The 70,236-nt window shown below is 46.7% G+C and overlaps 4 protein-coding genes and 4 non-coding genes across 8 annotated transcripts; 7 read left to right on the plus strand and 1 right to left on the minus strand.

Annotated features, from left to right (window-relative positions):
• Positions 1–26,058: 26,058 nt before the first annotated feature.
• Positions 26,059–28,912, minus strand: rnaseh1 (ribonuclease H1). The gene is made up of 8 exons (XM_067241320.1): positions 28,420–28,912; positions 28,177–28,301; positions 27,783–27,974; positions 27,538–27,637; positions 27,396–27,450; positions 26,942–27,026; positions 26,572–26,696; positions 26,059–26,427 (listed from the first exon to the last, which is right to left on the minus strand). The coding sequence occupies exons 1-8, from the start codon at positions 28,545–28,547 to the stop codon at positions 26,317–26,319; spliced, it is 921 nt and encodes a 306-aa protein (XP_067097421.1). The 5' UTR covers positions 28,548–28,912; the 3' UTR covers positions 26,059–26,316.
• A 37-nt stretch (positions 28,913–28,949) lies between these two features.
• Positions 28,950–32,263, plus strand: rps7 (ribosomal protein S7). Its single transcript, XM_067241321.1, has 7 exons — positions 28,950–29,000; positions 29,742–29,827; positions 29,928–29,999; positions 30,389–30,532; positions 31,002–31,066; positions 31,601–31,751; positions 32,151–32,263. The coding sequence occupies exons 2-7, from the start codon at positions 29,753–29,755 to the stop codon at positions 32,226–32,228; spliced, it is 585 nt and encodes a 194-aa protein (XP_067097422.1). The 5' UTR covers positions 28,950–29,000; positions 29,742–29,752; the 3' UTR covers positions 32,229–32,263.
• On the plus strand, positions 30,072–30,295 carry LOC136948590 (small nucleolar RNA SNORA73 family). The gene has a single exon (XR_010877359.1). It is a non-coding gene; the product is annotated as a small nucleolar RNA SNORA73 family (small nucleolar RNA).
• Positions 30,700–30,925, plus strand: LOC136948591 (small nucleolar RNA SNORA73 family). The gene has a single exon (XR_010877360.1). It is a non-coding gene; the product is annotated as a small nucleolar RNA SNORA73 family (small nucleolar RNA).
• LOC136948586 (small nucleolar RNA SNORA73 family) lies at positions 31,118–31,343 on the plus strand. Its single transcript, XR_010877356.1, has one exon. It is a non-coding gene; the product is annotated as a small nucleolar RNA SNORA73 family (small nucleolar RNA).
• LOC136948588 (small nucleolar RNA SNORA73 family) lies at positions 31,793–32,018 on the plus strand. The gene has a single exon (XR_010877358.1). It is a non-coding gene; the product is annotated as a small nucleolar RNA SNORA73 family (small nucleolar RNA).
• A 723-nt stretch (positions 32,264–32,986) lies between the features above and the next one.
• On the plus strand, positions 32,987–36,737 carry allc (allantoicase). The gene is made up of 11 exons (XM_067242172.1): positions 32,987–33,139; positions 33,270–33,320; positions 33,428–33,515; positions 33,656–33,775; positions 33,914–33,999; positions 34,100–34,232; positions 34,340–34,495; positions 34,941–35,014; positions 35,275–35,383; positions 35,767–35,885; positions 36,385–36,737. Exons 1-11 carry the CDS (start codon positions 33,050–33,052, stop codon positions 36,556–36,558), a joined length of 1,200 nt encoding a protein of 399 aa, XP_067098273.1. The 5' UTR covers positions 32,987–33,049; the 3' UTR covers positions 36,559–36,737.
• A 541-nt stretch (positions 36,738–37,278) lies between these two features.
• On the plus strand, positions 37,279–45,452 carry LOC136947573 (doublecortin domain-containing protein 2-like). The gene is made up of 9 exons (XM_067241688.1): positions 37,279–37,571; positions 37,732–37,780; positions 38,671–38,747; positions 39,068–39,199; positions 39,425–39,574; positions 43,277–43,365; positions 44,647–44,747; positions 45,111–45,220; positions 45,413–45,452. Exons 1-9 carry the CDS (start codon positions 37,279–37,281, stop codon positions 45,450–45,452), a joined length of 1,041 nt encoding a protein of 346 aa, XP_067097789.1.
• The last annotated feature ends 24,784 nt before the right edge of the window (positions 45,453–70,236 follow it).

Raw genomic sequence — 70,236 nt, forward strand, 5'->3', positions numbered from 1 at the left:
TGTGTGTGTGTGTGTGTGTGTGTGTGTGTGTGTGTGTGTGTGTGTGTGTGTGTGAGAGAGAGAGGTAGAGAGAGAGAGAAAAAGAGAGCACATGTGTGTGATCATAGACAGGGCTCATTAATCAGCCTGCGTGTTTGAGCAGACAGGTCCAACAGAAGCCACTCTACCAGACGGTCAGACTGCTTAATGGCATGTCATCCTTCAGCAATCAGTCTCCCTGTTCAGTGCTCACATAGAACTCTCTAGAATCCTTCTAACAAACCCCACACACCAACACCAACCCAACCACAGAACCACTGCAGAACCAAACATGGACCGGTACCCCTGAAACTGCTTATACCAATCAGAAACACACATTTCTCAAACAGCAAAATCACAAACGCAAAATAATTCAAAGTGTTTACAGTTACTACTTTCCTATGTAAAACAGAAGGCGGAACAGGAGGCTATTGCTTTGAGAAGAACTTCTCATCTGCAGCTGCATGCAGTAACTTCAGCTCTCTTCCGATGTGCACAGGGACATCTGCACAAGCTCTCATTTGGTTTTCAAAAACCTTAACAATGTTAATACTGAAAGGAAATCATGCCTGTATAAAAAGAGTGGCATATCAGATATTGCCCTTCGCCTACATCTCCCTATCTGCATTCAGGCTCTCTCTATAGGGTTTCTACTCATTCAGATTCAGCAACACAGTGGTTCACCAGACACAGACGACTGGAAACTGGGAAGACCTTTGGTTTGAGGGAGCTCAAGCTATCCCATAAGTACTTATCATAAATGAATAAAATAATAACACATCCCTTTTCTCTGAAGTTGCTATAAGCGAACCTCCAGTCTCCACGCTATGCATGGTAAGTATTAAATCATATAGCATGAAGAAATCTCACAGGCTTTTTACATTTACATTTCTCCTGTATGCTTTGTGGCCCAACTGTTTCATCACACTCTGTGCAGGCATAACTTTAACTCATGCTGTATAAAGAGTATCATTCACTGTGCATCGTTTCCACTCACTATCTTTATCACAACAAGGAGGGACATGAGTGAAATGCTAAGAGTTCAACACATATGTCCTCAAATATTTTTTTATCTGTCTTTTTGAGTCTGATCAAGTGATATCGTTTGTAGACTGCAATGTTACTATGCTCTAGTCTAACATTTGCATATTGATGGTATGCAGTGTTCTGTGTTAGAACAAAGAACATTAGGTAAGACATTGTACTTTTATTTTGTATTTCTGTTAATGGGCCTACTTTTGCATTGATCACTTTTTATAATTCATGTCATGACTTCCCAGTGTCTTGTGTTACACTTTTGAAAGGTACTATCTCTTCACATAAGCAATAATGAAAAAGATAAAACAGCATTGATATATTACACGCCTATCAACCAAGAAGTACACCAAACTGATCAACTCTTAAGCCAAAACATCATACAATTCAACTTTGAATTGTAGCTTCCTCTCAGCACTTCGGATAATCGTTAGAACAATAGGTAATCGTTAGAACAATAGCTCCAAAAGTGCTAACTCCCTCTTTAACATTCTAGGGAGCTAAGAGCACATCGATTATCTTCAATTGCTACAAACATGAGAAGTAGTCTACGGCGTCTTTACAGCACAGACTTTCACAGCTGCAGCTTGGAGTAAACACTATGTGCTGGAATGTACTTTAATAGCCTCGCAATACTTCAATGAGAGTTGCAAATGGCGTGACAGCGATGAAAACAGCAACACAGAGCATATTCATGCAAGTAAAGTGTTTCAAACCTACTGAAATGTTGACGATAAAGCTTCTTTTTGCCTCCACTCTTCCAGTAGTCTGAAAGTCTGCAACCAGTCTCACTCGCACTCTTTTTCTCACACTTGCTTTCGCTCTCGCAATTTTTTCTCTCCCTCCCCTTCTGCTCTTCTATATCTCTAGCTTTTCCTTCTCTCTTCCTCCTCTCTTTTTCTTTATTTAACTCTTGGTCAATGTCGTCAGTCAGGTTGTTCTGCTTATTCCTGTAGCACTTAAAAAATGGATGGAGAGAAGTGAAGAAAAGGGGAGCTGCATCCACTTTAGTGAAGCAGAGGAAGGAGGGAGGGAGCCAGCGAGCAGGCGATGGAGACACAGACAGACAGGGAGGAGAAGAGGAGGGAGGGAGGGAATGAGAGAGAGAGGGAGGGAGCGAGGAAGGAAGGAAGGGGGAGGCAGGGTAGGTCTGTGTGTAGATTGTATGAGGCATGAGGCGAGCGAGAGCCAGCCCCTGTTTCAACGCGGCACTGCAGCAGAAGAGAGCGGAACACAAGGCAGAAGAAGCAGCCTGACTTACCTTCTCGCCGCTCTCAAACACCGTCGGCTCTCCAGACGATCGTGGACTCCACCCAGAGGAAACAACCGCGGAGGCACAGCGAGAAAGACAGACGAGCCAAGCCCACTGCCAAGCCTAGATTATCTACCTCAGAGCCAGCCAACGGCACGTAGGCTGGAAGCACATTCCCTCCTGGTTCTCTCTTTCTCTACCTCCTTGTCTCTCACTCGTTTTCCCTCCCTCCCGCCCTGTCGCTTTCTCTCTCCCTCTCCTGTATTAATTCAGAGCTGTAGACAGCGGGCTGCGTGCGGCGCTGGCTCGTTTCTCCCCACAGAGCGGCTGGCAGTCTCTGGAGCGGAGCGTGTGCAGCAGTGTGATCAGTAGAGAGAGAGCGCAAGAGAGCGCCAAGCCCAGAGCCCGTGTTTGATGTTGTAGCCTATTTGGGATCCACTAATGCACAGACCACATCATGGAAAATCCAACCCACACCCAGAACTATGAGACCCGGCTGCGCTAACAACCTCTTCCCTCTCTCTATTTCTCTCTCTCTCTCTTCATGGGTGTTCATGCGTCACATTCTGACATCCTTTGTTAACATGGACATTAGATTGAGATGGCTAATTAGAGTCACACGATCATCTTTCTTCTCCAAAGGGAATATGGAGGATATGTGTTGTCTGTTGAAATAGATTTTTCTTGAGGTTTTGATGGTGTATTACAAAATAGAACAGAATATAGTAGAATTCAGTGTAAAAGCAGGACTGATGGAGACACTAAAGCCAGTAGTAATGCGCTACAATTGTGAGTCCGTCTCCAGTGATTTCTAATGGAAAACTTCCCCTCCACTGTGTGAGGTGCAGATAGAATAGTGAACAGCTCCTTGGTGCTGAAACCGCACCGTTCCCCAGCACCGTGCCTCAGCACCCAACTCGTTATCCTCAGTGGACAGCTCCTTGGTGCTGAACTCTCCAGTTGAGCCAAACAGTCACTGGAAACAACCCTTTGACTCAACTCTTTTGTGGGAAGGATATGTATATGTGTGTGTATATATATATACATATATATAGAAGGATATGTATGTATATATATATAAGGATATGTAAATATAGAGAGGAGAAGTCGGAGTACTCATGATGGACTTGTTTTGACCTCTCAGGTGAGGGTGTGTTGGTCAGTGAGTCGGTGGGTTGCCCTAATGGCAGCTGTCTGAGAAATGACTTTCTAATCACATTAATGGGCCTAATCAGTGAATTAACAGCGGGGAAATGTCAGAGTACTGCACAGCAAATGCAGAAGCTAATTAATGGAGGAAGAAACAAGAGGTGGGATATGTTACAGCTACTGCAGTGGGGTGTTGAGAAGCTTTCAGGGTACACACACACACACACACACACAGCTCTAAAACCACACACATTACTCCAACCACTAGCACCAAAAAACACCACAATCAAACCTATGTATCCAGTGAGAGTCAACAGAATTCCACTCGCTTGCTTTTGCTCCACATTTATTTCCAGTAATCAGGGACAGCGATGCCTCAGACTGATCCTGCTGAATCTCAGAGGTGTTCCATTATTAGGCTAAATCTCATTTCCAGTGGCCGTAATACGACAAAGATGTATCTGATAATCACCAAAAATATCTTTAATGGATTATATTGACTCCAAATTCACTAGAGGTGATGAATGTCTGGAGTCGAAGCCCTCACTACTGGGTGATGTGCGTGTGTGTGTGTGTGTGTGTGTGTGTGTGTGTGCATGAGGGAATGAGTGTGTGTGTAATGTATTGTGCTGGTCAAGGACAACGTTGCCTCCATTCTGCCTTGAAAAAAGGGCCGATCGATAGGGTGTCGCACGCTGGCACTCAAACACACACACACGTGCACACACCCTTGCACACACACACATGCACACACACGTGCACGCATAGACATGCACGCACACACGCTTACTCTCTCTTTCTCTCTCTCTTTCTCTTTATCTCTCTCTCAAACACACATCTGCACATCCACAGACAGACTCCAAACACACACACACAAGTGCACTATAAGACAGGATTCACAGAGAGGCTTTCTTACAGCTAGCCCCAGTGCCTCCTTAATGGGGAGCCTACAGGCTGTCTGGCGTGCACAGCCACAGTGAAACTGCCTGTTTGGAGGAAAATGGAGCACAGGCTGATTGACAGCCGGCTGCACTGAGAGAGAACACACGGATTGAAGCATAGTAATGAGGCGGCGGGCCAGATCGAGCCTATCCCCATGTTCTACAGGCCAGGGGGGAGCCCAACCAATAATTAAGAGGAGACTCTTTGAGAAGGAGGAGGAGGGAGAAGGGGGATAGGAGAGGCTTGGTTGGGGAGGGGTGTATGTGTGTGTGTGTGTGTGTGGGGGGGGGTGTTGGTTAGAGAGTGGTATGCTTTGGAGGAGGAGCAGAGCGGTGTGTTGGGGGGGGTGCTCGTATGTTTTCTGTGTCGAGGCAGAGAGGGGGTGGGGGTGGGGGGGGGGGGGGGAGTCTCCCTGGTGGCAGTGACAAATGTGGCGCGATAGACTGGGGAGCCTCAGGGATCTGATTTACTTCCACACACTGTATCTCTGCAGTGGCATGCACACACACACACATACACCAACACTATCTATTATCTCTCTCTCTCTCTCTCTCTCTCTCTCTCTCTCTCTCTCTCTCTCTCTCTCTCTCTCTCTCTCTCTCTCTCTCTAACACACAGACCCAGACACACACACTCATGCTATCTCAGTCATTACCCTCTCCATAGGGTTCTGTCTCTCTCATCCCCTGCCACACGTCTCGAAGGGGGGAGGGAGAGGGCAGGAATGTGGCCCCTGTTCGTTAGCCTCGGCCAAACCGAGCCCTTATCAGCCATGCAAATGAGGAAGAATTCATTAGCAGACAGATGGCATGCTGGATATATGATGATGGAGCGGGGAGAGAGAGAGAGAGAGAGAGAGAGAGAGAGCAAGAGCGAGAGGGAAGGCTTTTTTCACACACACAAGCACACATGCAGTGGCCATGGCAATGAGGGGGCGCAGAGATGGCCGCGATAAATGCACTGCACGACAGGGCTTGTCGCTGTGTGAATGAGCTGTCCGCATCACACGCCAGCGCGCTCTAATGCTTTCTTATAGCTCCTTCCTACTGAGAACAGCCATGTTGGGGATTACTGGGTGAGATTGAGAATGGATCTCCATGATCTCCCTCATTGTCTTTCTCCTTCTCCCTCTGTCCTTTTCCCTCCTTCTTTCCTTCCACCTCCATCTTCCTCCCTCCCTTCCTCTCTCTGTGCCATCCGACGTGGGAGATTTTACACGAGGAATTTGTTTGAAATTCCGTTGCATGGGCTTGGTGAAGGAGCTGTGCTCCCTCGGTCTCGCGCACACAGACAGCACACACACGGAGGAACACTCTGTCTCGTTGTTTATTATTCATCAGTCTCTTCTGAGGGCTTGTTGTGTCTCTGCCTCTCTGTACTCGATAAGGCTCTGTATCCTGCAAGGGGAATACCAGTCAGACACAGACAGACAGACACGCACACAGACCGACTGACAGACTCACAGACAGACACATGGAGGAGAAGTAAGGACTTGATGGAATGGAGGGAAAGAGAGGAGAGGAGTGTGTGTTGTGTCTGTGGGGGCTCAGCTCCCCCTATCTGCAGTGCTGCAGTCTCCCGGCAGCAGGGCTAACAAAGGTCTCTCGAGGAGACGTGAGGCAAGGAGGGAGGGAGGTAGAGAGAGTGCAAAGAGATGGTGAGAGAGAACAGGGAGAGAAAGAGTGAGACAAGGAGTGAGCAAACAGAGAGAGAGAGAGAGAGAGAGAGAGAGAGAGAGAGAGAGAGAGAGAGAGAGAGAGAGAGAGAGAGAGAGAGAGAGAGATATGAAGGAAGGCTGAGAGAGAGATAGAGAGAGAGAGATGAAGGAAGGCTGAGAGAGAGAGAGAGAGAGAGAGAGAGAGAGAGAGAGAGAGAGAGAGAGAGAGAGAGAGAGAGAGATGGAGAGTGAACCAGCAGAGAGATGAAGGGAGGGACAAGGAGGGAGAGAGAGACAGAGAGAGAGAGGGAGACAGAGAGAGAGAGAGATAAGAAGGCAGACTGAGAGAGATAGTGAGAAGGAGCCAGAAAAGCAGACATGTTCTATATGAGGACAGAAAGAGGATGTAGACACCAAAATGACAGCCAGTAAAAGAAAGAGAGGAAGAAAGAAAGGGAGAGAAATGATTTTTTGGTTACCGCTGGGCTCTGCTCTGTTTGCAGAACCAAATCTGTTCCTACAACATACCCAGCTCCAAAATTAGCAATGGAGGTGGTCTCATAACAACCCCCTCCTTCTATCATTTCCTTCCTCCTCCCTCCTTCCTGTTCCCTCCATCATCCCCTCATCTCCTTATTTCTCTCTCCTATTTCCCCCTTCCTCCTCCTTTCTCAATTTGTTCTCCTCCCTCATCCCTTCCTCCTACTCCCTTTCCTCCAACCTTGCTCCCTCCTCCCTTTCCTCGCTCCCTCGCTCCCTCCTCCTTCTTCCTCACCACCTCATGCTGCTCTGCATTCCTTTATTATATTCCATCAGTCAGAAGTAAACTCAGGACAGGGAGAGAGGAAGAGAAAGAAGAAAGGAAGGAGACAGAAAGTAGGAGAGAGAGAGAGAGAGAGAGAGAGAGAGAGAGAGAGAGAGAGAGAGAGAGAGAGAGAGAGAGAGAGTATTCTGATGAGGCTGGTTTGTAGGCTATGGCTGTGTGACCTAGTTAAAGGCACTCCCTTTAAATAATACATTTACCAGGCAGAGAGATGAGAGACGAAAACCCACAGCATACAGAACACATACACACTCACATGTTCACTGTTTATTCAGGACAAGCCCAAGACAGCGGTGGCGAGATGCATCATACACACAAACAAAAGCAGTCACCACCCTTCCTTTTCAATGGAGTTAGGACTGAATGAATAGTCTTTAGCCTGGGCTAGAGATGAAAGGGCCACGAGAACACAAAGTCTGCAGCCTCAGTGGGCTGCAGAAAGCAGGGGCTGCAGATTTGACAGGCTGCAGACCTCTGGAGCTGCAGACTGTTTGACCCGTGGAGATCAGAGTAGAGTAGGTGTGAGTGGGAAAGACAAGTCTGCACGCTGAGTCAAGTCACCTAGGTGATTCTGTGTCTGTCGGAGAGGAGAAAGCATGACTAAGAACACATTAGCCTCACTCTTTTTATCCAGTATCCTACATACATCCGCTTTGCTCTGTTCCCTTGCTCTCCTTTCCTCTTCTGTCGCTTTCTTTACGTTTCCCTCCTTCATGTCGGACTGTATGTTTTTTCCATACATTAGTCAGATAAGTTTTCCCTCTCTTTCTTTCCACCCTCTCTCCATCTATTTCAATCTCTCTGTCCTTCCACTCACTCTTCTCACTACATCCGGCCAAACCTCCGTGTGGCCTTGCTTTCCCTCTCATCTCTTTTGTGTCTTAGCAAGCAATTTACCAGAGAGAGAAGCAAACAAAGACAGCAAGCTGAAGAGAGAAAAAAACGAGGAAATAATGACGAGGTATTAGGTGTCTTGAGAATGTAGTATGTTGCCCTGTTCTTTCAAACCACTGTGTGGTCTGAGGTAGACCACTAGAGGGGTAGGTTCTTATTGAATCCACATGTACAATGTATATTTCTCAATCAATCCAAAGGTCTTTCAATTGCCCTATACAGAGAATCAGAAGGGCTTTAATAAGATGGCGCCAGCATCCGGAGATGTATTTTGCCCTTGAATAGCTAAACCTTCCTGCATAGACAGTACATCAGCATCGTCCTTGTAATGAAATATTCAATTCAAGCATACAATTTCTAGCTGTCTTGGATCTATTATCTTTGTGACCATGATCATTTAGCCCATGTGGGGCTTTGTCTGTCTGCCTGCCTGTCTATAGGCAGGCCTGTTTGCCTGCCTGTCTGTCTGTCTGTCTGTCTATTTATCTGTCTGATGATGTTGGCTAGCTCCTCTGCTCCACTCTCTCTCACTCTCAGCTGCCAATCTAGAGGGAGACATGTCAATCTGCTGCAACATGCCTGTTCAGGACAGAGAGAGCAGCCGCTCACACCTCGCACTGAGGGAGAATGGAGGGGAGTAAAAAGGGGGAGGGGAGGAGGGAGGGAGGAGCAGGACTAAGGGTAGTCAAGAAGAAAAGGAAAATATCCACTGATCTGCCTCATTTGAATTGGCGCCCCCACGGGTTTTCAGTTGGTTAGTGAGTACTGCATGCACACGATGAGTTAATGAGTTTTAGTGACCCAGAGGCTAATGGACTGTTGGGTTCACAGTTGTTGTTGTTCTCCTGCACTCTTACCATACAACTGTGTAGACAGAGCCTGTCTGTTCATCCAACAGAGCGCTCATTGTTCTTGAACCTCCTCTGCCTACACCCTTCCAGAAAAACACACGCACGCACGCGCGCGCACACACTCACCCCCAAGGGGAGAAGGTGACAGTGATGGAGCTGTCTCAGGGCCTGTCTCTGTGCTAGCAGCAAGGTCAGGCCACAGGTGTCAAGCCACGGCTTCAAACAGAAGGCTGCAGCCACAGCTCCTCTCTCGCACGGCCTCCACATCTCCTCCGGGGACTCCCTTCCTCTCTTTTTTGTCCCTCCCTCCCTCCCTTCTCCCCTTCATCTCTCTCTCCGTCGCTCTCTCTCTCTTTCCTGGGTTTCACTCCCTTCTTTTCTCGCCGTGCCTCCCTTCACGCCGCCTCTCTCTCTTTCTTACCCTCTTTCTCTTTCTCTTTCTCTCCCTCCCTCCATCACGGAGGAGGATTGGGTTTCATGTCCTGTGCGGGGCTAACACCGGGGGGAGACTTCAGGGGGATGCTGGAGCCGTGGTGAGGAGCTCCTGCTGCATATGCATTTCTTCCGAAGGGTGAGATGAAAGAGGCCGCCTCCCTGGCAGGCAGCAGACGCTGGAGCTTTCAATACCCAGCCCTCCGGTCTGTCCCTGGGTGCCGGAAAACTCTCTTCACACAACCACACTCATCTAGCAGGCTCTCACTCACTCATTCCTCACACACTCACTCACTCATTCCTCCCTCACTCACTCACTCACTCATTCCTCACTCACTCATTCCTCACTCCCTCCCTCACTCACTCACTCACTCATTCCTCACTCACTCATTCCTCACTCCCTCCCTCCCTCACTCACTCACTCACTCACTCACTCACTCACTCACTCATTCCTCACTCACTCACTCATTCCTCACTCACTCACTCATTCCTCACTCACTCACTTCACTCACTCACTCTGGCAAACGCACTCCTCACACACTCACTTACAAACGGATGAACCGTTGTGAGTGCAATTGTAATAGTACAGCTGGGTCTATGTGTGCAGGGCAGGCTCCATGTGGAAGGCATGGACCAGTGGTTGTTTTGATGTGTTGCAGCGCTGCAGGGGAGCAGCTGTGTGTGTTCGTGGGCGTGCCAGGCAGTGCTGTCCTCTCTCTAGGTCATTCAGCTGCTGCTTTGGCTTCTGTTGCTGGCCTGCTGTTGCAGGCTGCTCTGCTCTGCTCTCTGGCTCCTCTGGCCTGGAGCTCAAAGCAGAACCCCCCAAATCCCTGTCTCTGCCACACACACACGTGCACTCAGTTCACCCACACACTCTTCGCCATCCGCATTGACATTGCCATGCAGTGTACTCCCACCCTGTGCACACCCGTGCATGTACTAACACAATAACAGGAGAGAAAAACGTTTTCGCCTGTTGGGCTGTGACATGTTATATGAGATCCGTCAAACAGGCAGACAGACAGGTGTTAGAGCACCATATCCCTGTTCCAGATTGCATTAGCACTAAACACCATCACAATATTTCCGATTGCATTAGAACTGAGCACCACCACCCTGCTCGAGTGGTACTGTGAAGACAGACCGGTCTGTTCAAGGAGAGATGGTAGGGTGGGAGAGCAGGGGGGAAGGGGGGCATCCCTCCCCCTTGTTGCTATTGATCCCTTCTTCTTTGATCTCCAGCTCTGATCCTCCAGCTCCTCGCTGGACTCCAAAACCCCACAGGGAGAACCTTCGTCAGCCCTGGGTCGAGCAGAGAGCCCTGCAATCCCCTGGTCCCCCACACAGACAGGCCTCAGCAACCACGGGGCTAGTCAGGTATTGACGTGTGAGATTTGGACAGAGAGTTTTTATCTATTGCACCACTGTGTTTCTCACTTGTTTCCTTATGAGAGGGGTCGTAGAAGGACAGAGCAAGGAAGGGAAACTAAGGGGCACGGCCTTCTCACTCCTTCTTACACACCGAGATGCACTCACACGTACACACACACACCTTCCAGGTGTTTACAGAGACAGAAGCGAGAGAGAGAGTATGCGAGGGCGAGAAAGAGGGAGAGAAAGAAAGAGAGTCAGTAGAGGAAGAGAAATGAGAGACAGACTGGAATGTACGGAAAGATACAGCAGAGTGCACATGTACAGTATGGCGTGCACATTCCCAGGCACACATGCAACCGAGCGCTCACACACGCACACATACACACATGCACTCTCCAGAGACAGAAGAGAGAGGGAGAGAGGAAAAGAGAGGAAGAGAGAGAGAGACAGGGAGAGTGATATTAAGAGAGAGAGTGTGTGTGAGATAGAGAGAGAGAGAGAGAGAGAGAGAGAGAGAGAGAGAGAGAGAGAGAGAGAGAGAGAGAGAGAGAGAGAGAGAGAGAGAGAGAGAGAGAGAGAGAGAGAGAGAGAGAGATGATTGAATGTCAGTGTGGGGAGAGGAAGTGAGGCGGTGTGGTGGAGGGTTGGATAAGAGCTGTGCTTGGCTGGGCTGGCTGGCTGGCTGCTGTGTGAGTCTCCATCCTACACCAGCAGAATGTAAAGCAGGAGCTGGGGCACCAGGGATACAGCGGCTGTCCCGAACACACACACACACACACAAATGCGCAAATGCACACACACACACACCCTGACATACACTCAAACAAACACACACAGGCACACACGCACACACACACACGCACACACACAGACGTACACTCACACACACACACACACGCACACGCACACACACAGACACTCCTGCTCTGTGGTTGTTAGGCATGCAGCAGCACATCCTCCTCCCACACAGACACACAGACAGCCAGGCAGGCTGAGAGCATAAGCCCTAAAGACTAGGCTCCATTAGTCAGTCTGGCTCTGCCTGGGCTGCACCATACACACCTCCTCAGCAGGCCAGCCAGCAGGGCCTGCCCAGCATCCACAGCAACACAAAACAGTCGAGTGGAATCGAATAGAATAGGAATAGAACAGGAATAGAACAGGAATAGAACAGGAATAGAATAGGAATAGAATAGGAATAGACTAGAAATAGACTAGGAATAGACTAGGAATAGATTAGGAATAAAATAGGAATAGAATAGGAATAGATTTAGAATAGGAATAGACTTAGAATAGGAATAGAATAGGAATAGAATAGGAATAGAATAGGAATAGAATAGGAACAGAATAGGAATAGAAACCTCCAATGGTACTAAAAATAAACAACATATAGAAGTTTTGGGGGGATAGAATAGAAAACTAACATGGATTATAACGATTCTATAAAATCCATGCAATATAATGATATTACTATGTACAATAGAACTGAATAAAATCATGTCCCACTATGAATCAGAATGGGTTTTATTCGCCATGAAAGTTTGCACAGACAAGGAATTTGCTTTGGCAGGAAGGTGCAAACATTAAACATATAGGAATCTAAAATTTAAATATGAGGACTAACAATACTAAGGGTACATACTGGCAAACTAAGGGTACATAACAAGCAATGGAATTAGATTAAAATAAACTACAATAAAATATAAAATATAAATGTTTGGCAAAAGGTCATGTAAAGAACATTCTAGGGCAGGCAAGAGACTTGTACATTGTTATTGCCCTTGATTATTTCTCACAGTGTAACAAGGCCATCTTGTTAGGTAAGAAATCACCAAGGTAAAAAATGAGCAGTTAGTAAAAAATGCCTTTGGCCACATGCACAAGTCAATATGTAGGGCCGTCATTAAAAAGTTAATTAATCTTAATTAACTTCACTTTTGTCTTTAAGTTCTTTATTGTGGGCAAAATGGTTTGCCACACAAGAGGAGGACGGGGGCTCAGCCTAATGCTGTAATCAGCCGACTGCAGGAGCGAACGCACTGGAGCTGCTGATTGCTTTTCTGACAGAGACTTACGCTCTGACGCTCAGCGCGCCTCTCCCCCAACATTTGAAGAACAATCTACATCGGGCACAGTTTGAAACGGAAGACTGCTAATCCGAAGCAGCAAGGAGCTTTGGGCTTTTAGAATGGGTATTTCTTCTTACTGCTACTATGCCGCTCTATGCACTCAGGCATGACAGAGCCCAGTGCCACACAACGGCTAAAGTATCCTCTCGGTGTCCCTGCAGCAGGTCACGAGGGCTGGGAGGGGTAGCTATAGGACCGTGTGTGTGTGTGTGTTTGTATGTGTGTGTCTCCCTTGCTTGCATGTGTGCCTGCATGTGTGTGTGTGTGTACACTGCTGTATCTTCCCATAAATCCCTGTCCTCTCTCTCTCTCTCTCTCTCTCTCTCTCTCTCTCTCTCTCTCTCTCTCTCTCTCTCTCTCTCTCTCTCTCTCTCTCTCTCTCACTCTCTCTCACTCTCTCTGTCTCTCTCTCTCTCCCTCTCTCTCCCTCTCTCTCTCTCTCTCCCTCTCCCTCTATATCTATCTCTCCCTCTCCCTCTCCCTCCCTCTACCTATCCAGGCTTCACATGAGTGCTTGAGCGATGTCGGGGATGGCAGCGCGTGTGCTGAATCCCAATCCACTGAGAGGCACACAGAAAAAGAACAACAACAAAGGCTTCCTCCCACTGTTTACTGTTTGCCGATGCAGTGTGCCACCGTTGTTCTCACCGGGCGAGCCTGGCGGCGGCTCCGCTCCGCCTGCCTCCAAGGGTGTGTGTGTTTCTACACGCCACATCCACAGAGGAGCCCGACGCGTCGTGATGGACGGCTAATATAACTCTTATCAAAGCCCTCAAATGGAGGCAGCGTGTGGATTCACGCCGGACCCTTAGGAGTTAGCCTTTTAAACCTCCAAACTTGTAATCCTACACACACACACACACACACAAAGTTCTGTGTTTCCCATTGCTCTGCAGTGAAGCATTTATGGATCAGAAGAGTGCTGCATTCAGACCCAAACAAGTGTTGGGGCTGTGCATGTGTGTGTGTACGTGTGTGTGTATGTGTGTGTGTGTGTGAGAGAGAGAGAGAGAGAGAGAGAGAGAGAGAGAGAGAGAGAGAGAGAGAGAGAGAGAGAGAGAGCTATCCAGATTCCAGATGGTCTTTATTTCTTTCTGCAGCACGTCCCTATCTGCCTGTAAATATGGAAGAGGGCAAAGTGCAGCGCTCGACGCCCAGGCAGCCAGGGAGGGCTGGGAGCGCGCGGCGGCCATCTTCTCTGCGTTATCTCCCTCCCATATGTTCACCCCAGGCAGGCTCATCTCGTCGTAATTGACTTTCTCCCATGGAGCCCAGCCGTAGCTGGGAGGCACAAGTGCACTCGTGTGTCTGCTCGCACCCTGATAAAACTATTACACACTCCTGCACAACCGCCGCCCCCTTCCTTGTCCGCCATCCGCCATCCGCCATCCTCCCCGAGTGAGTCCATGGTGAGCTGGAGTGAGTGCACTGCAGGGTTCTGTGTGTGTGTGTGTGTGTGTCTGTTACAGAGGAGGGCTGTATGTGGGTGGAGGTTGAGTGTGAATTTACCTGCGTGTGTGTGGGTGTTTGTAGTATGTGTTGGTAGTGCGTCTGTGTGTGTGTGCTTGTGCCTGTGTCTGTGTGTATTCTTTCGGTGGTGTCTCCCCTAACTCCAAACTGGTCAATAGTCCTTTGCACCAAAGCCATTGCAGACGCGCAACATTGACTTTGGTCCACACTTCTGACTAACTTTTGGTCACAGGGCAAAAACATGTCACCTAAAACAACCTAAAAACCATTCAGGGAGCTATATCTACTAGAACACATTGGTAGCAGCGGTAGAAGAAATCACAGTGTAAGACTTCCAATCTCTTCAGAATTGTCTGCTGCACTCCTCTGGGCTTAGTGGAGTCTGCTCAACCATGCAGGAGCCTGCTAAGAAAGATCTATGGGAAACAATGGTGTAGAATACCAATAGCAGCTCAACGTTTCCCTTCACCAATCTTTCTGTCTCTCTCTCTTTCTCCCTTTACACCTTCTGCTCCACTCTGCATTTGAGTGACTGGCGCAGGGCGAGGCGTCACCTGTGCCACCTTTCCTGGGGCCGCCCGCGGCACCCCCGATCACCTTCTCGGAGCGGAGCCTTTGAAATTTCGGGGGCGTTGATTGATTGTCACCACTGCTCGTTAAGTTCGTTAATTTTATTGAGGCCTGTCATGTTGCGGGAGGTTGAGGGGGGGGGGGGGGGGGGGGAGGTGGGGCGACGGGGGCGGTAAATTATTCATCGTCCCTTGAAATGCAAAAGACAGCCGAGGCAAAGGGAGCCGTGCTATGTAGGTCACTTCCTCTCTCACACTGCCGCCCGCCCGCCCGACACGAGAGAGAGAGAGAGAGAGAGAGAGAGAGAGAGAGAGAGAGAGAGAACTTGACTGACTGCAGTGGAGATGCTCCATGGCTTCCCCCCAGACTTCTGTTCACACGTACACACACACACACAGGGCTGCAGGTGCCATGTGGTACAGCTGCATGGAGCAGAGCAGCCTTCTGTCAGCCTCATCCGCCAGTGTGGTGTGTAAACACAAATCTGCCTTTCAAAGGGGGAATGCTTATGGCTAGTGACGCATAGGCCTTGACTACAATGCTCATGGATGGCATTAACAGCCACATTCCTATGGTCCTACTGTCGCCATCACCCAAACAAGATCTCACCAGATCAAAGGCCGCTCATGACCACCAGGTTCACCCGGTAAGTGGTCTAGACGGGAACAGTGTCGGGGTGAGAGGTCAGGGATTATGCCAAGGACGAACCAGAGGTGGGGAACATGCGCTCTCACTCGTGCTGTGGGATGTCCTGGAGGTCATTCCGGGAGAGCGTTGTGCACCTGGTGAAAGCCATGACCACGCTCCTCTCCTCTTACACCTTTTCTTCTTCTTCTCCTTCACCCACTTTCGGATCATCTATTCATGCTAGTGGCTCAAAGACAGGCACTCATCATTCCATCTCGGGGACCAATACCAAAGGAACAGGCTGACTCTTTGTACATTTATCTCCCTCTTTATATTTTACAGGCGATTTCTCTCTCTGTCTCTCTCTCTCTTGCTCTCTCTTTCTCTCTCTTGCGCTCTCTTCATGTACCTCTCTCACTCATGGTATTATCTGTCCATTGCACACTTTCCTTCCCTCGCTTGTGAGACAGCGTGCCTTCATTCCCCTCCCTCTGTGGGGGGGCGCCGGCAGTCTCCATAGGAACAGGCATCCATGTTGGTTTCTCACAGGGAGCCTGATGGCGTAAATATGGCTGCCATCAATCAATCTGTGGATCCCTGTGGTGACAGAAAGCTCTGATACGAGCAGCAGCTCTCACTCACAGACACATTTAAAGACACAGACACGGAATGACACACAGAGGAAGGGACAGAGTGAAGGACAGACACTGAGAGTGACTGGGAGGAACACAGACACAGAGACAAACAGACAGACACAGAGAAAGACAGGGACAAAGACCCAGCTAGGCTTTGACTCAGTACTGAGGAGGGACGCAGTCTGGGGGACTGTGACAGAAGCCAGTCCTGATTCCAAGTTGTATCTACATTTTAAATAAAGTCAACATCACAACCATATAACACTGTGGCAGAAATAGTGTAAGGTTCCAGAATGATCAGGCATTTCTATTTTAGATAAGCAAGCACGTATAAAAAATAACTAAATAATTAGAAATAACACGTAGGCCTACAGTACCAAATAATTGAAAAACTGCTGTCTGTTGAAGCTATGCTTCATAGAAGTTTTGGTCCAGGGCTACTGTACCTACCCGTAGGCCTACTCTCCATGACTTTGTTGTATGAATAGGCCTATGCAGACTTGTCGAGTGAATTAGAAGTTCGGAAAGCGAGTTCAATTAGAAAAACGGGAGGGGGAAAACACAGGGCAGAAAGAGTCTGAGACCGTAGGAGGTTGATTAACATTTAATAAAGATCCATGAACTCCACTCAGTCACTGGGGAGAGAGAGAACGCCCAGACGGCTTGAGCTGGTATGGCTGGCGTTTTGGAGACGCACTGCGAATGCTAAATAAAAACGAAAAGGTCGTAACTCAAGGGCAAAGATTAGCTTACATCCGCTACCGCTACCCCCCGCAGACCACCATAACTCATACCCTCGAACTGCGGGGTCCACGTCAATAGACAAGAATTACCATTTATCCATAAATATATTTTTTTTCGCCAGTGTGAACCGATAAAATCGATAGGGCCAAGGAAGAAACGGACCTTCATTGACCTTTGACAAAACAAGCGCTCATCACATGCGAAGCGAGGGAAACTGTTTAATTCTTTATAGCGCTAATATTGATCTGCACATTTCCACACCTGCCTTCGTGCCTTCTTCTGCGGATCACATTGAAGGTACTCCACAATACCGAGCACTTCCAGTCAAGTGGTGAGCCCACACCTGCGTTAATGAAACAACAGGGAGCGTTAGGAAGGTTACAAATTCAGGGATGCCTCCCTTTAACTGAGTAATAAGGGTTGCCTTACAGTAGGAACAGCAGACGAGGACTGAAGCCAAACATGTAATGAGGATCTTTTGGAGGATGGGTATCATATGATAATCTGATTATACCTTTACAAGCGAGGAGTGAGGGACGGAGAGAGAGAGGGAGGAAGACTGAGAGAAAGAAGGAGCGAGAGAAATGGAAAGTGAAAAGGGCAGCCCAGGTAGGCTTCATTGTGGGTGAAATTCAATTATGCTAATAAGTGGCTTTTAAGCCCTGTCTCAGAGTACTTTGTGCTTATGTCTGTTGGAGCAGTAGGGGAGGGAGACTAATGTATATCAAAAATGGTGTGTGGTTTGGCGTGTGTGTGTCCGTGTGCATGTGTGTGTCTGCGTGGTATGACTGTTCTCGTGTGTGTTTGTGTGTGCATGTGTCACCCCCCCCACCTCACCCCACCCCCCACCCACCTCCACCCCATCCCCCCAAACACAGAGAAGGACATTATTGTAACGGGAGCCCCTCCTCCCCTCCACCAACCGGCACACCATTTGAAATGCCGCAGTGCCCTCAGTTGGCAGTGCCACTCCATGGCCCCCGCCTGCCGTGCCAGGCTGCCTCCCCAGCTGGAGGAACGCCAGATCCGCGCTCCACCTCAGCATCCTCTGAGACGCGGAGCCAGACAGCCAGACCCTGTCTGCATCAGCCATGCTCTGCCCTGGAGACTCCCTGATGTGTCAGAGCAGGGCCAAAGTTGTTGAATGGTCTTAAATGTCAGTGTAGGGCTTGTATGAGCCATACACATGCATACATCTGCATAGGGGTACTAATGCAAAATACAGAAGCTTGACAAAGGATATACCCACACTGGTAAACAGGTAAAAATACACACATTCATTACACATTTACATGTACATTTATAGTATAGAAAATAGACTTTTGCATGAGAGCAAAGATAGAGAAAAAAGAGAGAAAGAAAGAGAGAGAAACAAAACGCCAGCAGAGAATAGGAGGAGAGAGGGTATGCAAGCAGCGCCAGCTTGAAATCAATAGTGAGGTTCTAGCCAGGGCATGTTGCTGTGGGCTGTGGGCTGTGTTGTCAAGGTGACAGAGGAGCTAGGAGCTCTGTGGGCTGTGTGATGAATCGGTGGAGGGTGAACGACCCACTGATCCCCCTAGCCTGCTCTGCTGTGGGCAAGCTCCAGCAGGGCTCCAGTTAGCTGGCTAGAGCTCCCCAACACCACCCCTCCATCCTCCCCTCCACCCCTGCCTCCTTCTCCCCCTCCTTCCTCCACCCCTCCATCCTCCCCTCCACCCCTGCCTCCTTCTCCCCCTCCTTCCTCCACCCCTCCATCCTCCCCTCCACCCCTGCCTCCTTCTCCCCCTCCTTCCTCCATCCCTCTCGCTCTCCCTCCATCCCTTATTCCATTCCACCAATCTTTCCATCCCTCCCACCACAGCGACCCCCATTCATCCCCAGGAGCCCTGGGCTAGACAGGCAGAGAAAGTCTCCTTATGGACTGGCACAGCAAGACAGACCTCAACTGAGATTTTATAAGTATTTCAATCCATATTTACTGAGAAAAAAGTGAAATAGTAAACATGATGCTACTTTTGACACATATTTTAATAATCTTGAAAAAAGAAGGCTACTTTTGAGCATCTGGGGGGTCAAACTCCCCACAAGCTCTTTTCTCTCCTCCAGACTTCTTTTTTTACCACGGCACTCACGCCTTACATATGTGTTCAGGATAAAGATAGAGGACCGCACAAAGAGTGACAGAGGGAGAGAGAGCGAGGACAGAGTGCAAGAGCGAAAGTATTTGAAAGTTGGAGAGAGAGAGAGAGAGAGACAGAGAGAGAGACAGAGAGTGAGAGAGAAAGTGAGAGAGAGAGAGAGAGAGAGAGAGAGAGAGAGAGAGAGAGAGAGAGAGAGAGAGAGAGAGAGAGAGAGAGAGAGAGAGAGAGAGAGAGCAAACTGATGTGACACACACTTCCGCAACGTGCTCACGCCATCTGCTCAGCTTGGCACCAGCCCTGGCACCCATAGGTGGTTTGAGGCGCTTCTCTCAGAAGATGAAACGCCTGAGACGTGCTGAGCGGGTGTTCTGTGAGTGGGAGCTGCAAGTTTTTGGTGAGGGGGATAAGAGGGGGGGGGGGGGTCTCTTACGGGGGTGGGGGGTCTCTGAGTGTGGGGGGTGGGGGGGATCAATGTTAGTTGGTGGTGCTTACGTGTGTGTACTATGCGTGTGTGTGTGTTTTTGCGGTTCATGTCCACAGGTGAGGGGGTGGATTCGACTGTATGTGAGTCATGCTGTCGCATACTGCATTGTGTGACCAGACTCCTACCAGATACACCTCCTCTTACACATCCCAGCCATGTCCCTGAGCGTTAGAGGATGTTTAATGAGGATTCACACGCACACACACACACACACATGCCAGCAAACACATACAACTAAGAGGGATTGATGAGGCGTCAAAACAGATGCCACACACAAATCCCTTCCCTTTCACTCAGTTTGGAGTTAGCACACTGTAATACCAACTAGCTCACTGCTCGTCCCTACACCATCTTGTCTTTAACCTCTATTCACATGGAAGGTTTTCATTTGCCTTTTCTTTTCACAACTGTGTTGTGTTGGTAGCCTTTCAGAGCGTTTCCTGTGGAGGCCATCATTACTTCAGTGAGAAAGAGACTCAAGGCACAATAACAAAACCCCTTTACTCTGACTCATCTCTGAACGCAGGCAGTCAGACACACAGACTGAAGCAAATCCTCCCAGATTGAGTTTCCCCACTGAGGCCGGGCCAGACGTAGGCTCCGTTCCTCCGCCGTCTGTCTGTGTGCCGGCGTAGGTGTGTTTGCGCGTGCGTGTGTGTGTGTATGCAAGCTTGCGTTTGTGCGTCTTCGAATGTGTGTATAGCCAGACGTCTGTGTCTCTGTACACCTGTGCACAGGAGAGCGTGTCGTGCACAGTATGCGCTTCTGCCACGGCGCGTGTTTCCGAACAAGTAGGAGTGTGTGTGCGTGTTTGTGTTGGAGTGTGGGCGTTCTCTGGGATCTGAAACAATGCCATCCCAAAGAAACGGTAGGGGGCTCCCTCTTTTCTATCCTCCCAGCAAACCCAAGGCAGAACCACCAGGCTTCGCCCCCCACTATCCCCCCTCGCCTCCACCTTCTCCCCTACCCCAACCCCCCCATCCCCCCCCCCCCCCCCCCCTCCCGACTCCCAGATCTGCCGGGCTGAGCTCAGAAGCAAGCGGGTGGAGCGGGGCTCTCGCTGCGTGACGCATGCTAGCTCGGCCTGGCGCCGTCAGATTGGAATCTCTCTGGGACCTAATTAACTTGACAGCGGGCCCCTACCGTTGGCTGACGAGCTGCCGAGGAAGCAGGAGCCCACGATGGTTCTGTGTCCTCCTCACAAACCGCTCGGCACGATCTGGAGGGGTTTCGCATCACCAGTCCCCCACATGCGGCAGTGAAAATGCCTGCATAGTGTTAGAATGTGCCTTGACAGAACAAAGACGGTGAATGAACTGATGCCTGTTTAGCAACAAACTTCCTATTTGGCTATTGACCTGCAGATAGACTAGGACGCAATTTTCAAAATAGCATCCCACTTGAAAGTATTGGAAAAAACATTATCAGCAAGGGTTTTTGAATCCCCCACGCAAACTAAAATCAGTAAAACAACTCTAAATACTATGAGAACAAAAGGATAAGCACTATGATGGGCCCTGCTAGTTCTGCAGTTTGAATCCCTGGTTTGTGATGCAGAGGGAGGCTCTCTTTCTGTCTGGACCTGCTCCCTTGCTGGGAGACCTCCTGTGTCTGCTATGCCTGACCAGCATTCTAACACCCCAGATTGAGATAGTGTGTGTGTGTGTATGTGTGTGTGTGTAGCAGCTTCATTTCGCCATACACCATACTATGTGGGAGAGCTCCAGCTCTGAAATACGGCTGCAGCCTGGAGTTTGAAATACAAACCTGTCTCCTCTCCCCCTGACCTCTCCCGTCAAGAACACCATGCTCCCCTCTCCTCACAGTGCTTTTTCTTATGACCTACAGCACTCCTTCCGTCCTCACCCTCCACACACATCGCTCCATCTCCTCTCACTTCCTCCTTTCACCACTCTCACCTCGACTTGTCTCCGGCAACACCTTTCTCCTCACCAGGAGTTCATCTTCCCCTTCCACTCCCTCCACCTCGCTATTCCACACTCATCACGGCACTGTGTTCGGTCGCTCCTCATGCGTTCAATTCTATCGCTCGTCTCCTCTTTCTTTCCTCGTTTCCCTCCCCTCGCGTCCACCCCCCAGCCCCCCCCCCCCCCCCCGTTCGCCCGCCTTCCCTCCAATTTCTTCTCACTTCTTCTCCCTCTTCTTCCTCTCTCTGACTCGCCTGTCTCTCACATCTCCCTCCCTTCCGCCGTGTTCCCCCTCTCCCTCTTCTTACTTCCCCCCTTCCGAACACGGAGCAGCTCAGCGGGTTCCTGCACCCTGCAGTTCCTTCCCTCGGTTCACCTCTCATTACGATTAAACATGTGCTCCTGGTACTGCTCAGGGAAAGCCATGGGCGTGAGGGTAACCTAGGTTCAAAAGCTGATAGCGGCAATTAAACCGGTTTCTTAGCCCCACTGGTGGGAAGAAATAAGTGGAACCATGATTTTTATGTTTAATTCAATGTGATGTTTTCACAGCAACAAATTGTTTTTCCAGTCACTATGAAGAGAGATTCCTGCAGCGAGAGATGGAGCGAGACCGAGAAATGGTTTGAAAAGAGGAGCCAGGAATGCGATACAATCATGTGGATCCTCTGCTTCTCTAGCTAAGCTTGTCCATATCAGCTACAAGTATTGCGGTACAGAAAAGATTGAATCTGTGTATTTGGAGAGCTGTAGCTTTTTGTTTTGCTATTTCGAGCTACATTGCCTCTCCTAATGACAATTCAGAGGCACTGAATCCACTGAGAACTGGGTGACAGCCCTGTCCTCCTCCCCTGTCTGTCTCGCTTGCTCACACACACACACACACACACTTACACCCACACACACACACCACAAAGAGAGAGAGAGAGACGTCCCACCATGGCCAGAGAGAGGAGCTCCCATCTGCGTAATGACATCTCACGCTTGGTTAGGAATCTGCTGCATAATTAGAGCCCTGGCGGGTGATGGATGGCACTGCAGCGGCGCGCCGCGCGCCCCGTCTGACCTTGGCATCATTACGGACGGCAGGGCTGACTGGACCGGCTCGCGGGCGAGCAAGCAGCTGCTGGCTTTAATGGGACCATTTGTCCCCCCCCCCCCCCTTACACACACACATGCCTCTCTCCCACACCTATCTCTCTCTTTCTATCTCACTCTCTCCTCCTGTCTTTTCTGCCTCTTTCTCGGTCTCGCTCGCTCTCACCCACTCTCTCCTCTTTTCTTTTCTCTTCCTTTCTTTTTCTATCTCTCTCTCTCTCTCTCTCTCTCTCTCTCTCTCTCTCTCTCTCTCTCTCTCTCTCTGTCTCCCTCCCTCGCTCTCTCTCTCTCTCTCTCTCTCACGCTCTCTCTTTCCCTGAAAGCCCAGGGCCCAGGGGCTCCGGTCAAGGGTACTGTACAGACAGGACAGGAGAGTGGGCCAGCAGGCCATCAGCTGATCCACATACAGTACAGGTGGACGGATGAAAAGACAGACAGACAGACAGACAGAATAACTGACAGACAGACACACAGAATAACTGACAGACAGACAGTCACGCAGAATAACTGACAGACAGCAAACAGATAGAAAACAGACTTCCATACTTTGTGGGATTAATTCATTTCCAAGGTTGTGCTAGAGTGTTACTCTCTACTGTACACAATTGTCTTCATTATCATCTTTATCAGAGCCCCTTGGATTCCCAGTTCTTATCTCCCCCTTGTGTGACTCTGAGGCAAACATTTCAATGCTTTTTCATGAATATGTCATAATGCTTAAGAAAATGAGATTCATGCAACTGTTATGCTATATACATTTACATGAAATTATTATTTAAAATTAAATCCAACAGCTATAAATCTAATTTCCTGTTTGAGATAACATGCCCTGTGTCCCAAATTACATACTTTTTCTTTTTACTTTAAATATGTATATCAGCTGCCCTTATTAAGTACATACTGTTGCACACAGTATGCATACAATTGAGACTGCATCATCATTGAACTTTGATCCTCTTGTTCAGGAATCCATTGCAGTTTGTTGTGCTGTTCTGGCATGGTAAATAGTATGCTAGTATGGGTATTGGGATGCACCCTAGGGTATGCTTTTATAACTTCCAGGAGGGGGCAGTAAAACTTCAAGGCCATTTTTCCCCCTCAGGATATGAGGCATTTAATTCCATTGAAAAAGCTTCCTCAGACAGTCTGTCTCAATTTACCATTGGAACTAACATGCTTAGCTTTTAAACAGATAATGGAACGCATTTTGGCAAAGTATAGCCATAGGTATTTTTGAAAATCAACCCACTGTGACTATCATAAATCAACCACTATTGCTTTCTGTGTAAACAGGTGGGGGAAAATGTGAGGGAATGCCTAAATAACCCGATCTGTTTATTTAGTGAAACTGGGTAAATCATCTATTTCACTGAGCAGAATCCCCCCCACTCCCCTTCCTGACAACCACAGTTCCAGGGGAGCTCCAGGCAGTATGAGGATGAGCATGATCCTGAGCAGGTGTGATTTGGGGGGGGGGGGGGGGGGAGGCAGGCAGGCAGGCAAGGAGAGGAGAGGAGGAGCTGCAGAGTACCGCAGTGCCAGCCAGCACTCACCTTGTCATGCCCCCCTCTGCGGGCAAGGCACCGACATGCACGCACGCACACACACACACACACGCAGACAGCAGGCTGCCCTCCCCCCTCTGCTAGAGGCACATGTCTGGGAGTGAGCTGTCAGGCTTGGAGGTGCCCCACACTGGGCATGACCACAGCCCACAGCCCAGAGGCAGACGAGCCTCCAGAGGCACTGTGCCAGGGCAGCCTGGCTGCCTGCTTACAGGATCCTGGCCAGGATAAGGAGGGAGGGAGGGGTGAGTAAGGACGGAGGAGGGTTGGAGAAAGACGAGCATAAGGAATAGGAGGGGGTGGAGGTGACGTGCTGAAAGGTTGGAAGATGTAGGAAGACTGAGAGAGGGAGATGAAGAGAGCAAAACAGAACAGTGGGAGGGACAGAGGGGGGGGGGAGCAGAAGGAAGGGAAGGAAAACTCCAGGTAGAAGGAAGGCATGTGAAAGGTGTGGGGACAGAACGTGAGCGAGGGAGGAAACGAGATTCACTAATGAGCCTGATGAAGTAACCTCATGTGGCACAGAAGATTCTCTGTTGCTCGCACTCTTCAATGGGTTTTGTTCTAGCCCCGCTTCCTTCCATGTCCAATCTTTTCTTCCACAATCCCTTTCTTCTCCAGTGAATGAAGTTCCCCTCTGTCTCCATGATGTTTACTTTCAATTCTCCTCACGTTGACCCCTTCGTCTCCTCACCTCCAATTAATGTCCGATGATGACAGCAGGTTGAAAGACATTACCTTAGCCTGCTGAGATGAGAAAAACAAACTTGTTGTTCTACTTCCATTGGATACACAAACCAAACAATAGCTAGTGCACATTCCTGACAGAATGTGTCTTTTTTCCCCTCTTCATATCAAACGGTGGTATTAGTTCTGAGGCGGGGAGTTAGTTAGGCTGATCCAGACAGCTGTCATGGAAACAGATGTCAGTTCTGTTAGGAGGTGCCACTTTGCTCCATAGAAGCGACTGCCAATGTGCTTTGATTGTGACTCCCTCTGCCTGCACCAAGTGCGCTTCTCCTTGATGTTCCACCACAAAGGGGCCCAGGGTAGCTCATGTGACTGTTGGATTGGTTGGGAGAATAATTTCCCATCGCATCTTCTAATGCGTGAGACGAGAGTCAGCTGCTGGCAGTCTCCGAGCAGAGTCTTGGCCAGATGTGCAGTAATGACTGGGAGGGGTTCTGTGTACTTCAGTGAATCACATGTACAAAACGCCACAGATCTCTACACTGGCCATAGACTGTGTTTTTCACTCTGTTCTTTTCGGTTCCGTTTCTAATGCAAAACACTCTCCAAACCCATGTACAGTATTAGGACACGGAAACGCAACATTAGATATAACATAATTGACAACAGGCAGAATGTTTTGAGTCCACCCTGCCTCAAACATGACCAGTGGGGGCCAGGAGCTCGTTAGGCTGGGGTACATGCAGGACAGAGGAACGCCTCAGGACACAAGAACGCCTCGGTCTGCTGAGGAGGCAAACGTGGCCATGTGAAGCCTTAACGAGCGTCTCACCCACAGCAGGGCACAGCTCTCTTGACCCTTGCTCCCCGCCTCTCACGCTGACCTCTGCCTGGAGCGGAGAGCATCTTTCCCACTCCTCCCCCCAGGCAGGGTTGCCCGCCTCCAGACTGGCTGCTAGGAGCTAACAGTGAAGGTCAGAGACATGCCTAGTTAGTCCCAGTGCTCTGGTTTGCACCAGCCTTAGCACCACAGAGGGAGAAGCCTTGTGGGGCTCCTTTTTCTCATTCTCACTCCTTGAGGGGAGCTGTCATTATACTCTCAAACACGTAGTTCTGCTGTCTAGACAGCAGATTACTGACCGGTGGCACAGCAATGGAAACCTAAAAAGGCATCTGCCCACGGGTACTCAAGAGTAGAAGACAGAATCTTGGAGCCTACTTTTAAATGTTATAGAGAACTAGAGAGAGATGTTCTCATGCATGACAAGACATTCATGAATAGATAATTTGCACACAGAAAGGTCATAAAATCACATTTAGGGTTGGGAACCACCTTGGCATTTAGTGGGGACCATTTGAGTAAGAGTTATCACTCAGGGGTGATATTCATGTCATTTTGAGAAAGTATGATCTGGTTCAAAAATGCAATTCCACTCAAAGCTACCACTCTCTGTACTGAATGAACAAGAGCTCCACCTACTGTCTGAGAAGGATATTACATTTCCAGCACACAAGACGCCTAAATTTTCAGAAACTTCACCGATGGTCATGCAAGAATTGACATTTAGTCATTTAGCAGACGCTCTTATCCAGAGCGATATCCAGAGCGAAGAATAAATCAAGATTTTATTTACAGAAACAAATAAGTAAAATACATACTTTCAACAGAATTTCCAACTGAAATGCACTAATCCCGTGGCAGCCAGCATATTGCTGAAACAATATACAAACTGCCATTTACCATTTGAACGTCAAATATATATCCTTTTTAACTGAATTTGCTGCAAACATGGCAAAGCAAGGTACACCAAGTAGATGGTAAATGTTTATGTTCCATTATTTTCCTTTGGGGACTGTAATCGCTTTGATGCTCCCACTCTGGACAGCCTGTCCGCCTCTTCATTTCCTAAGTATCCAGCATGGCCTGGGACATGCAACTAGAAAAAGAGCAACATTATGGGATGGGAAGAGAGAAGGACTGTTGCTATTTATTTGAATACTTGGTCATTTCAAACCAAAAGAACCATTTGAGAATACAATCCGATGTTTTATTAAGTAGTAGAATAATTGCATATATTTACCCAAACAACCTCCACCTCGCCGTTTAACTTGTCAAGCTTTTGAAAGTCCTCTTTGTTAATGACATGACCCCCAGAGTTTAACCTCCAGCCGTTCAGCTTCCAGTTCTTCACCCAGCTGGTGACACCTGAGGGACAGTCGTCAAAATGACAGTTTCTTGGATACTTCCTCTTGAAAGTTGCAACGCTAGTAATAGCAATGGTATCTATAAACATGTTCTCAGAAAAACACCATGAATCCATGCAAATTTTTACCTGATCAGCAAATGGTTACAATGTTATAATTAAATCCAATAAGGTTATCTGCACACCGGTTCTTTCTATGACTCGCAGCTGTTTAACTGTTTTTTTTTTAAATAAATTCAAAACATACCATTAATGGTAAACTTGCTGTCTGTGTAGAGAACCAACTTTTTGATGTTCATTTCCTTGGCCTGTTCCAAGGCTTTACAGGCTGCCTGTGTCACAGAAAACAAAGTGGGGTTTAAACACAAGGGAAATGACTACAGTATGCAAAGAAATTCTAATATTGTGTTTGACTTGTATTATTGTTTTTACTGATTGTTACATTTTATTTATATTGAGAAACCACAAATACTGTGGCTCGAGATACCGCAAACACTGCGGCTTGTGTGTTCTGGATTACCGCAAAGACTGCGGCCTGTTTTCAGAAGGGTTTTATTACTTATAATATTGTATTTATTGATTTTATGTAAAGCACTTTGAGCTGCAATTCTTGTATGAAATGTGCTATATAAGTCTATTATTATTATTATTATTATTATTATTATTATTATTATTATTATTATTATTATTATTAGATTTACCTGTAATTCTGCTCTCTGGTTGGTCTGTCTTCCATCTAGCGGCTCAGCTACATTTCTACAGTACAGATCAAAAATATATTTGTGAGACCTTGAACATGAATAGTGTGTGGCCTCCACTCATAGGACATCATGGTCCACTCACAGAGGATGGTCACGTCCCCAATACACGCCAATGCCCGCCCGGGCTCCAATTCTCCCATTGCCTGAACAACAGCCATCTGTATAGACCACCACCGCATCACCTGATGGTCCAGAGTATGAATACAGATGCAGTCCATTAGGCATCGTTAAATGATAGTCATGCATGAGTGCTTAACAGGCATGATTCCCATTGTTGTCGTCTGTGTACCTTGAAGCACAACATTTATAAAAACAGGAGATTGTTACCCATGTATGTGAAGCCATCCTTCGTCCCAGAGGATGAAGCGCTGCCCTGGGATCCCTCTTCTGACAGTTTGACTCGTTTGGTGGGAGTCTCCTCTTCCACCTCAGCACAGGGCCTCTTCTTACCCAGTGGAATGTACTCAAGTGCCTCTGGGCCTCTTTTAGGGAGGCTTACTGTCCCCTGGCTCGCTCCTCCTAACAGATTCAACACTTCATTGAGGCCCTTTGTCCGTTTCCCAGCAAATTGCTCCCACTGTACCAAAGACCTCCCTTCCAATCAATACAAAACATCTCTTGGGCAGGTGTATATGCTCACAATTGACAATTTCCTATTAAGTCATGGCAAAATGTCTTTGTAGATGCACATTCTTATGGAAACTGTATAAAAATGTCCTACCGTCTGTCACATCAGGCACTTTTGATGCAATTTCACCTCTGACAAAAGCCCAGGCTTCCTTTTCTGAAGCAAACTTCTTAAAACTGGCATGTGGGAACTTTTCAACTTGACTCTTACATTCATCCCTGAAAAGTAAAAAAAAAAAAAAAAAAAAAAAAAACATTTTATAATGTAATACATTCAAGATAATAAAAATAAAAAAATCGCAGTAGTTAGCCAGTTAACTCTAGCTTGTTAACTCACCAAGTCTTATAAACTCCAGGTTTTTTCCCCTTTCCCACTGCGTAGAAGAACTTTCCTTTAGCCATGTCTTCTGTACCAATGCACACTGCCCTTCGAGCTATGCTATAAAGACCAGTCAATCGGAACATCCCTTAAGTTAACAATTACTGTTAAGTGGAGGCACCCATTATTGTGCAATCTTGATTGAAACGGGGAGAAATGAAGTCAGACAGATGCCATTTTCAATCAAATCTTGGGTGTTTACCAGGAAGACACCTTACAAAACACTGACTGTCGCTACCCAAGTTACTAGAGCACTGGCTAACTACTTAGCCTTACCACTTAGCCTCACTCAACAGACAATTAAGTATAAAGAAAGATGCAACCGTTTACATAAACATCAAAAACGGTGTTAGAATTTCACACTACTGGTAGCATAAATCACCTCGTTCCGCTTTAAAATAGAAAGCAACAACAACAGGAACTCTTATCAGTCACGTAAAAGATCAGTACTTCCGTACTCCCATGATTCTCCTTCACAAACGCTCTTTAATGCACTTCTCGCGATGCTACTGTCTCTTCCCTGGCCGTCGTTGATCGAGGTAGGTCTTGACAGATTTTACAGTGATCAGAATTTCATCCTTTTATGTTAAAATAGTGGGCTGAATGGTTAAGTATTTGCAATACAGGTCATGTAAAACCATCGATGGCTTAGATTATTTCATAATTTTTTTTGGATGGCTGTTTTACAATACATTATGATGCCTTTCTTGATAGCCTAGCCGTGTGAGTAATCTGGAAGGGAAAGGCAATGCTAGCAGTATAGCGGTCTTGAGGCCCATGTGTTCCTATAGTGTACCAGTGGTGTAACGTAAAAATCGCCTTTAATCCGATTGCAAATGTAATATTGTCTATTGCTTGCCTGTTGTCTAGAATTGGGTTGCCGCTGTTCAGTGGCAACTCGTTTTTCCATTTGCTAGTGCTAGTATAGCGTTAAGGCTACTAGAAACCATATCCTCAGTAGGTTAGCTTCATAGACGTGAAGCTAGGCTAAGTTTCAAGCCACGAGTAGTTTTTTTCTTCTTCTGTGGAACTATTCATTTATATCTTACTTTGAAAGTGTACTTAAAGTACACCCTATGCTGGACAGTTAGGTTGGAGACTACTCATGTGTGCCATTCATTTGGGGACGCCAGACCCCCAAACTCTTTGGCCAAGACATCTCCTATCAAACTAGCGGTATATAGCTAGGCTAACGTAGCCAATGGCTTTTTGTGATCTAAAGTCAGTGTAATGCATTGTTATTTATGCTGTATCTTAAATGGCTACGTTAAAAATTTCAGAGACACAGGCCATGTTCAGTACCAGCGCCAAAATCGTGAAGCCCAATGGCGAAAAGCCAGACGAGTTTGAGTCTGGGATTTCCCAGGTAAGATGGGCATTATCATACAGGTGAATGTGCTACCTTAAGATTCATTAGTGACGCTAAGAATTTGTCACATGATTTACTAACATTTTATCTTTTTTAGGCTCTTCTCGAGCTGGAGATGAACTCAGACTTGAAAGCCCAGCTGAGGGAGCTCAACATCACCGCAGCTAAAGTAAGAGCAACCCATACCATAAGATTAGATTGGTGAGCATAAGGATGATTTATGTTATTGTGTGAACTGTGAACAACGTGGATACCCTGTGAGGTTACTCTCTCATGGCTCTGTCCTTGTGGCGTATGGGAGCGTAGCACTGATGTGTTATGACGTATAGTCCCGTTCCACAACGTTGGAGAGCAAGCTTTGTCCCTGGCCCTCGGGCTGGTGAGGACGGGCGTCCTGTATATTCCTACATCTTCCCAGAGCTCTTTGGGCTGTGACTGGGGGGCTAAACCATGCAGAGCACATCACTCTCTCCCAAAAACCTTTTTTGGATATGCTTAATTTATTCTGTGACAATAGATGGGCATGTGAAGTTCCTCAAATTGTATTCTTGCATTCAGGAAATCGAGGTTGGTGGCAGCAGGAAAGCCATCATCATCTTTGTTCCTGTGCCCCAGCTGAAGTCCTTCCAAAAGATTCAGGTGCGGCTCGTGAGGGAGCTGGAGAAGAAGTTCAGCGGCAAGCACGTTGTGTTCATTGCACAGGTGAGAAACTGCCTGTTTTGATATGTGGGAAAGCATTGAACTGGGAGCCGAAGACGCAAATAATTGTGCCATCACTTCAACATTAGTAAATGTTTTATGCTTGGATGGGTAATGTCAGACCTTTTCATGATTTGTTTTGCTTAAGCTGCAGTATCAGTGGCTAAAAACCAACGTGGATACCCTGTGAGGTTACTCTCTCATGGCTCTGTCCTTGTGGCGTATGGGAGCGTAGCACCTAACCGTGCTGTGACGTATAGTCCCGTTCCACGATGTTGGAGAGCAAGCTTTGTCCCCAACCCTCGGGCTGGTGAGGACGGGCGTCCTGTATATTCCTACATCTTCCCAGAGCTCTTTGGGCTGTGACTGGGGGGCTAAACCATGCAGAGCACATTGTATTTTAATGGGGGGGGGTTTCCCCCACACCAAGTTTCCATGTCAATCTAACCTTGATGTGTTTTGTGTCTTACAGAGGAGAATCCTGCCCAAACCAACCAGGAAAAGCCGCATCAAGAATAAGCAGAAGCGTCCCAGGAGGTGTGTTATTTCTCCTTGCGTCTGTACTTGCCTCTTGTGTTGCATCTGAAACCAACGTGGATACCCTGTGAGGTTACTCTCTCATGGCTCTGTCCTTGTGGCGTATGGGAGCGTAGCACCTAACCGTGCTGTGACGTATAGTCCCGTTCCACGACGTTGGAGAGCAAGCTTTGTCCCCAACCCTCGGGCTGGTGAGGACGGGCGTCCTGTATATTCCTACATCTTCCCAGAGCTCTTTGGGCTGTGACTGGGGGGCTAAACCATGCAGAGTACATCTTCACCTGATTTTCTGCTAAAAGGATGGGTGACTGAATAAAATGTGGTGAATCCATTTAGAATTTACATGACCATGTTTGTCTCCAGTGAGTTGTACTATCCTTCATAAAGTATACTGAGCTATTTATATATGTCTTAATGTAGTCTTACATTTTGAATGAGTCTTTTATGAGGGTGTATGACGAGGATGTAAACTGGGGAAAGGGGAGTCGGTGTTCTCAGTTTGATAAATGACTAATGTTTGCTTAATCTCTTCAGCCGTACTCTGACTGCCGTGCACGATGCCATCCTCGAGGACCTCGTTTTCCCCAGTGAGATTGTTGGCAAGAGGATTCGTGTGAAACTCGACAGCAGTCGGCTCATCAAGGTTCACCTTGACAAGGCACAACAAAACAATGTTGAACACAAAGTGAGTGTCAGTAGAAAAGGTTTCTTACCTATCGCGAACCCCCAACGTGGATACCCTGTGAGGTTACTCTCTCATGGCTCTGTCCTTGTGGCGTATGGGAGCGTAGCACCTAACCGTGCTGTGACGTATATTCCCGTTCCACGACGTTGGAGAGCAAGCTTTGTCCCTGGCCCTCGGGCTGGTGAGGATGGGCGTCCTGTATATTCCTACATCTTCCCAGAGCTCTTTGGGCTGTGACTGGGGGGCTAAACCATGCAGAGCACAACTTCTTAAATGTTCATTTGCAATGGATATGATTGTATCTTGCCTTGCAATTGTATGCAAATGATCTGGCCTGTAGCTTTGTTAGCTTAACCTTTGCAGTACAAAACTAATGGTAATGTGCATGTCTCTTTTCAGGTTGAGACCTTCTCCGGTGTCTACAAGAAGCTCACAGGCAAAGATGTCGTTTTTGAGTTCCCAGAATTCCAACTGTAAAGTGCAGATGACAAAATAAATTTGTTTACTGTCAATGATGTGTACTGTCTTTTAAACTAGGTTAGTGATGCGTGCAAACACGTGTGTGCTGAATGACAAGATAACTGGAGGGAGTCAGGTGGCTGAGCGGTGAGGGAGTCGGACTAGTAATCCGAAGGTTGCCAGTTCGATTCCCGGTCATGCAAAATGACGTTGTGTCCTTGGGCAAGGCACTTCACCCTACTTGCCTCGGGGGAATGTCCCTGTACTTACTGTAAGTCGCTCTGGATAAGAGTCTGCTAAATGACTAAATGTAAACTGTTAAACACATGTTCTGTAGAACAACATGCTGGATTTCGATAGGTGGTGCCAGTGAGTGTAGATCTGACTGATACTGGAGTCTTTACACAAATAATTAATCAACCATGGGCAGTGTCCATGGTTGGTCATGCAACATGTTAAGTAAAGCCTGTAGTTTCTTAAAGCATGTGACCTTTTCCTAGTGTAACCCACTGAAATCACACCACTCAAACATGCTCTCCTTTGGGTTGACTTAAGATCAAGATAATTGGTTCACAGGCTTGTTGGAAATGGGGTTTTGATGACAAGCAGACCATTTTGAACATTACTAACTTAGTGGCCCCTTGGTCAACAGTAAACATGACACCGCAGTCACTGACAGCACTGCTGCTGTACTTTGACCTGCTCAACTTTCATATGTAAGCCAGTTAAAGGAGAGACTCCATTTAGAAAGCTTAGCTGCATAGCAGTTTCCCAAGGCTTCATGTATTAAGTATAGCATTAAACAGGCTTCGACTGCCTTTTTTTTGGCGACTGCAGACATGGCAGAACACAAAGCAGTGGAGTTGGCCTCAGAGCAACCAGGCTTTCTGCAGTTCAATAACTTGGCCTGTGAGACAGCTGGTGGGAAGGTGAGTCACAGTCATGATCCTGACATTTCAACTGAGATGGTCACACTAGCGCAAACCTACACAATATATTTCTGGACTAGTTGCTGTTAGTTCCTGAGCCCCACACTTACAGCCACGTCCTCCCCGCAAGGTTCTTTTTGCCACCGATGAATGGTTTGCTCCAGCTATAAATCTTCTGAAGGTACAATGTGATAACTTGATTTCATGTATTTGTGTCAGGGACAAGGCACATTTCATTATGTTGGTAATTTGTCAGTTACATATTTAACTGCTGTATGTGATTGGAAGAGAGAGACACCTGAGTTCATAGCTTCTGCATTCACTGAATATGGAAAATGGATGGACGGCTGGGAAACCAGAAGAAAAAGAATACCCGGTATGAGTCCCTTATTTACAGTACACGGCTTTGAACGAGGTTAGATCAGTTCACAGTAATTCTTGTAAAATCGGTGATGTTATATAAATATGCTAATGGGCAGACTGGTGTGTCATGTTATTGGCCAACATGTCTGTAAGGTCATGACTGGTGCATCATTCAGCTGGGTGTGCCAGGGATCCTCTATGGCTTGGATGTGGACACTTCCTTCTTCACTGGGAACTATGCCCCATCGTGCTCTGTTCAGGCTGCATGTCTGGGTAAGAACACTTCCCATTTCCCCCTGGAGATTAATCAAGTTCTGCTCCAACATAACGCAATAATTTGCCATGCATGGGATATGCTGAGATTCTGGAGAACTGACCTTGCACTCGACTTGTCCCTGTCTACCTGTGTAGACACAGACAATCTCCCACCACTGACCCTTGATGGCAACCGCACAGGCATGGCTGCTTCCCAGAGCCAGTTTGCAGCAGTTGCAAAGGTATTGAGTATCTCCCATGTTGCTTCTATGGCATAGCTTCTTCTATGTGGTTCACTATAACATGCTTGCAAGGGATCAAACAGATGTTGTGTTTTGACAGCTGAATTCAGACTTGTGGGAGGAACTTCTTCCTGTGACAGAGCTGAAGCCTGGATACTCTGACACGTGTCATAACTACTTCCCAATAGCCTTCCCTGGCAGGGTCACGCATCTACGGCTCAACATGTACCCAGGTTACCCCTCCCACCCCTCTGCCACAGCGCTCTATCCAGTGCATATCCATATGGTTAATTGTATCTGGACTAAAGGCCCTGTGCTTGTTTATCTGTGTGGTTTACAGACGGGGGTATTGCCAGACTGAGGGTGTACGGTGTGGGTCAGAAAGACTGGTCAACAGTGCCGACAGACAACCAGGTGGACCTGATAGCCTTGGTTAATGGGGGGGTCTGTCTGGGGTACAGTGATGCCCACTTTGGTCACCCTCGTAACATGATAGGTATGCCACCACGCCAGCTTGTGAGCATTACCGACAAAGTTCCACTCAAGCATTATACAAAAAATATAGTTATGGGTTAATATAAGGGATAGAAATATTGTTTACCTGTGGTACAGTCAATACACATCTCAACCAGGATTAGATTTAGCCAGTTGTGTCCCTTTCATTAAATAACTGAACATTGATTAATGAAGTTCATACCTCACTGACAGGTGCATGTCTCTGTGGTTTCCATCAAGTCTGCTGTAAACTGGCAGCGGTCCACTATCTCACTGTCAATTCCGTGCCACAACAGTGAGATGTGAATTTGTCATGCTCAATATGGACTAGGTATTCTACCTGGAGAATTATATTGAGGGGAAACATAATTATGAAAATGCATCCATGGGCTTGTACGTGTCCCATTTCCCTGTCAGTGTACTGACATGAGTTTGTATCTCCAAAGGTCTGGGCAGAGCTGCTAACATGGGGGATGGTTGGGAGACAGCACGTCGACTGGACAGACCCAGAGAGCTAAAGGTTACCCAGCATACACTTTTGTTTTTATTCAGCTGAGAAATTGTGTGTTCTGTATGCTGTGATGATACAAGTTTCACGTTTAATTTGGCACTTGCGATAAGGTACAGGTACAAATAAATTATTTGTCTGGTTCCTCTCGACAATTTCCTATCAGTCCAACCAAAGTTCTGTGTTTGTCCAACATGTGTATTTCTTAATACATCCTAATACTACATGAGAATAAACCTAAAACCTATGAATCTTACAATGCCTTGTGCCAGGTGGACGAGAGGGGCATTCTGCAGGTACCAGGCTTTGAGTGGGCAGTGTTCAGACTGGGCCACCCTGGAGTCATCAGCAAAGTGGAGATAGACACCAACCACTTCAAAGGTAGAATTGGCCACCTGGTTCTCATCCACAGCTTTCTTTACACGATTCAGTGTTCACTCGTTTCTCCCCATGTCTTATATTGGGATATTCATTTTGATCTTGCTACTATTATCATATGAATTATTATTGTCTATCCTTTTTCTGTGTGCTATCATTAAGGGCCTGAGAAAGTAATTGTTCTGTGTAAACATGTGTTGTTGAACTAACTTGAACTACTGTAGCCGTGCTAGGTTCAAATGTTACATTTCCAGGTACAAGTTATGACAGGTTTACAGATGAGGTCACAGGTTAACCCAGTGCCTCTGTCTCAAACTTCAGGCGCATGGCATGCCGCTAACTAGACACAACTTTACTGTTACTGTGTATCATTGTGATGTCAACAGGAAACTTTCCTGACTCCTGTAAGATAGTAGCCTGCTATTTGACCCCTGAAGAGGAGGGACATTGCATGATTAGCAAGTGGAGCACGGACAAGTGGCAGGAGCTTCTGGCCCCTCGGAAAGTAGGTTATTTATTTTTTACACCTTTAATTAAATCCCCAGATATCTGGAAATAGCTATGTGAAATGTCAGTTCTTATTCAACAGTTTAATTAATTCAATATTTAAAAGTCCATATTCCAGACAGATGGCAATGCAAATGTTGTTTATGGAAGCCATTTAGTTAGTTAAACAACACTGAATGTGTATGATGAATAAATCAAATTGGATCTTGGCAAACAAATGGGTATCTATCTTATCGGAGAGGTTTGGTGCTTAACACTTCTCTCTCTAATATATTTGAAACGCACCCAAGTTTCTGTAAGAGAAGGGAACGTCTGCCAACCTGGATGTTGGCCAAGACATCTAGACATGCCAACAGTCCAGCCTGCTTTTTTCAACCCCTCCTGAGTGCACATCATGTTTAATCCTCCGTAAACTTCAAAACTATATGAACTACTACAATCTGTAAAGTTGATAAAAAGCATTTGAGTTGAGAAGTCTTTGTCTCTTTCTGCTCTAGCTCCAGTCTCACCACAGGCATTTCTACTCAGGTGATTCCCTGGCGCTGATTGGCCCTGTCAGTCATGTGCGTCTGAGCATCGCCCCAGATGGAGGTGTCAGCAGGCTGAGGCTATGGGGTCATCCAGCCTCCATGTCCTCAACCAAGCCTCTGACACCAGCCTCTAAACTGTGACAGAGCTGGTAATATGCAAAGTCACATCATCGAATCACATTCAGTGAATCGGTGGGCTGGTTTGAAGCATATTTACATTGCCTTTGAAGAAGGCTACCAGTGTGTCAAAAATATGTGGATACAGGTTTTCTGGTGCATGTGATTCATCTGCTTTTGACATGGTTCACATGTCCAATACAAGCCAGTTTGACTATTCTCTTGATTGTTTGTTTGTTTTTTGAGGGGTGGTGGTGGGGTTTTACATTTATGGGTTATATTTATGGTAAAATAATCCGACATCTGAAATGGAAAGGTTATGTAAGGGATACATACATCGTCCATTATTGTATGAAATTGCACACCTCGTCGGACATTATCGCTTACATAACGGACACCGCTGCAGCCAATCAGAATCGAGTATTCACCCACACCATGGTATAATTTTAGCTACATCATAAACAGCCTATTACTGAAACAGATTGGTTTCCATGACAGTGGAATAAACCGCAACCATAATGTGTCACAATCAAAGAAGGCGGCCTTTGCAAACCAATATGGCTGTAGTTAATGTCAAGGATAACTGATAAAAATGCTCAGTCGAGTGCATACTGTAGCCTTGATTATAGATGCACCACGGTATCAATGAACTACTTGCTAATTTAATAACGTGTGACACTTGGCCTCTGCTCATTCTCTAAGTTAACGGTTCGCTACCCTGCATCCACCTGCCTCGCTACACTAATGACTGAAATTCCTGGCAGGGTGTCTGGTGCTCACCCATCACCTACCAAAACCGTAGTGGTTTATCGAAACGGCGATGCTTTTTATCCTGGGAGAAGGATTGTTATCAATCCGCGCCAGGTGCCATCGTTTGATAGTTTTCTGAATAATGTAACTCGGGGAGTGGAAGCCCATTTTGGAGCCGTGAGGAACATTTACACGCCTCGACAAGGACACAGAATACTGAGTTTGGAGATTTTGCAGCACGGTGAAAAATACGTCGCTGCTGGCACAGAGCACTTCAAAAAACTTGAGTAGGCCTATGCATCTGTATTATGATACTAGAATTCTCTGAAATGTAGCAATATTCCACGTCGTTAAACCTTTGGCCTATACATTTAGTCTCTATGTTATCATTATAAAAGAGTGAATAGCCCACCACCCCATGTTCTAATTGATTTCCCTCCCCCGTAGTTACTTTAACATTACCACAGTAAAGCCCCAGCGGAAGAAGAGCGAAGTTGTAAGTATATGAGGTCAAATTGTAAAATTTCTACTATTAACTATTGAGCTGACTTCCGGATATACAGAAATGCATTCCGGATATAGTGAAAATGTTCTCACACTTACATTCTCAAAGCTTCTTACTCATCCTTATAAGACTTGAGCGTTTCATATATGAATGTGTGAATGTGTTTCACAAGCGTCTGTGCGAGCATTTCATGTGTATGTAGGCTATATTTAGGTTTTCAGTAATATGAATGTGGGTGAACGTTTCATATGTAAATGTGTGTGTTTCATGTGTTTGTGTAAGGACAGTCTAATTTATTTCCTATACGGCCTGCTCTATAAGTAGGCCTGTACTGTCCAATTTCTTAGCGCCGCCAGGAGGATAGTTGCAAAACGGCATTTATATTAGCAGTGATGAAGGAAATCCACCAGCTTCTCTTGTCCTATGTAACAAGATTATTCCTTATTGTATATTAAGGAATACTGAAATGAGGAAGTTTAATTCAGACATCATTCTGCTTAATTTACTTGAGTCTTTTCACACCAAAAATATCCAAGAAAATAAGCCTGTTTTATTGATATTGAAAACCACACTGAGAATTCATTATTTAAGGGGAGGTACTACAGGTGAATAGGAAAAAAGAAATCCTGTTCTTCTATCAAAATGAAACTTTACCACATGGATATGTGGTAAAGGGGCATGGGCATGTTATGAAAGTTTACTGGTTATAGAACCAAAATATCAAAAAATATCCAAATTGACCACCTGAACTAAAATCTGGGTTTTTGCCTGTAGTACCTGGCCTTAAAGGGTTAGATGCTGCAAGGCAAGCTATTGCCAGATAAGAGATGGACAGAAACCATGACAAAGTTATGATTGGGTGTTTTCATTTCTCCTTACAGATAAAGCCAGTGGTCCACAGCAGAATAATTGTTCCAGCTAGATGGGGGAAGATTCTGCATGAGTCATGCACTATCAAGTCAGTACCGATTTCCCAGTTGTCCTATACTAATGGCACACTCAAAAACATTCCATTAGTGAGAGATTCCATCATGAGCCGAGCTAATAGAACAGTGCACCCATGCCTCATTTAACTGATTCAATTGAGATTGGATCCGAATTGCAAAGCCATTTGTATTTAAGACACAGAGTTCAACCAGTAAAACACAATCACCAATGCTTGCACATTTACCATTGGAATCAGAACAAAATGACCTTGTACTGATCATAACTTCACTTCTGTTTAAGTACCAATGTTTTGACTGATGGAAAGGTACTCATAGATGTTTTGTTTTGCAGTGTTTTTACCAATGGAAACTACTTCGTTCCTCCAGTTCGGCTCCTGATTCCAAAATACACTCTGAGAAACTGGGAGATAGTTCTGGCTATGATAACAGAGAAAGTGCGTCTTCGCACTGGAGCCGTGCGTAGGTATTTAAAAAAGACTTTTCAAGGACAATAGAACAGTTTCCTGTGACAATTCACACCAAAGACATACACCGCATAACACTATAGTCGTACCCCATCTCTGTGGCATGATTCGTTATGGCATTTCAACTGATGTACATGAAATATTTTAGCATGTAAGCGAGCTTCACACTGTCTGTTTTCTTTGCACCAGTCTGCGGGTTCTTTTTCTGTATTTTTCCCGCACAGATTGTGCACATTAGATGGGACCCCATTGTCCAGCTCAGTGGAGCTGGAGAACAACCATTACTATGTAGCGACAGGGATGGAGCGGTTCAGACTGCTGCCGTACTTCCACTGGGTCCAGAGGAAGGGCATCTTTCAGGAATGTAGCCTGGGGTGAGTGGCTTCTGCACTCTGCTTGGCTATCTGTCTTCAGAACTGAGGCTGGGGTATGAAAAAAATAATGTACTTTAGCGATATGCTGAATGTTTTTTTTTCCCCACAGGGAAAAAGAAAATCAACAGAGGCAATATGTTTTAGTTTGATATGTGGTGTGGTCACAGGAGAATAAATAGTTGACACTCTTTGTAATCTTTTTTCATATATTTTCATATATTTTTTTAACCTAGAGTCCATCTCGATTTTGCTTCACGAGTGATAAGGAAAGAAAAGCATACGAGACCTTTGGTAAGTGCTTCCTGTGATTACAACATGAAGTGTTTGGAAACTACGCAGCACACAATCATTTGAAAATAGTTTGTTTTAATCTGTTGATACAAAAAGTAATTTAGAAATATTGTGTGCTTTACTGGAAGTACTGTTTTTCAACTCTTAAAAGGCAACATAAGCAATACCATACCAGGTAGTCTAAAGTAACTATTAGCCTAACTATTGTAGGTATTTAATCACCAATTAACTAAGAATGTCTCCTTGCTTGAGGCATCCAATTAGAGAACATTAAGTGGCTTTAATGTCAAACCACAACACATATTAATGAGCTTCTCAGAATTCTGTGGCGCTGGACGCCCTTGAACAGATTGACCGTGAGGAAACACACAGCACACCAGACATCCTTCATTTCTCCTGAGTCAAACCATCTCTATTGTGATTAATTACAATGTATGATGCTCACTCATGCAATGGTATGTACACACACCCACACACCCACACACGTGTTGTCACTATTCCAGCCTGGTGGGGATGAAGATAAGTGTCTCACATACTGAGGCTCAGTGAGTGAGGAGGAGGGGATTGCAGACTCAGCTCTTTGGTTTCAGAAAAGGTCAACGTGAAATATCTGATGTCTCTTTATTACCATGAAAAATTACAGCTTAGCTCTCAACAATAAGTCATGTGCCGGAGTTAGAGAGGCAGTCATCTCTCCTCTCGTGTTGCTCGTCCGATGGCTTGATCACACTTCATTAACTCATCTACATTTTGAAGCCGCTAAGATGCAAACAAAGGATCTGATTAGAAGGGCAAACTGTATGAGCTGTGTAAGACTTAGGCGCAATGACTGTCCAATTCAATCACCATTACACACACGTTTAATAGTGCTGATCTATCTACTGCTCTCTTGCTGTGTTAATGACCTTAAGTGCTCCACCATCGTAACGATATTGCTTCAAGTGGATGTGCGCCAACTCCTTTTGTGGGGCAGAAGGGAATCACTGTCTCCTTTTTCATTTGAACATGAAGCGTTTGGCATCGGCAAACGCGAATCTGTTTGACTTTCAAACACACTTTTCCAAGTCCCAGTTATTTCATGGAATGTGTTTTTGGCCTTGCTGTTGGAAAATTCTGCATTGCCTTCCCAGTGCTAACCAGAGGGAGGCGACAGTGACCCAGCTATTTGTTCATCAGACCTTAAAGTACATGAGCAACAGCTACAGTATCACTGCTAGAGCATACATCTTCTCTCGCTCTCTCGCTTTCGCTCGCTCTCTCGCTCTCGCTCGCTCTCGCTCGCTCTCACTCTCTCTCTCCCCCTCTCTCTCTCCTTGTCTCTTTCTGTCCCGTACACTTTTCATCTGTAGCTGTGGCTGAAGCCTGAGTCTTCTATGAATCATGATTGAGGTGGTGCCTGCTTCTGGGAAGCTCCATGGCATTCTATCTAACTTTAATGTCTATTGCAGGGAGTCTGTTATAAAGCTGTTTTAGGAGGGCCTGTGGCAGGGTCATCAGCCTTGTCCATCACTCCAACACTGAGTTTGATGGTAGTTTTTAAGTGCAGGCCTCAATGCCTTAACCCATCTGTCATCGTTTGACATTTCTTTCTGACATTTTTATCCCCTTACCATTTTCTGAGGCACTCTGATTGCCGTATGGCGGCTGGACTGTTTGACATGCCTAAGCTTCAGACATACTGGGATTACATCTTATTTTGAATAAGGTTGTGTCAATCGCCCATCCTTGTTCGCTGGACCCTCCGTATTCTGCATGTTTAAGTTTGTCCAGAGTACAGTTGGGGGGTAGTTTTCATGTGTTTTTCATATTTCTGCTCCGCTGTTTTGATGTCTAACATCATAGAGGATGGAGGAATTTGATAACCCTCTCAAAGTTCAAGTAGGCCAGAAGCAGCTTGTTCTTGCCACAGGGTTGGTTGTATGAAACAAAGACCTCTAAATATTGAACAGAAACCCAGGGCGCCTTCCCCGCACAACCAGGGCAGGTGTAATAAGGAGAAGCTGAACAAATGATCCTTATGAGGGTCAGTGGCGCTGAGCGAGTTGTTTGAGCTGTGTCCTGTCTGCCGGCCCAGCCTCTGTCAATAGAAGGCCTGCGGTCTGAATTCTAGATGTCTCACCTCTCACTGAGGGCACTGGGAATTGAAAGTAGGAGTGATCAGTAAACCTTTGGCCTCTGCCTGCGTTTTGAGAAGGCCGCCTAATAAACATCCATCATGTCCCACGATGCAGTGTTAGCGCGCTAACAAACACCAAGTGCCTGCGGTGTAGGCTTCAGAAAGACACACAAAGGGATCGGTTCACTTCCCCCATGCCCCCAAGCCCTGAGAGAGCCGACTGAAAACAACCATGATGGGGAGAAAGAAATTTAATAAAACATTTGAACATTCCCATTCCTTGTCCTCCAAGGAGTGAATATCTCACCCAGATGCCGGGTGTTGATATGTAACGCATGTGAAATTCTGATTGGTTACCCTCATACTCAACAACCACTCTCCTCTTTTTTCTCTCTTTCTGTAATTCTGTTTCTCTCTCTCTTTTTCCTCTATTTTTTTCATCACAACTCTCATATTGTAGGCATTCCCATCAATAACTGCCTGTTGGCTGCCAAAAAGAAAGATATTCCCAGGATTTTTCCCCCCTCCAAGCGTGTTTGGATTTTCTCTGTTTGATCTGGACTGTTAAATAAGACGAATGCTATTAGAAATTCATGGCTGCTCCTTTCTATCAATAAATGATTAGTTGGCAGTGCTTGCCAGTGATTGATTGGCTGTGCATGAGATGTATTGGAACCAGACTCATTCAATGCCAGCACAGTCACTGGGGACCCGCAAAGCTTATCAGCGCCTGGACAACTTGGAGCAATGTTAGAATAAAAGGACTGAAAGAGAAAATACATTAAAAAACCCACTGACACCCTCTTTATATCAAAAGACTATATACATTCCATCCCTCATATTTATTCAACTAAGGGCCTCACAGCTTAGTTTAATATTAATGTTGTTTTCCACAATCCTTTCCTGTACCTGTCATTTATTTCAATAGAAGTATAGGCTAGGACATCACATGTAACAGTATCATGTAAAGAACCAGTCATCATATAGAATGTTGATGGGGTTTTATAATCAAAATGTCCAATAGTTCCTGTCCAAAACCAGAAATTAATTGAACAGAAACCCACCCCTTATTCTCAGTGATCAGTAAAGATAAAATATACCAACGGGAGGTTTTGTTCTGAAGCTGGCGTGCCCCGGGTACAGCAACTTGAAGAAGTTCAGTTCATACAGAGATGAGGTGTTGGTGTGCTGTAGAGGAACAACAGCCTCATGCATAAAGATGTGCCCCGTCTCTCACTATCTGTGTTCACCAACCCACATGCTTTGTTTCATGTGCTGTAGTTTACAGATCACAGACTCAAGGCAGACTCTCTGTTCTACGCCAAGCCTGAGAGAGCCAAGCAACAGAAGCATGTCTCTCAAACCCCTCTCCTCTCATCAGGGGGTATGTACACACACACACACAGACACACACACACACACACACACACAGGCACGCACACTTGCACTGAATCCTCATTGCACTCAGCACACACTATCACTTGCCAGACATGTTCCCCTCTTCCTCTCTCTATTTCACACACAGCCATCTTATTTGATTGTGTATGTCCCTGCATGCAAACGTGTGTATACGTGTGGGCACCCGGTGTGAAGACACTGGAGAGCCCCCCGTTAAATCATGGCAAGGCGCCACAGCAGCCTAGAGAGAGCACGGCTACGAGGTGAATATTTTACCCAGCTCTGCCTCAAATAGGATCATAAATTAATTCAGCGCCAAGCAGGGAGTCTTCTCAACCTTGCCAGGGACGGCTGTCTCTCTCTCTCTCTCTCTCTCTCTCTCTCTCTCTCTCTCTCTCTCTCTCTCTCTCTCTCTCTCTCTCTCTCTCTCTCTCTCTCTCTCTCTCTCTCTCTCTCTCTCTCTCTCTCTCTCTCTCTCTCTCTCTCTCTCTCTCTCTCTCTCTCTCTCTCTCTCTCTCTCTCTCTCTCTCTCTCTCTCTCTCTCTCTCTCTCTCTCTCTCTCTCTCTCTCTCTCTCTCTCTCTCTCTCTCTCTCTCTCTGTGTGTGTGTGTCTGTCTCTCTCTCTCTCTCTCTTTTTGGGCACAAAGGAAGTCAGGACCACCATCAATCATTCATTTCATTACTATTTCATCTGACGGGAGATTGTTTTGGGATAGCACTTTGCATTTTTATATCTGCTGCTTTTTTTTTCATTATTATTGTATTCTTTTGCTCTGTGGGCCATTTATACAAGACTCGGGGGGCATTCTTTCTTTGTTAGCAATGCTGTTTTCTCTGTTACCTGTTTCACACATTTTTCAAACATTGTATATGTATATCGGCAACATGACATCCCAGGTGACTATCCTCACAATCAATGCATACAATAGCTGGCTTGTGTGGGCCTCTAGCTGGCATTGTTCCCTGAGTGGTGCTAGCAGAGTTCAGGGCTCTGAGCAGTGGGCCTGGTCATGCCCCAGCAGCTCCTAGGGCTGGAGAGCAAGGCCTGACAGTGGAAGCAGACAGAACACTAACACTGACTGACAGCCTCATTGATTAGGTCACAGTTAAAGGAAAAATAAGGAAGAAGCAGAGAGGGGGACCACAGAGTTGGCCAGGTGACTGACTGGCTGCTTGACCAAATGCCTGGCTGGCTCAGTGACTGACTGACTGGTCAGCTGACTGGCTGTCAGCATGAGCAGTAATAGTGATTAATGGCTGTCCTCAGAGGGCAGTGTGTTCAGAGCCAAAGCCAGGAGGAGGGAGACCGCAGGTGCCACAGAGATACCAGAGGACGAGCAAATCAAAGTGGACCTGCCAGTCGATCAGGTAACGCGGCTCCTCCGGCCCCGGGGGAACCAGCCAAACACACACAACACACATCAAATGAGATGACCCGGACTAGAGGGCTTGTGCACCAGTCATACCTCCACACATCCTTAGTGAACCAGAGCCGTCTGGGACACAATCACACACGCGGGAGCGTGTGGTACTGTTTCCACACGAGTTCCATAAGCCAGCGTGTCCGAGCGTTTGTCTGTTCGTGCCTGGCTTTGTGTCTGTGTCAATGTGTCTGCTCGTCTGGAGGTGTATGTCAATGTGTGTGCGTGTGTGTATGTCTGTGTGCATGCACGTATCTGTGTCAATATGTTGCTGTGTCATTGTTGTGTGTGTGTGTGTGTGCACTCCTAGGTTGAAGCGAAGGTCGTGGAGGAGGAACAGTGTGACGCCTCCCACAGCTCCGGCAGGGCCTCCTCGGTCCGCTTCAGGAAGGTCAGTGTGGCGTCCAGAGCCCTCCCAAGGTGGCCCGCCGTGTGGCCAGCTAGCCCGCACACTCGGGGAGCTCCACCAGAGAGATTTATGACTTGCCACAACACATAGTGCCAGCCATAGCTGTATTTCCCAGGGGTGGTTAAGGAAAGGGTATGGTCTGCTGCTCAGTTCCTTGCCCCACACTGTGACTCTTTGACTTTTTCCTCCTTTCTCCTCCCAAGTTTGGATGCCTTCAGGGACTCCTATGGCACGTGCTTCTGAACACAGTCTACTGCTTCTGCACAAACACCAGCTTGCTTCGATATTAAGTGCTGTCGTAGCGTCCTTGTTGATGGCTGACTTTTCCTCTCTCTCTCTCTTTCTCTGATGTCACACAAACCTCTTGTTGGTGTCCTTCCACTGGTACCCATAGCAGCCTGTGGAGTTTTGCCAAGTCACGACAACCCCAGCCCAGCAGATTCCCCAGAAGGACCCTGCGAGGACCAAGGCGGTACATGGATGCTATGTAGAGTAGCAGCAGTCCCCAGATCACTGTCAATACACAGTCTCCTGTCTGTACACCTGGCTCTGACCATTTTTTGCTGTGACCAGCAGCTCTATAGCCTGCTCTGTCTGTCTGTCTGTCTGTCTGTCTGTCTGTCTGTCGTGAAGACCAAGGCTAACTGAAGCACCAATTTTCTCCTCATTACAATCATTAATGTTGATTTAATGATACTGCCTAATTTATCCATCAGTCGGCTGAGCATTTCTTCTTAATTAATAATGTGAGATATGCCAATACAGAAAAGGAGATACTGGATCAATTGACCGAACCCCCCCCACTCACCTCCCCCGCCCCGTCTCCCAGTCGATCCTCTTCAGAAATTAGCGATAAAAAAACCTATCGATCCCTCCCCATCGTCATTGATTTCCTTTAGTCTTTTCTGACGCAATTACTTCAGATCCGTCTCTCGGTGTTTTCTGGTGCCTATTCCGCCAGCCTTGGTTAGGCGCTCTCACACGGCCCCCCCCCACACACATCCATTCTCAAGGTCAACTTTAATCAAGCTCAGGCACTGTCACCGCTGGCTGCAGCCCTGAGGTGGGGAGCCACTCTGCAGGTTGATGGCCAGGCGGAACCCACTGCCCCCCTGGGTCCAGACCAGAATTATCACCCCCACTGTTACTCAACTGTGAGAGCCCTATTGTGCCGGCCCTGGTCCATGGCAACTAACAGTCATGGAGCAGCCGATCAAGGCTCTCAGTCAGAACACTACAGTGTTCTCTGTTGTTCCACGCCACTGTAACATCCTCAAGTGCCCAGAGATAAGCAGTGACGAAAGGCATGCGATGAAACCCTGTTCCTCAGAGCTTTTTAAAAGATGAGGCCCAACACACATCTGGACAAACACACACACACACACTCTCATGCACACATTTACATTTAGTCATTTAGCAGACGCTCTTATCCAGAGCGACTTACAGTAAGTACAGAGACATTCCCCCGAGGCAAGTAGGGTGAAGTGCCTTGCCCAAGGACACAACGTCATTTGGCACGGCCGGGAATCGAACTGGCAACCTTCAGATTACTAGCCCTAACCGTTTATCCACCTGACTCCCTCCTTTGCACACACAAAGACGGACAAACATAGTCACACTGCAGGTAGCCAATCCCTTTCCCTCAGGATGGCACAGGCCTGCACCAGAATGATGTCATCTACTCCTCAGACCCATTGACACATTACCTCTTGTAGTTCCTCCTGGCTGACCCCGCCCCCCTCTCCTTCAGAAAGCTGTTGGCTACGTGAGCAATGACCCAGCGATTTACAGTGACACCGCAGCCTGCTGTTTGTAATAAAGCACTAGGATTGATTGAAGGCAAAAAAGGTGTGTTCAAGTAGCGTGGCATGTCGTAATTCACCCACGATATTACACATACTCACACACACGCACGTGTACACACATCCATACTTCTGTGTGTGAGTGACCCAGCTCTGTGCTAGCTGGCACTCGAGTGTACAGTTCATCACAGGCACAGGCAGGAGTGACTTCCTGATGATGCCCTTCACACTTATTGGAATTTCACTATGTGGTGTAAATCGTGTGTGTTAATGCAAGTTTGTCAACCAGTGATGGAAAGGACTGGTCTTATTCTTTCTCTCACTCTCCTCTCTTTTACTCATTCTCTCTACTTTCACTGACGCTCTCGCTCTCCCTCTCCTCCTTAGTTGTGGTTTTATTGTGGTGCATGAATAGCTACTTTACTGGTGAACAAAGACATACACAGCTTTGTTTGTCTGTGTTGAGAGGTTGAGAGATGATTCAAAGACACAATGACGTGTTCCTAAACCATCCTCCTGCCGCATTTGCATCTCGATTATCATCCCAAAGCATGAAATGTCACTGGAGAGAAGGCTTGATTTGATCTGTTTCACTAAAGCCACTCAAAGACATTTTGTCACATTTGTGTTGTCTCATTCTTTTTCCTTATTTCGGGCAATGCAATAGTTCTTCAGAGGAAAATCTGCTTTCAGAAGTCAGGCGTTTCAGAGAGGCACAAGTAAGCCCCTGTTGTGCCTGCTGCGATGAGAAATAGAGAGGAAATATATCGCTAGAATAGAGCTGACTAGCTGACCAAAGGGCCCCTGCTGAGTCTCTCCTCTTCCTGGTACAACACAAAAATCATCAGATCCCACTTTCTATGGTTAGATCCCTTCCTTCGTTTGAGCTGCACATTCAGACAGAATGTAGAAGAGGGAGGGGGTTGAGCCCTGGCCGGGCTTGTCTACGTGCAGCCTCATCCTGCTCCCTTTCTCCTCCAGGCACCCAACTGTCAAGGGCCACGACTAGACACGCTGAGATTAACTTAATCTATAATTTATCACAGAGTGCATCTCAGACCGCCCGGCCCCACTCTAACTTAATCTGACATTATACCCCCCCATCCCCCTACCCCCACCCACACTTCTCCACCCACGCACACATTCACCCTCATCTGTCAGATGCAACCTCACCTTCCCCCAAGATCAACCCGGCGCTCCCACGTATGCCTGTGCAGTCAGGACTCCTGTCATGCACAGCATGGGACCCTCTTCCCGCGGCCTCTACAGTAATGCTTCTGGTCTCTGTCGCCCTCTTCTCGTCCTCTAGACTGTAAAGGAACCTCCCACTGTGTTGGCGACAGCCAATGTAGGAGGCAGACGCCAGCCCCTAATCTCAACTTGACGTATCCTCCAATCAAAGCCCTCCCTGGTCGGTACACCTGCTTCCTGGGTGCTCGACACTATGTGCTTGATGTTGTTGTTGTTGTTGTTTATGATTCATACCCGTTCTACATGAATGGGAGTGCGTGTGATTACAGCATACAGGAAATTAGTCGCCTAGGGGGCTCTCTGGCTTTTTCTGATGAATTCTCCCTGCACGGTTTAGATAAATGGCTCTGTTATTTCTCCTAATGCCTGAATCAACAGCAGGGGGGATTGTGGGTAAGTGTGGATATGGCGAGGCCCCACCCTCTTCTCTGGAGATGAATCACCTCATTGATTCAAAGTGAATCGAGTCATCTAATAACCTAATGATATTTAACAGTGTACAAAAAAATATTAAACGCACTCCGTACACATTTATGGATATACATTTTTATAAAATAACATAAGGCTTAATGGTGCATAAAATGAAGGTTTGTTAATGTTCGTGCCCCAAGGCTATGTTTCTTCACCGGCATCGCCCCACATAACTGAGAAAGGGAGGCTAACCCTAACCCTGAGGGCAAAATGACGTTGTGTCCTTGTGTCCTTCATTTTTTCTATGATTACACAAAGAACACATTTCCTGTAATTGTCACAACATGACAAAACCCAGTTTATATCAATCATCTTAAAAGACATTATGATGCTGTCATCAGATCCAAACCTTCAATGGATTATGTAGTTGCTCAGAGTAACCCAGTACCTTGTACTGTACACCCACTAGAAGGAAACCTTTCAGTTGAGTCAATTACTACAGCTGCTGAATTCCGTTTTGGAATTAACATTATTTTCATAGGGACATGAAAATTACGAGTAGAGAGCACTCAAATTTGACATCAGATCATTAAAAATGTCATTGAGGCAATATAACTTTCTTGCGTCCCTATGTTACGCTGTAAAATGGTTAAACCTAAAGCCATAAGTTTAAACATGAAAAATACAATTGATTTGTTCATTTTTTTATGATGCTATCAAAATGAAAGACCAGTCTTTCTAAACTAATTACCTTTCAACTGAACTAATTACGGTCGCAGTCTCTGTTGTGTTTCCTGCGAGAGACAGAGTGTGTGTGTGTGTAGATGTGTGTGTGTTGATGTGTGCCTGTGGTTATTGTTAGATAATCACACCATATTCCCTAAGTTGTTTTCCTGTCAATTAAGACAATCTGTTCAGAATACTTTAATGGTCAGCAATTAATGTTTCTCTTTTCATCAAGAACGAAGTGACCTAATTGGTGTAGAATTGCAATCCCATCGGAGGGTGACACATAATCAAATATGTATTCATTTGAAAGGATTTTCTGACAGGAAAAATTGGTGGTTTATTCTTTCAAAGCCGGGAAGAATACAGATGAAGTGCCGGGACTACGTTACAAACATGGTTATCATACTGCAGGTGGTGCAGTATTACAGTACATGTATATAGTCAGGTGGCTGAGCGGTGAGGGAGTCGGACTAGTAATCCGAAGGTTGCCAGTTCGATTCCCGGTCATGCCAACTGACGTTGTGTCCTTGGGCAAGGCACTTCACCCTACTTGCCTCGGGGGAATGTCCCTGTACTTACTGTAAGTCGCTCTGGATAAGAGTGTCTGCTAAATGACTAAATGTAAATATAGTACATGGCACAATTGGTTAAGGCCATAGACTGCACTTGGCTTGGCTTGTCTGACAGCACTTCACCTGCTCCTGATACATGTCTTCACAGTGGTAACCCTAACAGTTATCCACATGAAGTAGCCAATCCCTGGGGGGCTGATATTGTCAGGGTTATGGAAAGCCTGCCTACAATCCCGTGCCCAGCACTTGCATATGTCTGGCGTCAGCCTCATCCTCCTCCCTGACAGACTCCACAGTACATGTGGAGCAGAGTCCACCTGCTGGTGACAGTGAATGAGGGTTGGACGTGAGGACAATGCAGACCTGCCTGGAGATTAGGCTGACTTCATTGCAGCTCCACTGGGGATAAAGAGCTCCAGGGCTGGTTGTTAGAGAGAAAAATGAAGAGAGAAAAAGGGGGGGGGGGGTGAGGGTAGACAACATGAGAGTCCCTAGTGGTTGAGGCTGTGCTGTTTGATCCAAACAGACTAGCTGTTGAATGCTGCTGTCGGGTAATCTTGATATCGACTTCCCTTGTTTGTTCCCGTGGAAACACGTCTTTCAGAAGGTGTGCAAGGTTTTTTTTCTTTTTTTCAGTAAGATTCACTGACGCTACAAGATGTCACGGTACCATTGGACACTGAAATACTGCCTGGGCTTTTAGTCTAGATACACAAGTATGTGGTAGGGTGAAGGTCTGCGACAAAGAACTGTGAGAACAGATGACTGAATCCGAAAGCAAAACATTGGGGAGTCTGAGGGACGGCGCTGCTGACATGATGGGAGGCTCCATATGAAGTGTGTGTGTTTCCTAGATGGGAGGCCCGTGGTGGCTCTGCCTCAGTCACCGTGATAAGACATGAGCTAGAGAGTGTCTGTGATGTCGCGGGGCTGAGGGGGCCCCACCTCAGAGACAAGCACTCCCAAAATAAAAACATTTGGAGGGGGGAGGGCGGGGTGGCACTGAGTGATATCATGTCCTCTCAGCTCGCTGCAGCGAGCTAGGGGGAGGCGGGCAGCAAAGGGAGGCGTCTTGGGGGACAGCGGAGTGACGAAGACTTTTCCAACCCTTCGTCTCAGCCACTCACATCAGCCCCAGATAAGCTTTCCCTTTGGGAGGCGTGCTGTCGGTGTTACATGTAGGGTCAACACAACAGGAGACCTTCCATATATCGCCCGTCAGGACTAATTATCCCTCCATTTCACTGGAGACTTCCATTGATCTTAGTCTTTTATTCCTTGTTTTTTTTTTTTTTTTTTTGGTAGTTCTCCCAGCATACTGGAGCAGTAGCTTTGCTATCCTAGGAAAGTTATGGCCAGACTTTGCATCATCTCTTGTTTCAACTCCCTCCCTCTCTCCCTCTCTGCCTATATCAGTGGCTCTTAAACCCTCCATCCAAAAGAGGTCTTAAGAATCTCAGAGCAGGGCTTTAGCAGGAATTCTTTTTCACTGACCCTGCACCCCTCGACCGTGTGTGCGGTCGGGGGTGGACTAGCTCTCCCTGTAGCAGATGGCCTACATAGATATGGCTTAACGCTGTATCCCCTCTCAGGCCGGCCCGGCACAGCACCGCCCAGAGCAGGGCAGTCAGTCTCACACTTGAGCCATGTGGGTGGTCGGCCACAATAGCACTCTCTCTTTTTCCGTGGAGCTCCGCAAATGCAAGCAGGTGTCCAAACACAGCAGCGGCTCTGAGACCCCCCTCCGTGGCCCCCAGCACCTCCGGCCCTGCCCCATTTACAGGACAGTGAGGGAGTCCAGGGCTGGGCATTGTTGCCATGTCAATGGCTCCCCCATAAACCACCCTAAGCCCCTCTCTTCACCTCAACGTGGACCGTAGGGGCCTGCTTTGCATTCCTTATTGGCACTCGATCAGCATTTGCGTTGACTGACTTGCCTGACATCTTGAAGGAAAATGGGATTTGGCTTCAGGACTCACAGTGTGAAATCCTATCACAGCCTCTATCTGCAATGACATTTATTCAAAGTCCTCCAGCCATTTAAATCTGTGAGATTTACTCAGATATTTCTTCTCTTTGGAAATATCCATCCCGACTCAAAACCTGATTAAATGAAACGCATTGAGGAACCTTTGTCACAACAAAGGGATGCTAGATGGCAGCAAGACCATCCAGACTGAGGGAATCCATTGGCACAATGAGATCAGAAGGACCTAAGGTGTTGCATCCCTAGACATGGCCCTGTCTCTTAGTGGTCCCTCATAATTGTGTCATTCTGAAGTAAAGATGTCACCTGGTCCAGTTATAAACAAGCTTCCTGTCACACCTAGACTCTTGGAACAGCCTGCCATGCTCTGCTTCTCCTGAGTTTTGATGAATCATTGGTTCCACCTGCCAATTTGATTTGCTATTTAAACCTGTTTGTCTTAGATTTGTTGTGAAGTCTTGATCTTTCTCTAGTTAAGTCCGAGCATTGGAATGGAACAATGCCTTTTGCTTCAATTATAATTTAAAAAAAAGAATCAGAATTGTATATACTATATATGTATATACTGTATACCTGAAGACCTGGTAAACTCTGCTGTTTTGTTTGACTGCATTTATATGTTTGTGTTCCCACTTCCAGGTTACATCTAGATTGTAATTCTCACAATGCAACTGCCTTTTTTTTTTTTACAAAACCTTGAGATAAGTTTCACAAGGCATGCCTTGGCAGCAGTGACCCGTTGAGGACAGAACTTCACATGTTTGAGCTTCAGTCTCTGCTAGAAACAACCAAAGGTCTAGGTTTCAGACTTGACCCTGCCAGACAGCTGTGCAAGCTCAGCCCCGCCCACGGTCATCCAGCCCGTCACAATGCTGCTCTTGGACCTGACTTCTGACCTTGTCTGCAAAGCCTCAGTGGACAGCCGGGCTTGCATGTCAACCCGTTGGCCATTTAAACCCAGGCAGCTAAATTACAGCAATTACCCTTCCTGTGTGGCCCTCTTACCTCTCTCTCTCAGCTTGTATGTTTGTAAAACTTTATTAGACATGTTAATCGCAAACACTGGGATGTGGGATTGACAAACTATAGCAGGATACAAAAAAACACAAGGGGAAAATGTATTTATACCCGTTGTAAGCTGGTAATAATATCCATCCTGTTCACATTCACAAGGTATCTTTCTAGCATGTAATGATGCATTGAGAGATTTATCTCACGTGAAGACCATGGCAACAACCTTGTAAAATCATAACACAAATCAAATTGATTGTATCCGAAGGCTGCATGTAGAACATTGTAATAATTTGCTGGACTAACTGGTAACTGCAGCAACTCCAGCATTCGAGTTGGTTTCTGTACTGTACAGTTGATTTTCCATAATAGTATCGAAACAAAATGTTGTTGAGCCCACCTTTTTGGGACCACCTCTTAACATCACATATTGCCTGACTTTACCCCCTGCAATACAGTGACGTTCGTTACCATCGTTGATCACGTGACCCAGCTATTGAACACTGGAGTGAAATTCATGCGTTGAAACCACCTCCACCCCTCTGAACACCTGTAAAATGAATATGAGGCCATCAATTGAACTGACAACCGTCATAAAACATGCCACGCTTTAACAGCAGGAAGACTTACAGGCGGCCCTGCTGTACATCTCAATATAAACAGTCTCCCCCACTCCTGAAGGATCATTTCATCCAGGCAAGCATTTTCTCCTGTCACCCCTGGACCTGACCGTGCTATACTCGTACTCCCCTGCTGACATTCATCATCCAGCATTTTCAAGAGTGGGTGAAGAACTAGATTCAGAAAACTAGGCCCAGGTTGAACTGCTCAGATACATCTGGCAACAAGAGAATTAGAGCCTCTGGAGGGAAAGAGAAATCAGTTTTAGGAGAACCATTTTTTTGTTTTGCCTCTAGCTATTTGGTAATGATTATGAAAATGTAAATAAGACAGTTAGTGTGATGTAACCTAATTTGCTGGTGTAGAATCTGCCATTATCTCATCTACCTTAATGCCCTGGCTTTATGTTTGTCATTGTGGGGGTGGGGGGTGGCAGGGAGCCTGCCAGTGATCGAAACCCTAATGCAATTGACTACCTGCTGGTCCTGACATTAATAAAGATGGAACGTGTAGAGGAAATTAAACCCTCACTTTCCTATTGTAATGAGATCTTATCCATCACACTTTGGTCTTTAACCCACAACGCCAGCGGAATATTCCAACCGGAGCTAAATCAGGGCCACACTGGGTGTCCTCTCTGGCTTCCCTCTCACATCCTCTCTCCCTCTCTCTAATCCTATCTCTCTCTCTCGTTCTTACTCGCACGCTCACTCTCCTTCCCTCTCTCCACCTCCCTCTCCCTATCCCCCTAGCTTCCTCTCTACCTTACTTCTGTGCTCTATTGCTCTCTTTCTCAAGATATCTCTCTCCCTTTTTTGTCTTCACATAATTTCTCCTCTTCTTCATCTCAATGACCCCTCTCTCTGTTTTCATTTATGCCTTGAACTCAGAGTCTGTGTGGACATGTTCACGTGTGTGTTCCAAATTGTTTTTGTGCAGTGAACCATGGACTTTCTGTCGCATGCACAGGTGTTGCACAGGTCCACAGCACAGGTCCTCCGGTGGGGACATTCCTAGAACCTGCTAGACTCTCCATTATTGATGAGACAGTGTCCAGGAATTGGTGTGGCAGGATAAATCTGCTTTCCTAGTGTGTGTGTGTGTGTGTGTGTGTGTGTGTGTGTGTGTGTGTGTGCGTGAGAGAGAGAGAGAGAGAGAGAGAGAGAGAGAGAGAGAGAGAGAGAGAGAGAGAGAGAGAGAGAGAGAGAGAGAGAGAGAGAGAGAGAGAGAGAGAGGCACAGCTTCAAGATGGATCGCAACTAACCTGGCTTTCACTTACAGGAATCCCATGCCCTGTTGTGACTGCAGTTGCACTCTTACTGCTAGCATGTGAGGGAGACCAGGCTGTTCCGTGGCCGTCCACAAGGGGGCAGTAGCTATACAGTAGAGGAGAACAGAGGGAGGGACTGGAACCGTCCACTATTCAGACTGGACAGGGTTAAAGTTAATGTATAGAGCAGGACATGGGACACTATATAAATTAGCATTGGATTGTATAAGGCCAGGCTTCATGATCATCTCCTGATGGGAGTTCTTTATGTGCCTTATTCTCTTGCCTATCATCTAATGCAGTCCACTTCCTGCAGGGAAGGAAACCATGGAGATTGGAAGAAGAAAGAAAAAAACCTTTTAAACTTAATAGGAATCCTGATCAAAGGATTACAAGGGTCCAACTTGTCTCTGGAGTGAGCCTCTTGCAGAGTCCTGACATGGCTGCCCTTATGGGAGACATTGTTAGGTTCTGTGTATGAGCTGTCATATGGTATAGACTGGTAGAGGGATCCCTTGGAAGCCAAGGTACACTGTGTTCTCTTTCCTCTGCCGCCTCTCACTTACCTCTCCTCTCGCCCCTCCCTACCCAATCTTTCTGTTGCCTATCCTCTCTCTCGCTCTTTCTCTCTCTGGTTCCCTGTCCCATTCTTTTCTCTTTCCCTCCCTTTCCCCCCTTTTTCCACCCAACTCACTCTTATCTCTTCCCCTACATCTCTTTCTCTCTCTCTCTCTCTCTCTCTCTCTCTCTCTCTCTCTCGCTCTCTCGCTCTCTCTCTCACACACACACACACACACTGGGATCCGACAGGTATGTATATTCCAAGCCATAGTATCCATCTGTCTGAATGAGCAGGATATACACAAAGCAGTGTTTTGTCTCCCAGCCCTGCATCACTGCAGGTTACTGAGCTGTGAGTGCTTATGTAAGGAAGGCCTTCCACTCGGGCAGCCACACAAGGCCCACAACGCTTTGCTGCCTCGGCCCGCCACATGGCCCTGCACCTAGGAGTGAAATACAACTAGCAAGGGAGACACACGGAGCATGGTTCCCTTGGGACGGGACGGACTGAGGAACGGAAAGAAAGGACAGACCCACATCAGCGTACACTGCCACTGTAAATCCTGTGGCTGCCCAACGGTGTTGTGATGTCACATGAATATCAATGAGGCGCACTAACAAAGTCCCAGTTTCTTTTATCACTGGCCATCAATCTGAACAAGCGATAGCTTCTCAGCAGATGGACCGTGAAATTCACAGGCTACCTGAAGTTCTCTGGAAACGTCCCAGGGATGCTTAATGTCTCGGGCTTGCCAGGTATTGTGTTTATCATCTGAGACTTTTGCCACACCTCCTATAAATCCAGCTAGAATTAGTGGAATGTGATTTTTTTCTCCACTAGAATACAGTATGTGGAGAAATAGTAGGTAAAAGGCTGGACTGTACAACCCTTGTCGCTGTCGTTCTGCCCTCTCGCAGTGAGGTAATGTCATCTGCTGTGTGGGACATCTCCAGTCAGGATCTACAGGTCTGCAGTCCGTTCCTCCCATCCCGTTCCCCAAGCTTATGAGACCATACGTCTGATTATCTGCGATTGCAGGCCGCCACCGCCACAAAACCACATTTAAATCCCCCTCTTCTGGGAAGTCCCATCGCTCTATCTGGCAACTTTAACTGCATCTCCTATGATGAGGGAGCATTTACTGTCCACAGCACTTCCCCAGGGTTGCCAGACACGCGGCTGCCGACTCCTTAAACATGCCTGGAGGGGAGAGGGAGTCCATTTTGCGTTGGAACCGCACAATGGACATTTACTCTGTGTGTATGTGAGCAGTCCATGACAATAGCCCTAATAAAATACAGCAGCTTCTTCCTCCTCTGTGTCTGGTCTCTGTGCAGGCCATGTCCTGGATCCCTGCTGCCCACCAACCCCCTCACCCCCCTCCTGAGTCTGGGCCTGTGGAGATTATTGCCTCGCCTAACAGGCCGAGTATATTGCTTTGCCTGACGGGCAAACCCTCCCCTATCACGGTAACCTCCACAGCAGCCCAGGCTCCGGGAAACTCTTATTTCCCCAGGGACTGCTGAATCAAATTTCCAGCAATCCTCAAAAGAGAAATTCGGTCAAACCCTAACCCCTTCAGCCCCCGTAGGTTTACATCCCCCTGCCCCCCATCTCCACTAGGAGGGTACTCATCAGCATAATGCAGAGCAAATCTAGAATAGGGGTGGCAGGCCAGGAGGCTGTGTTATAGCCCCCGTCCTCCAGCCTGCCACTGCTGTGCAGAACCTCTTTTAGAGACCCCACAACCTCCGACCTCCCCGGACCAATCTCACACCCTTCCTGAGTAGGATCACTTCAGGGCGAGAGAGAATAATGATGAAGATGATGAGGAGGGAGGGAGGTGCTGGGTGGGATGGGGTGGGGAATCTGTCAGTCTACACATATGCTCTGGGTTATTATCAACCACAACACACACACACAAACACACATTACTGCCTTCACCTTTCCTATGCCTTCATTCAAACGCCTGGCTGGTTTGAAATTAGAGGCCTCTACCAATCTCTCCCATATAGACAGGTGACTGGTTTCGATCTGTGATACACTTACACTAGATTGATGGCTGGGGCTCAGGCAGAATGTGCATTATACTGTCCCATTCAATGAAGTGCTTGATCCCAGTTTTCCATTGTTGTCACATGTAGGATAGAATTCTGATGGAATAGAATTCCACTCATCTCTCCAGAATGGGAGATTCACTTCCCTTTGGAGTCACTCTCCACTTTCAGCTGCTATGATCGACAGGATAGACATCATTGGGCCTCATTCTCGAACGCAGTTAAGAAGAATTTAAGAAGGAATTTCTTCTGAATTGGATTTAGGAAAACATTTGGCATTCATGAAAGGTTTCTCATCTGGGATTTGTTCTGAACTTCAGAAGACTTTCCGAACTCGAAATAGCAGTCGTAAATCGGCCAGAGTTGTCTCAAATGCGATTCCTTAAAAAACCACAAGTGGAATTGCATTTAAGAAAACTCTCCGTGTTAGAAGTGTTAATGAATTTGTGAGAAATCGTTGGTGATTGCGTTCACATCCACTCTGAAGACATCCTCGGATTAAAATTATTATAATAATTTACCTTGCTTAGTGTGCACACTGTTAGATCGAGTGGAGAACAATTCCACTGCTCATCTTACTGGTATGATGTTGTATGTGACAAATAAAACCTTTAAATTGCACTTGGACTTGAACATCATATAAATTACTACAAGGCCATCCAATTATCACTGATCACTCAACCTATTTATTAAAGGGACGAATGTTCACCCTAGGCATACAATATGGCACAATTGCTTTTGGCTTGGACATAACGTGCGTTCCTGTTGCTTTCCTAATTCTGTCGATTCTGACTGCATACGTCACTGCTGTTGCGTGCCCTTATAAAGACCTGTCGGGGCGTGTATGTATGCAAATTCAGGAGCACGAGGACGCGCTTTCAATTTAAGAAAACTCTTTCGAGGGAGCACAGCTCAGAAAACTTCTGCTGCGTAGGAACACATTTTCAAGCTTTCATGAATTTGGCGGATGTATTTTTCTTACGTTGTTTTTCCGAAGCCCGTAAGAAACATTTCAGAAGAAACTTCAGAAAATGTTCGAAGGGGTTCATGCATTTTTCTAGCAATATGACTTATGATTGGAATGCCTAGTAGCTGTGTGGTTATGTTTGTGTGTGTGTTCTCCTATAGATGGGAACTTTGTCTGCTGTGCTCTTTAAACCCAGTTCCTCTGTCCTTTTCTGTATATGCAATCATATAAATATATCTCCTCTTGTCTCTTCTCCTGTGGGTCAGGCACTATTTAATTGGGCCAATGAAAAATTCATGGGGCTCCTGGCCAGATCAGAGAAGTTATGGGAATAAACGGGCACTGACAAGGCCCATAAATCACTAGGAAATTTACAATAGGTCAGGTGTCGTGTTCAGGAGGACAATTTACAGAGCCATTTGAAATTGGAAGAGCAATTAACATGTGGAGAACTGTAACTGGACGAGGTTACGCTGTTCCGAAGTGAGACATTTCTGTAGACATTTCTGGAAATGGGGCAGCATGTCAACCCCAAATTAAGCTTTTTTTTCTAAAAGATGAAAGTGGCATCAGATAACATTTTTGAGTGTAATGTTGTGAAGGTGATTGTTGATATGGCCAGGAGGGACAAAAAGCAAATGGGATCCTAAGAAGGTGTTTTATTGCCCATGTTTTTAAACGGCTTCTTCTCTCACAGCCTTTAAAGATGTGCAACTTTGAGTCGGCCCATAAAAAGTCTGAATGTAATCCCTCTGCTTTTGTCTTTTTATAGCTCTCAGCCCTTAGGGGGAGAATTAAGCTGAGCACAGATCTCTATCCACTTTGGTTATTTCAAGTATGGCCCCTGTGATATAACTGGTTACCCCATCAGACACCACCTCTTACACTGTTCTCTGGAAGCAGATGGACTTTCTTTTCATTTCCAGAGGTCTGGGCTGAGGGGAGGGGGGGGCAGCAGCATTCATAGTGTGCGAACCTGCTGAGTGTGTGTTCCTCATATCTCAGTAAATATGGGGCATAAATGGGTCAGCTATGGCAATGGAGTGCCAATATGCGACTGCATTCAGTGCAATATAACCACAGAGGGACATGCCCTGAATCAGCTTTGACAAACAGCTTTCTCTGGAAGTGTGTATGTGTGTGCAGTGAACACTGTCACACACCTTGTCAGTCCTAATAAACGATCTATCAGTGAAATATGTCCGTGTGCTATTAGCAAATTGTATGTTGATTACATCATCAGCCATAGCAGCTAAAACCATCCCCAAAGCTTTATGGACATATCCAGCATTATATTACTAAAACTCCACCCAGACCTCTACTTCCTAAGTGCCTGTCATCTAACCTATCCAAACATATCCATAAACCACAAAGTTACATTTGTATGATCTCCTGAGAAGATGCCAAGAAACGATTTCTGCTGAGTGAAGGTCAGTCAGTGTGTAGAATCAGGTGAAAAAGAGTACTGCTTGCGTAATTTATACTCATAAAGCGTTTGCTGGGATAAACTGTAGTCCCCTTGAGTAAAAAGCTACTGCTGTTTGGGTCTTGCACAGCCAGGAAAACCAAACGTGTGTTACTTCATTGCATGAGTCACTCAAAGATTTATTTTACCTCAAAGGCTTCACGCGGTTCCTTCATTTTAATCTGAAATCAAACAGTAGGCGGCTCATTCCAGACGGAAATCTGTGCTGTTGTGGAGTAGACAGGATATCAGCAGTGGGCGCCGTGCGTTGATTAGGTGGGGCCAGAACTCACAGCTAGTCAGATGACGGCTCAGGAACACTTGTGAGTCTGTGCCGCCGTGCGTTATCAGTTAATGAAGTCCAATGGTACACCGTAGAGATAAGGTTCTCCTCTCTGGGCTCCCTCCCCCCTGCTACAGTGCTCATTAGCTGGACCTGTCTACCCAGGGGAGGGCCTGTGTCTAGGCCTGGGCCTAGCTGGCTGGCTGGCTAGTAGGTGGAACGCTGGTTGACTGGCTGGCTGGCTGGTCGATTGGCTGACTGGTTGGTTGGCTAGATGGCTTGTAGGCTGGCTGGCTGGTCAGCTGACTAACTGGCTGGCTGACTGGTTGACTCGCTGGTTGACAGCCTGGCTAGCTGGCTGGCTGGTCAACTGGCTGAACGGTTGGCTGGCCCGAAGGCTTGCAGGCTGGCAGGCTGGCTGGCTGGATAGACACTGGGCAGTAATACATCAGAGGAGACACACAAATACATCGCAGCCAGGCTGTGAAACCACAGTGGCCTCATTGAGCTTTAATTAGACATGGTGTCTGAAGTGTTGCGTCCATGGGCATGGTAAAAACACAACCTTGCTGGGAGCGTTGACAATGTTGAGGTTCTGTTCAAACAGAATATCGCTATCAGGCCAAGTACGCACTTCCTCAAGGGAGCAACAACATACAGACATCTTGTTTTTTCTTTTGTTTCAATCTGTACTCCTGGATTATAAAGATGATATAGATGCACAAACAAACACACAGTTTTTGGTGTGGCTTAAGTGGACATAGACACATAGCGCCTCTGGGGTTCTTGAAATTGGGCTCCACAATGTTTTATTCATCAATAAACATTTCGCAAGCAGCTGAAGAAGTGCCTGCAGCGATAACATGTTGCCCTGACAAGAGAGCATATGTCTGAGTAGCCTTAGAAGACTCGTAATATTATGTTGGTGTGATACAAACTCATCAAGTCTGAATGTTGTTCATTACAGCAGTCCTTGTCTGAGCGCTGCAGGGGTCAGCCTCTGTCACAGAGGGTGGGGGAGCAGAAAACACTCTTCTCTGAAAGTCATGATCAATGCAAGCGGCACCAGCGCAGCCCCCCATCCCCCTTTCTCCTCTTGAATATATAAGCCAGTCTTCCGTCTTTGTAGTTTCCTTTTAAGCGAACCAAAGCACTTTCTACTGCCTCACCATCTGGCTTGGACACACTCCCTACCTCTCCACACGCCGACTTTATGCCTTCAGCTGGCTTTTTTTCCTCCTTTCTTTCAGTATTTATTTATTTCTTTTCTCTCTCTCTCTCTCTCTCTCTCTCTCTCTCTCTCTCTCTCTCTCTCTCTCTCTCTCTCTCTCTCTCTCTCTCTCTCTCTCTCTCTCTCTCTCTCTCTCTCTCTCTCTCTCTCTCTCTCTCTCTCACTGTCTCTCTTTCCCTTCCTCTCCTCTCCCCTCCTCCCTCCATATCCTCTCCTTGCCTGGCAGGTGCACCAATGTGTGTCCTGAAAAGGGAGTCCGTCACAGGAAGTGACAGGAAGTGAAGCCTAATTAGCTCCAGCAGACAGGTACCTGCTAACACAGCTCGACTGCAGATAGTCTCTCTCGCCGGTGCTAGCCCGCATAGATGGTGGGGAGGAAGGCATGAGCGCCGACCCATTGCGTAGACGAGCCCCGATTGAGATGTTTGTTCTTTCACACGTATTATCCTGGTCTGATAATTACTTACATATACCCAGTGTTTCTTTAGCGTTGGTCGACGCCTCGCTGCCTCAATCATGGTCAGGTTTGAAGATGACAGAGATCTGGAGAGATGATGAGCAGGGGAGAGCTGGGTTTCTTTTGGGAAGTATATCACAGACGAGTAAACCAAGGATTTATAAGAGCACGTTCTTCATCTGAATCTTGAAACCGGTTCAATTTGGCAAACATATTCATGTCGCTGCAGTGTGTTGCTCTCAGCTCTTGGAACAAACACAGTATCCAAGCTATCACCTGAGTGCGCTCATTTCCAGATATGCATCTCATTACTGACGAAAGGTCAACGTTTACCTCCGTGCCATCTGTTTCCTCTCAGTGTTCAGCAATTGGTATTGATTTCAGTCAAATTGGAGAAATGGCATAATAGGCGACAAGCATAAATTGCTAAGGCTGGAGTTACAACATAACAAATTAGGTTCAAAAAGTCCAAGTCAGCAAAACAGATGCAATACGCATTGTATCCATCCTCATTATTCCTGTTTTGTCCAGACAAAATGGCCCAGCAATCAAAAAATGCAATCATGAGGAAGGAATCAATATAAACAGTCCATGTTTATGAATTTTTTATTGTTTTCTAACCTCCAGTGTCCAATACTCTGTCTCAGCCACTGAACGTGTATTATTCATAACTGTCATTTTGTGAAGTATGACTCTTCATTTGCTTGGGAAACAGGCATTAAGTATGTATTGCAGAAGCAAAAATAGGGTGGATGCAGGCATTTCATGGCTCTTAATGATCTACAGAACAATGTAGTCCACATCCTATGCATCTCCAGAGGACCTGTTTGCACGTTCTCATTTATCATAAGCATGTCCAATAACTGTAACACCTGACCCTGACACCAAGTGGTTGTTGTTTCACTCTTGGATCATACTGTTTTTGAATCTAAGGTCTCCTGTGATGTGATTTCAATTTGCTTTATTGTTAAGATTGGCTTGTTAAAGCCTGTGTATTTGGTTGTGCATGTTGTCCAGTTGAGAGGAGAGTGGTTGAGAAGTTGATATAGAGCTGTAGCCTACAGACCAGGCCAATCTGCTACCAGAGCCTTGGGAGATGGATTGAAGCCCGGCTGTTCATATCACAGATCCAATCTCACTTCCTCCTGTGCGCCAGAGCAATAAGCCCGCTGTCACACCGTATCTAGTGGCAAATCTAACCTGTATGGCCCCGACCCCCAATCTCTGCCCAGCCCTACCCCCAGCCACATCCCTCTCAGAGCAGAGCCTCTGGAACGAATCACAGACCAGCCCGTGTACCCCTCTTTCTCCCTCTCTTCTCCAGCCCTGGAGGCTCGCTGTGGAGACCTGAGCTGGGCCAGAGGGTTGGGTAACTCCTGGAGCCCATCTGCTGAGGACCCAAGCAGACAGGCATCGGGGCTCCCAGGTGTCTGTCCTCCAGCTGGTTCCCATCAGCTGCAGTCACAGCGAACCCCAGCTTGTAGAAGGATGAGGCATTGAGGCCCGTCTTGAATGAAGGTTTCCAAAACAGTGAAGAAAGCTATTGTCATCCTGGGGGATCTGATTCTCTGGTGCAGACCAACCCACAAAGCAGAATCCCAGGACAATCATTTTTCTAAACACAAGAAAATCTAGTTAAACTAATCTAGAGGTTATTTTCCTCAATATCTGAAGCATACCTTATATTTGATTTTGTGCTCATTGCTCTACACTGGATATTCCAGACCTTTGATGTGTAAACAGTTCTTTTTGACACGTGTGGTACAGAGCGGCCTTCAGATGGACTGCAGAGAACAGACTGGAGAACATGTGATCAGATCAATACTCTTGAGGAAGAGATGGTTTGACTCACCAACCAAGGTTAATTGTGACATGAACTCAATTAAAAGGATTTAAGCGTAGAAGTCAAACACTGTTCAGGAACTATTAAGGGAAGCACCCTGTATAGGTTATATGCAGGCATACAGACTATGAAGGGAATTTGCTGTGTGTCACCTAGTGACGGCAAAAAAAAAGGTTAATCAATTGATGCAGGTGGATCCATAAGGTTTCAATTGCTTCTGCCTGAGCTAGTGATTTCTGAACCAGAGACGTTTGGGACAAAAAAAGGGTTTGAGCAGGATCCATACAGCTCTTTAAGTCTATTACAATTCATTTTATGCCTCCGTTCCTCCCAATGAATCTATCAAGAGCTAATTACATGTAGCGCCAAATGCTAATTATTCACCAACGCGATACACTAAATTGAGTTGTAATTAGTCCTCATAAACAAGCATGAAATCAAGACCAAACAAAAACATGTCCATTCATTCACATCATCCATTCAAAGCCGGGATTATGTTCTTCTGAATTGAATTTTCATTGTTATATTATCTGGCACAGATCGTCACAAATAAAAAAAACTAAACACAACAACACGAGGGGCTTGTAGGACCAGGGATGAGTGGAGGCCAACGTGGCCTGCGCTGATCCGACTTGACGCACGGCTCCATAGTAATGAGAGGCTGCCACGGCACTTACAGATAATGGCTTTAACGTTAGCTAGTGTGTGTCAGACTCATGATTGTTGCCCCCCCCCCCCCTCCCCCGCACGTCCCATTCATCCCTTGGACGTGCGTCTGCGCTGTTTACCTCAACTCAGTGCCACAATGGGGCTTCTTTGTGCAATTGATGGCCACTCATCCATGCCAAGCGTTGAGTAAGCTTCAATTAGCCAAGTTACAGTGTTTTAATGAATGTCCTCTATGACCTTCAGTCTGGGCTCATTCTGAAGCCATTAAAGTGTGTCTGATGGGGAGCCCTGTGTGTGTCCGTGTGCGTGCGTGTGTGTGGCTGCTTGTGTTTGTGTGCATTGCGCACGTGCGTGCACTTGTGTGTGTGTGCATCATGTGTGCGCGTTTGTGTTTGTGTGCTAGGGGGTCTGGATAGTGTGGGGGGAGTGGGCAGTAATGGGAGGCAGACAGTTTTTGTTCACAGACTGATAAATGGCTGTAATTCTGGGAGATAAAGGGAAGTGGCAATGCAGCGGGGAGGGACAGAGCTGGAAGGGGGCTCTGCCTCGTCTAGCTGCCCAGCTCTCCTTGGGCGCTCCATGTGACATCTCTCCCAATTCATCCCCTTGACTCCCTCTGGCTCTGCAGCTCTAATTGTTTCTCCTCGTCTCGCCTCTTCCCTTTCCTTCTCTCCTCATTTCTTCCCTCTCCTCTCTCCTGTCTCCTCTTCCCTTTCCTTTCCTTCTCTCATCTCCTTTTCTCTTCTAATCTCTTTCCTTCTCTGCTCTCCTCTCACCGGTCTCCACTCCGGACTTCCCTCCTCTCCTCTCCACTTCTCTCCTTTCCTTTCCCCTGCTGCCCTAGGAAGTCCCGATCACTGTCCTCCCAGTGTGATCTGCTTTCAGCCGGGTGACAGACAAGCTGCTCCAGATGAGGAGATGTGTGATGTGTGTGCTACGTGAGGAGCGGGGGATGGGGGTGGCAGGACAGACGATAAAAACACATTGATCTAAGAAGCTAACAGTTGTGCTCTCTCCCAGACATCGGAGTAGTGATAAATAAAATATACATCTCCTTGATTGAAATGGATTGGGGGTGCTGGTCCAGACGTCTGGTTGTGTGCAGCTCTGAGAGAGGCTGGTGTGGGGGTCTGCCCTGCCCCGTGATTGGACCGTCATGACTGGGCCACGCCCCCCCCTGTGATTGCCTGGGGGGGTCTGGGGCTGTCTCTGAAGCAGCCATGTGGCGCTGGCTTGTGTTGTTCCAATTATATATGTTCATTTCTCTGCTGCTTAAACTTTGATAAGTTAGAACAGCTCCTCGCACACCCCAGCTGCACCCAGCACCACGAAGGTCACCAGGTCACCAGAGGTCACTCCTAATGGTGAGGATGCCCGCTGGGGTGTATGGCTGAATCAGGATGAGCACATTAAACCCTGACCCAAAATCCTGTTTCCGGATGACAGCTTGAGAGTAGCTAGGGCTACCGACTGACACTTATTGTAGTCATTTGAGCGACAACTATTATCGTGGTTAATACTTATGTGCAGACAATTGCACAAAATACCAGGTCAGAGAGGCTTTGCAGGCTGACTTTGAGAGCATTAGCGCTTGGGGGAGAGGGGGGGTTACAGTAAGACAAACAAAAGTCAAAAAACTTTTTAGTGAGAAAAACAACGCGCGCACACACACACACACACAAATACACACTCACACACAATGTCAGAGACAGTTGTTTGTAAAGTGCTTGATTAGAAACCTCAGGAAGCTTAGTGGAAGTGAATGTCTCATTGGTGGTGTTCTCTGTTCTGTCTTCAAGGATTTGACGTGGTGATTTGGGTCCACAGAGCTGAAATGAAAGGCTTATTGGAGTATATACAATGTCCTCAAAACTATAACAAAATTCCTAATACTCAGCCAGTTTATTTCTGCTTTTCTTTATGACCTTTGTGTTGTTTATTTCTGGTAACAATTGCAAGTAGCCTAAGTGAGACTAGACTGAGAGTAAGCTCCAATGAATGACACTCTGCAAGCATGGGACTTTGACCCAACTAGCTTGGGGATGTCAAGTGAAGCAGGAAAAGTGATTCATCTTCAACAGCACTCAACCGTCGTCAAAATCACACACACACAAAAATCAATGGAGTGATGTGCCTTACAAGTGCCTTACACAGTAATTGGTCATAACGTGACAGATTTCACACGCTCGTTTTTTTTTTTTGGGAGGGGGGGGGGTGATGAGAGTTTGACAAAATAAGCCCTCTCAATCAACCTCAATCAGAAACCTCATTCACTTTTGCTCCCTCGTCAATTTGTGAATTTACTCACGCCGCGAGAGAGCGAGCAGAACTCCGAGAAGTAGAACTTCACCTCACCGGCCATACAGCACTGAAGGTCCAAAAACATCAACCTGACATTTGGTTTGTGTTTCCAAGCACGTGTTCCCTGCCCCTGCTGGCTTGTAAGTGTGTACTGTAAGCCAGTGGGCTTTATACATTATGTAGGATGTTCTGCTCAAGATAATGCAGGGGGCTGTCTTTAACCTTGAGCTGTCAGGAGCTGCGGTGGGGTCGGCCGTCTCTGTTCTGAGATTACTCACTGTGTGTGAGAGATAACCCGGGTGGGCCTGTTGTGCTCTTTAGAGCGGGCGATGCACACACAGGCACACAGCAGAGACGGATTGATCCACACACACTCACACACGCAGCGACAGAGACACGTGGCCAATGCGGGCACACACAATCGCGTACTCGCAAACCGAGACTCGTTACTCGCACACTCTCGCCAAAATGCCTTCGCATACATCCAGACGCACAGGAACATGTGTTCAGGCATACCTCCTCTCCACACACAGCTCAGTGCTAACGTGGTTATGTTTGGTGGGCTCGAGTCACTGGCAGGTCTGCAGCAGCCTGTGACTGAGGTCTGACAGGAGTCATACGTGATCTGCCACGGAGACGGGCTGATCCGCATCCATCTGGCCTCTAAGTGTCTGCAGCAACCTTGGGCATCAGAGGTAGAGGAGCAGACGTCCGTCCTCGCTCTCCCTTCTAGAACTAGAGTCTGTGTCCTTGGTGTTCCAAGCCCAGGAATGCCATCACTGTCTCAGAAGCGCTTTTATGTTCTGTTTTCTATTAGAACTTAGATACATTTCTGGGTGTGTTTTGTCTCCACATAATGCATTTCACACTGTGGGGTGATGCTTAACAATCTCTTATTGAATCTCAATGTCGAAATCGGCAATTGACGGGCGAGAAACCTCATCTTACAGGCATGCCGCCCCCACGGGGGGGTGCACACTCCGTGATTCAGAGCAACAATATCCGCCAATTTTAGAGCATTACACACCCCTCCTTCTCTTGCATTTATTCATAACTCATGCCCAATATGCAGAATATGTGTCACCTGTGAATAAGCCAGTTGATAATTATTGATTGTGTCTTTTCATGCATGGGGTAATTTGGGTGTCCTCATTTGCATGGAGACTACAGATAATAGCCAAGTGTCAGATTTCATGGCTCGTGTCCACTGTAATAGTTGAGCTCGCTACAGGAGAAGGATTTAATATGTGGCATGTTCATATTTCCCAGCCTGAGAGGGCGGAAAGGAGCCGCCATTGGCTCCCCAATCATACAATCACACGTACTGACACAAACGAGTAATTTGATTTGATAAAGGGCACTACATGAATTTCAAACAGTGAATCGCCCACCTAGACTCCCTGGCGTTTCCATAGAGGATGTTTCTGTCACTTACCGGCTGGTGGAATTGCAGAATGTCAGTCAGTGTTTTTATTGTGTTTGATGGGAAGAAGATTTGAAAATCTGTTCTGTAGTTTCAAGTTTAGCTGGGATGTTGTGTTGCTGGTGTTGGAATTTCAAACTGGCTTTGATGTCAAATATTGGCATGTATACAACCCAGTTACAGAATTATAAGGCGTGAATGTTTTCTAAGTGTATGTTTTCAAAGAGTAAGTAGTCTACGGGAAGTATGTTTTCTAAGTGTAGCCCATGATTCCAGTTGCTATTTACAACTATGTACAACTGAGAAACAGCATGAAAGAGTAATCTGCACAGCCCACTTTGGCCGTAAAACAAAAACAACCAAAATAATTGCCATATGATAAATATTGATATCAGTAATCCCTTTTCATTACCTTCTTTAAATGATGACAGATAGTGCGGGACAGATTTCTGAGATGTCACAACTAATAACCCAGCAAAGTGATTTATCATATATAATGCAGTGCACCAAGGCCTCTATCTCTTTCTGCTCTGATGGAATAGGAGGAATATTTAACAGGACTAAGATCCAGCCTCTACACGTTAATAAATGATCCCCTGCCTTGAGGGAGCCTCCTTCCCAAGCTCCTCCACGCTCTTCCTCCACAAACACTTGCGTTTGAAGCAATGGCAGATCTCAGCTTTCAGCATCCATTAACAGTACCCCATAGCAGCTTTGACGTGCAATGCTATCGTTCTCATTTCTGTGTGTGTGTGTGTGTGTGTGTACATGGCATGTTTTTCCTTTTTTTGTGGGAGGGGTGGGGGTTAAGTAAATGAAAAATAAATATTCATAAAGTTGTTTCATGTGTTTTTGGCAGCACTTGTGTGTGTGTGTGAGTGCACACCAAGAAGCCCAGAGTTTACCATATCAAAACCTTCCCCATCATTAGCATTCTCCATCTCCTTGTTTTTGCAGCCTCTTAAAGAAAGAGACTGTGTGTGTGTTTGTGTGTGTGCGCTCACTGCTTTTGTTGAGCTGTTTCGAGGCCTCCAAGCCCGGCCACAATGCCCTGGGACAGACTAAAGGTGAACGATCATATGAAGGACTGCTAAACAGCTCACATGCTAACCTCCCTGTCTATACCTTGTAGGCCTTAGCAGCTGCACACTCTGAATTGCTAATGCTGAGTTGTGCTGAAGCTTTAAATTAGGAGTGTGTGATTCCAGCCCCAGTGTGTTTGGATGAGGCCCCTCTTATGTTTGGACTGGGGGGAACTCTCTCTCCCCCCTGAAACCCTATTGTGTGGGGCCTATGGGCACAGATGTCTGTATTAGTATGTGTGTATTTGTGTGTGTGTGTGTAGTTCTTGCACCTGCCTAAGGTCCTCTGTTTAAGTCTTGTCTGACAGTGCTTAACATGTCATGGCCTCTGACAGTGCTAAGCATAATACTTGCAGGGCTGTGTGTGTGTGGGGGTGAGTGTGTGCGTGTGTGTGTGAGGGAAATTATTCGGTCTGAATCTTCTCCGCCCACGAGAGAGCTCCTTCCCCATGGCCATACAAACCAGATATGTTTTAATGATCGTTGATGTGGGAACAGGACAGGGCTCGGAGGAGGAGGAAGAGGAGGAGGAAGAGGTGGAGGAAGAGGTGGAGGAAGAGGTGGAGGAACAGGTTGAGGAAGAGGTGGAGGAAGAGGTGGTGGAAGAGGTGCTGGAAGAGGTGGAGGAAGAGGTGGAGGAAGAGGTGTAGGAAGAGGTGGAGGAAGAGGTGGAGGAAGAGGTGTAGGAAGAGGTGGAGGAAGAGGTGGAGGAAGAGGTGGAGGAAGAGGTGGAGGAAGAGGTGGAGGAAGAGGGAAAAGGAGGATGGGAGGAAAGGACATGGGATCAAGAGCTTCATCAGAGACTCATTCATCACCCCTCGAGCCAAGCCGAGGTTTTAACTGGGGCGCTGCAGGTTGAAACTCATTTGCACTGAAGCACCAACCTCTGACCTCAGCCTGCACGAGGATCTCAACCACAATCCGCCCAAACAATGCCTCCCTATAACTATGGTCAGCGATCTGTTTTGAAACTTGACATGATGTGCGTCTGTAAAACAAGCCCCTGTCAGAAAGTACGGTGCCCAAAGTAGGC

The sequence above is a fragment of the Osmerus mordax genome, chromosome 8, assembly GCF_038355195.1.
Source record: "Osmerus mordax isolate fOsmMor3 chromosome 8, fOsmMor3.pri, whole genome shotgun sequence".
Classification (NCBI taxonomy): domain Eukaryota; kingdom Metazoa; phylum Chordata; class Actinopteri; order Osmeriformes; family Osmeridae; genus Osmerus; species Osmerus mordax.

Coding starts and splice junctions, on each gene's coding strand:
- LOC136947573 (XM_067241688.1), top strand. CDS start 37,279: ATGACTGAAATTCCTGGCAGGGTGTCTGGTGCTCACCCATCACCTACC. Junction 37,572..37,731: donor GAGCACTTCAAAAAACTTGA/GTAGGCCTATGC, acceptor CCTCCCCCGTAG/TTACTTTAACATTACCACAG. Junction 45,221..45,412: donor GCGTCCAGAGCCCTCCCAAG/GTGGCCCGCCGT, acceptor TCTCCTCCCAAG/TTTGGATGCCTTCAGGGACT.
- rps7 (XM_067241321.1), top strand. CDS start 29,753: ATGTTCAGTACCAGCGCCAAAATCGTGAAGCCCAATGGCGAAAAGCCA. Junction 29,828..29,927: donor TTGAGTCTGGGATTTCCCAG/GTAAGATGGGCA, acceptor TATCTTTTTTAG/GCTCTTCTCGAGCTGGAGAT. Junction 31,067..31,600: donor AAGCAGAAGCGTCCCAGGAG/GTGTGTTATTTC, acceptor TAATCTCTTCAG/CCGTACTCTGACTGCCGTGC.
- rnaseh1 (XM_067241320.1), bottom strand. CDS start 28,547: ATGTTCCGATTGACTGGTCTTTATAGCATAGCTCGAAGGGCAGTGTGC. Junction 27,975..28,176: donor AGTGCCTGATGTGACAGACG/GTAGGACATTTT, acceptor TGAATCTGTTAG/GAGGAGCGAGCCAGGGGACA. Junction 27,638..27,782: donor GGATGGCTTCACATACATGG/GTAACAATCTCC, acceptor CTGGACCATCAG/GTGATGCGGTGGTGGTCTAT.
- allc (XM_067242172.1), top strand. CDS start 33,050: ATGGCAGAACACAAAGCAGTGGAGTTGGCCTCAGAGCAACCAGGCTTT. Junction 34,000..34,099: donor AGTTTGCAGCAGTTGCAAAG/GTATTGAGTATC, acceptor GTGTTTTGACAG/CTGAATTCAGACTTGTGGGA. Junction 35,015..35,274: donor ACAGACCCAGAGAGCTAAAG/GTTACCCAGCAT, acceptor GCCTTGTGCCAG/GTGGACGAGAGGGGCATTCT.